Source organism: Humulus lupulus, chromosome 9 (assembly GCF_963169125.1).
Source record: "Humulus lupulus chromosome 9, drHumLupu1.1, whole genome shotgun sequence".
In the NCBI taxonomy this organism is placed as follows: Eukaryota; Viridiplantae; Streptophyta; class Magnoliopsida; order Rosales; family Cannabaceae; genus Humulus; species Humulus lupulus.
This window is the reverse complement of record NC_084801.1, coordinates 113,697,427-113,769,515: the sequence shown is the minus strand read 5'-3', so window position 1 is coordinate 113,769,515 and position 72,089 is coordinate 113,697,427. Positions and strand designations below refer to the sequence as shown.

General features: G+C 38.7%; 3 protein-coding genes, 1 long non-coding RNA gene and 2 other non-coding genes across 6 annotated transcripts; 3 read left to right on the top strand and 3 right to left on the bottom strand.

The window, feature by feature from the left end:
* Positions 1–24,755: 24,755 nt before the first annotated feature.
* Positions 24,756–24,862, bottom strand: LOC133802710 (small nucleolar RNA R71). The gene has a single exon (XR_009877455.1). It is a non-coding gene; the product is annotated as a small nucleolar RNA R71 (small nucleolar RNA).
* A 16,874-nt stretch (positions 24,863–41,736) lies between these two features.
* LOC133802771 (small nucleolar RNA R71) lies at positions 41,737–41,843 on the top strand. Its single transcript, XR_009877517.1, has one exon. It is a non-coding gene; the product is annotated as a small nucleolar RNA R71 (small nucleolar RNA).
* A 2,640-nt stretch (positions 41,844–44,483) lies between these two features.
* LOC133799951 (B3 domain-containing protein Os03g0620500-like) lies at positions 44,484–45,919 on the bottom strand. The gene is made up of 5 exons (XM_062237937.1): positions 45,773–45,919; positions 45,347–45,626; positions 45,113–45,265; positions 44,983–45,027; positions 44,484–44,716 (listed from the first exon to the last, which is right to left on the bottom strand). Exons 1-5 carry the CDS (start codon positions 45,917–45,919, stop codon positions 44,484–44,486), a joined length of 858 nt encoding a protein of 285 aa, XP_062093921.1.
* Positions 45,920–46,188: 269 nt separating this feature from the next.
* On the top strand, positions 46,189–47,911 carry LOC133799950 (homogentisate phytyltransferase 1, chloroplastic-like). Its single transcript, XM_062237936.1, has 5 exons — positions 46,189–46,275; positions 47,046–47,183; positions 47,266–47,400; positions 47,484–47,558; positions 47,780–47,911. Exons 1-5 carry the CDS (start codon positions 46,189–46,191, stop codon positions 47,909–47,911), a joined length of 567 nt encoding a protein of 188 aa, XP_062093920.1.
* A 45-nt stretch (positions 47,912–47,956) lies between these two features.
* LOC133800783 (uncharacterized) lies at positions 47,957–48,837 on the top strand. The gene is made up of 3 exons (XR_009876607.1): positions 47,957–48,061; positions 48,220–48,321; positions 48,739–48,837. It is a non-coding gene; the product is annotated as an uncharacterized LOC133800783 (long non-coding RNA).
* Positions 48,838–50,264: 1,427 nt separating this feature from the next.
* Positions 50,265–61,739, bottom strand: LOC133799949 (uncharacterized). The gene is made up of 7 exons (XM_062237935.1): positions 61,523–61,739; positions 61,189–61,369; positions 60,772–61,013; positions 60,319–60,625; positions 60,002–60,178; positions 58,081–59,838; positions 50,265–50,346 (listed from the first exon to the last, which is right to left on the bottom strand). Exons 1-7 carry the CDS (start codon positions 61,737–61,739, stop codon positions 50,265–50,267), a joined length of 2,964 nt encoding a protein of 987 aa, XP_062093919.1.
* Positions 61,740–72,089: the final 10,350 nt, after the last annotated feature.

Here is a 72,089-nt window from a genome sequence, read left to right as displayed (position 1 = left end):
ACAAAACAAGACGATTCCTCTAGTCAAAGTATTGTGGAGGAATAATAGGGTCAAGGAAGCGACCTAGGAGCTTGAGTCATCGATGCGGGATCAGTATCCTGAGTTATTTAGGTAAAATTTCGAGAATGAAATTCTCAGTAGGTGGGGTTAGTTGTAACGACCCAAAATTGATAATAGGGATTAGGGCCTTGATTAGTGAGCTGGGATGGCATACTTGGTTTATATGTATGTTTAATTGGTTAAATGCATGATTGTGTGGCATGCATAATTAATATGATTATATTAGTATGTTATAAGCATGTTTATGAGTACTAAATATGCATGTGGGCTCTTTATAGATTATAAGGGCATATTTATAATTTTGGCCAGTTGAGGGCATAAATGTGATTATATGTGATAAATTGTTGAGACCACATTATTATGTGGATATATTTGCAGTATATGCCTCGAGACGGTCCTAGTGAGCGAATTAGTGAAATAGTCACAACAGGGTTTAATACCCGGCTCAGGGGAGCCTGCGGTATTTTTGGGAATTTCCAAAATATTTTTGGATATATTAAGTAATGATTAAGTATTTCGTAATTATTTGTGCAAGCGGGATTAATTGGTAAATGCTAGGAACACTTGAGGAATTAGCAGGAATCAGAAAGAATGACCTTTTTACCCTTAGGAACCATTAGAAGATTGAATAGTTTAAGGGGGAAAAGGGTCCTTTTGGGATAAGGATGCATTTAGACTAGACTTGGGGATATAAAAGAATAAACTAGATGTCCCAAAATTCTAAAAAAACGTTCTCTTCATCCCTCTAGAACTGAGAAGGAAAGCTGAAGGAGAATTCAAGTATTAAGTTGGATTTGGGCTGGTTCAAGCTGAGGAAAAGCTAAGTTAAAGACAATCAAAGGTTTCTGAGGAGTTTAGATCATCAATTTAGGTAACATTCAAACCTTAATTTACTGAATTGAGTTGAGTTATTGTGGAGCTTAGAACTTGTGTAAAATTATGGGTTTTGATTGAATTTGGGTGTGTAATAGGAGTAAGGATTGATTATGGGCTAGATATGATAATTAGACCAAAAGGATGGGGATTCAAGGCTTGAATCTAGGAATGGTTGTTGAATCGGGGTGAGAATTTGGGGTTGGACTCGTGGGAAAATGCTGAGCAAACCCAGAAAATTTGGGTTTGTAGGGGCGCATCGCGACACACCTCTAGGGCACCGTGGCCCTCATGCCTAGATGGCCCTGGGTGGCTCTCTGACTTGAAGGCGCGCCACGACCCTAAGGGGGAAGTCGTGGCCCGCCTCCCCCTGAAGCTTGAGGATTGAGCCTCTGACTTGGGGATGCGCCGCAACCCTTAGGGTCAGGTCGTGGCCCGCCTAGGGGTTTTTTCCTTAGGTTGAATTCTAGAATTGGTAAGGCTCGGAGGTTCGAACCTAGGTGCTCAGGACAATTTCTACTACCTGGTTTAGTAGAAATAAAGGTCCAAAAGGCTAGTTGTTGTCTCCTAAGTATTGATTTAGATTAGAAGTTGATGATTACCCATTGGCCACTGTGACTAGGTTTATTGCCAAGGCTCAGGACTGAGGATCATGCTCAGGACCGTTCTGTATCTACTGCTCAGAATTCACGGTAAGAAAGCTGCACCCTTGTGGGGCTGTTTTGGGACTAAGATTCCTTGTATTTGAGTATATGTGTTGTATAATTGTGATATTGTTATGCGAAACATGAAATGATCGGCCTAAGAGAGCCAAGGCTGATACATGCGCATAGGATGCGACTCGTCCACTGTGAGCCAGGGTTAGCTAGATAAACACTAGACTCGGCCTAAGCGAGCCGAAGTCAATTGAGTAAACAGAGGGCTCGGCCTAAGGGCACCGACCCTGAGCATTTTTATATTGATTGAGATCTATTGCTGAACATACATGTTTACCATTAATAATTTGATGCTTATGACTTGTTGTATTTCTGGATAACTGTCTTTTGATTGATTGGTTGCAATGTATTTGTTGTTATGGTTTTCTTGCTGGGCCTTGGCTCATGGATGCTACGTGGTGCAGGTAAAGGCAAGGGTAAGCTGGATTAACCATGATTTGGAGAGCTCTGGGGGCGAGGTGTACATCGTCAGCTGCTCGTCTGCCACGGTCGAGAGAAAGTATAGGGTCAGAGCCTAAAATTTGTGTTTTTCCATTAGAGTGACTACTGGTTGTATATAACCATTATCCCAAAAATATACACAACTGACATGGCATGAAGGATGGACATGTGGCATCATAGTGTGGGAACATGTCATCATATTCTAGACATGTGGTATAGTCATCTAATAGTCCAACAAGCTGGAGAGAGCACACTTGCCAGGTGAATAACAATTACTGCTAGGTATGCTCTCCAGGATAGAGGCTGCTCGGTATGCTCTCTAGGAAACCCAGTATACATGGTCAGATAAAGTCAGTTACATCCTCCTCACGCCTAACAGTTTACCTAAAAACTCGGTCAAACTTCTGAAGAATAGGACTACATCTACCCTTCGAAAAGGAAGGGATATTTTGCAACAATTATGGTGTAGGCGCAACTGCTTGGGCGTTAGGGACAGTATAAATGCAAGTCTTCCACAACTGTGGAATGGGTTAAGATTTTGAGCCTACCGATCAGCTTGTTAGGACCACTCAGCAGCGATTTCTGTCATTCTGTATTATTTTTATACTTAGAATCGTACCTGATTTCACGGGTCATCTTTTTCAAACCTTAAAGATGAATACAAATCTAAGAGGGAGTAGTTCATTACCATTTCTTGGGGCCAAATCTCTATAATTTATGGTGTCTTTTATCATTCATTGCTCATAGTTATTAGGTTCTTGGCTTATTTATGGTTTATTAATTGTCTGAATGAAAGCTCTCGAATTAATTATTTTAACTCCATGTTAGTTGACTAAAATACGATTCAACATTTTGGCGCTCTCATTGAGAGCACAAGACAATCACATTAGATTTTTCTTATTGCAAGGATGGTGGTCTCAACCTGAAGGTCAATCCAAGAACCTCCAGAGCCCGAGACTGAAACCTCTCATCAAGTACCTTCAATGAGCAATTTGAATGGGCAACAAGGAAACTTACCGCCGAGGAACCATCTGTTGTTGGGGGACATACCACTGGGCCTGCTGCACAAGGGCACGGAGCCGCTGCTTCTACTGGAATCACCCATGCAGAAACTTCAGGCGGAGGTGGTGCAAGGGGTACTGACCAGCAAGGACCAAGGGCTAGAGGTCCCGGACGATATGGGCCCCACATAGATATTGAAGGACTCGACCCTGAGATTAATCAAACAAGAGAAGTCGTTGGGTAGATGCAGGGTCAGCTGGCCTCTATGAAGCAGGGGCAGGCCACTGCGTAGGAGGCCCTTAATGAAGCCTTCGAAATACAAAGGAAAGATTTTTAAAAGTGGATGGACCGGCATGTATGAGAGATGCAGGCCCGACAAGAGGATATGGAACGCCAGACAAGGGAGGTTGCAGAATATATTCGCAATTACATGCAACAGTAGCCAACCCAAGGTGTGGGGACTGTAGTTGAAACTACTGCCCATAACCAGGAATGTCCTCATGTCTTTGGTTTCAGTGAAGGAGTCATGCATGGGCCAGAAACTCAGCCCCAGTAAGGAAATCATGGTCCAACTAGGAGTCATCGATCTGGTCAGGGGGCCCAAGCCAACACTAATAGGCATCCTCTGCCAGTTGATGAACAGGTCCTGCCTAGGCTCTACATGGAGTTGGACCGGACAGGAAACTTTCGTCCAAGAACTCAAGGAAGTGACCGAGAAAGAAATTCGGATGCTGCAGGTCAGGGTGACCACCAGCGTGTGCCAGCACAGAATAAAAGCGGTCAACCCCAGAACTACCAGCAACTACCTGGTCGGTACAGACAACAACCAGAGTACCGACCAAGGCCCCGAAGAGATGAGCCAGAAGTTAGTAGAGCATACAGGCCCCACTATGCTGACGAATATGACCATGATGAGGAAGCAAGCCAAGTTCGCCAGCATAACAACCAAGATCAGGGGGTTAACCAGCCCAAAGGACCGTTTGTCCCACAAGGGCCAGAAATTCCTAACAACCAACCACCTCGAGGTGGAGGGTTCCAAGGAGTACCTCCAGTACCGGGGAGAGTAAACATCCAAAATGCTGGGGGCAGGTATAATGCCCTAAAATCCCTAATGAGGTTTAATGGTTGGATAAGAAGGTCGGGAGGGCCATAATTGATTTATTATGCCATTAAATGATTATATGCATGTTTATGTGAATTATATTATTATATGATGATAAATGCATGCATGTGGGTCCACATTTCATTATAAGGGCATTTTGGTAATATGGCCCATTGAGGGCATATTTGTATATTTGCATGCATGTTGGTGATTATGGATTTTTTCAAGCTATTCGGCATGAAACGATCTTTTAATGCAAGTTAGCGGTTTGGTCATAACGGGGTTAATTTCGGGGCTCGGGGTGAGTCTCGAGGTAATTTGGTGATTAGAAAATTACTGGGAATTAAAGGGTAGTGAGATATGATTTATTAGCATTTGAGAGTATTGGGAAAAACGGGAATTGGAGAGCATTAATTATGATTAACGGATAGGCGGGAAAGGACGGTTTTGCCCTTGGTGGCTGTTAAGGGTCTTACTTAAGCCTAGGGGTATTTTTGTCTTCTGACCTAAGGATTATATCAACCATAGAAAGTTGTAGAAACATGCAAAAACAGAGTACGTTTCCCTTCTTCTCTCGACAAGTTTTTCTTCTTATTGTCTCTTTGAATTAGCTCCATTTGAGGAATCAAGCTAGGGAATCAAGACTTGAGAGTCTAGGGTTGTGTTCCACCATTGAAGAGGGTTCCATATTGAGCTTGAGGTAAGATTCTAATCATACAAACTCTAGTTTTATATTCTGTTTTCACTTGGTTTTCAGCTTGAATTTTAGATTGGATATTTCAGAATTGATTGGGATCACTACAAGATTGATTGGGTTATGATGCCTAGGACTTGTATGTTTGGTTTTTGGGTTCTTTTGTGAGTAGGGATCACTACAAGAAAGAATGCTTTTAATAAGACCAAAAATGTGTTATCAAAACATACCATAACACTTTTTGACATGTTAAGACCGACTATGTTATCGTAGGTCAGGAACTTTACATAACACTTTATCATTTTTATACAGATATATTATTATACAATCAACAATAACAAACTTTTGGTGTTATTTTAATAAATAGATAAGTGTTTAATTATATTATTTATAGTCCATTATATAACACATTTCAATACTTATAAATTTGTGTTATACTACACTTTAGTATAACAAATTTTTTGTGTTATATAATGAAGTTTGCATAACAAAATTCTTTACTTATAAAAAGTGTTATTGTAATAGATATTATAACACATTTTTCGTATTATTTTACTATTTAGATAAGTTTAAATTCTCATTATATATTCATTTATATAACACTAATTTATTCTATTATATTTTTATTTTTTATTTATATAATTAAAATTAGCTTTCTAATATATACTAGCATCATCAGATGAACTTGATTTTCAAATAACAAAAAGTAAAAACATTCAACATTGTATTAACAATCCACAAATTAGTTTAAAACATTCAACACTGTCATCAACAACAAAATGTTCTTTAAGTATTCAAGTAGTCTTAAATATTCTACAGCTGCCCAACACAAAGCCTTCAAAATTAAGTATCATTTTCAATTTTTCTTGTCACATTTGCAAAATAAACAAAGAAATATTTTATTGTTATTATCTAGCATCACAAATTACTTCAAGAAAAATGCTATGGAAATTATTTCCAAGAGAGGACACCACATACAAAATAATGAATTCGCAATATTTTGATCCTAAATTATTATAAATTCACTCTTTATCAACATAACTCAAGAAAAATTAAAATTTAAGCATGTCATGCTGTTGAAAACATCTTCTCCAATATTAAATATCATCCAACAATGCCTACATGAATGCAAGCATCATCTTAAGTCCAACCATTCAGAAAGGAGAGTAGATATAGCATGGTGTTGTGTCTATCAAGAAATCAAAATGATCTATTTTTATTTCCTAAACCGATTATAGTTCAAACTGTAGCTTTTGAAGCAAAAATAAACAAGAACTCAACTTCCAATGACACGCATTATATGCAAGTACCAAAAGACTTTGGAGGAAAACAGGATATCAAACCTTATGATCTATCATTGTGGCAAATGGCATACCAGTGACGATTACAGCTCTTCCAGCTTGATAAGCAAAATCTAATCCTTCACTTACCTAGAAAATTAGTGACAATCAACCACTATGAACAAGCTTTCACTCAAGCAGGACATTCAAATTCAAAATCTAACAAAAAATGTAACGACCCAAATTCGCTAATAAGATATAGGGGCCTTGATTAGTGTGCCTGAAGGGCATAAAGGGAATTATGTGTGATTTTAATTATTAAGATGCATGATTATGGGTTAAAGCATGTTATATGATTATTTGAGTATTTGAGATGCATGACTATGTGTATTAGTATGCATGTAGGCCCTGATTAGGTTAGGAGGGCATAAACGTAATTTTGGCCATTAACGGCATAATTGCTTTGATATATGTGTTAATTGTCGAGACCACATTATTATGTGGATATATCTGTGATCTGTGACTCGAGATGATCCTAGTGAGCAAAGTAGCGGAAAAGTCATGGCGGGGATTTATACCCGGCTCGGGGTGAGCTTAAGGGTATAAATGGGAATTTAGCGAATATAATGGAGTCTATTTTGACATTGAGGAATATTATTGGTGGTTAATTAGGTATCGGGAATTAAGCGGGAAATATTAGAGACACTCGAGGAATTAGCAGGAATTGGGTCAAATGACTAAAATGCCCTTAAGTGTATTAAAGGGTTTAGATTTAATAGGGAGGGCATAATGGTCATTTGGCTTACAGGAGTTAAGTATTACAAAGGATTTATGTTAGTGGGAAGTGTAGAGAAATGTAGAAGTCTGAAAAAGAAGGAAAAGAAAGGAAGGAAAACAGAGAGAGTTCTCTAGGTCGGTTTATATTTCCTTCACCTATTTCTTGAGGATTTCTGGAGTAGAGCTCAGAGGAGAGCTGGGATAAACTAAGCATCAAGGATTCTAAGCTAAGTGTGGGGAATTGGCAGAGGTTTATCAAGGGTTCATCAACACTTGAAGTAAGACTTTAGAGTTCTTCAGTTTCTGTTTCTGGTTTTTGAGCTATGGTGCTTAAGTTGAATTGGATGGAACTTTAGGGAATTCAGGTCTAAGGCTGAGGAGGAGCAAGCCAAGGAAGTCTTGAGGAAACTTGTGGTCGAAATTCCACCAAAGGTATAAACCCTTAACTCCAACTTTGTTGTTCAGCTGGTTTTTACTGAGTTTTAGAGCTTAGGAGTGGCTATGGTAAATTTTGAGTTTGGGGATGCATGTGCTTGAGTTCTAGTTATTTGGGGTGCTTGGGATGAGTGGAGTATGGTCATAAGGTTGTTTTTGAGGTTGGGGAAGATTTGAAAGAGTATTGGTTGAGGTTGGTTCGAGGAAATCGCAAGAAGGGAAAACTGAAGCTAGTCTGTCTGTGACTAGCGCTACAGCGCTAGCCTTTGGGCGCTGTAGCGCTAGGCCATGATGCTGAGGGGATTTTGGCTTCTGTTTGTAGTGCTGTAGCGCCCTCCCATGAGTGCTGTAGCGCTACCCTGCTTTCAGAAAGGGATTTTAGGGTTGTTTGCAAGGGTTTTTGACCAAGGGTTTGGGGTTTGATTCCACCACCTTGTTTGGTGGAACTAGGACTTCCCGGGGGCTCGGGATTGGCCCCGGGGCTGGGTTTTGGACTTGATGGTTGATGATAACTTTGGCCCATGATTGTGTTTAGGTGAGCGCTAGGGCTCGAGGTGGATCGTGCTCAAGGAGTCGATGGATCAAAGCTAGTGAATTGAAAGGTAAGAAGACTGCACCCAATTATATGTTTGTGATGGGACTAAGTGCTCCCGAGAATTGTATCGTGTCAATGATGGTATTATGCCATGGGACATGTAAAGTGGCCTAAGAGTGTTGTACATAGTATTTGTGCACAGGGTACGGCTTGGCCACTGGTAGCTGAGAATATTCACTGAGCTCGGCTTAAGCGGGCCGGAGTCAGTGGGATAACGGAGGGAGCAGCCTGAGAGCGGGTGCTACGTGGTAGTTATCATTTGTGCAGTGATATGTGATATGAATTGATATGCTTAGTATGTTGAATACTTGGTCATGCTGAATGATTATATGTTTGAGAACTTGTGATAGAATGTGAGATTTGGGTTTGTCTGTTTATTTCTTATGCTCTGTTGTTGTGTTTTCTTGCTGGGCCTTGGCTCACGGGTGCTACGTGGTGCAGGTAAAGGCAAAGGCAAGCTGGACCAAGCCTGAGATGGAGAGCTCCGAGGTGGAATGTACATAGCCAGCTGTTCGATCGCCATGGTCGAGGAGTGGATCAGGATAGGGATTACGTAACTGTCTGTTTTTCCTTAGCATGTCCTAATATTGTGTATAAACCTTGTGCCTTTTGTAAACAATCTTAAAACTTGCATCTTTTTGGGATCCCGTGTAGAGGATAATGTTTCTTAGTGAAAATGTGGCTTTTGAGACCAAACCATTTTAAACCCTAGTTCCTTTATAGTTTCAGTAACACGATTTTAATTAAATGACTTGATTAGCAAGTCTGGCACCTTATAAACACACAGTGTAACGGTCTTGGCTATCCAGGCCGTTACAAAAAATATGCACGGGAAAACCTCATTTACATTAAGGTGTTTTATGCTTAAGCCAGTAAAGTAAACAATTCCAAGACTAAGATTCAGCAATTAAAATTCCATAAGAATCTTGGAATTTGAGGAAGGGCTTGTAATCAAACAACAGTATTGACAGTGCTAAACATATGAGCAAATGTAACTGCTAGATTCACAGGTGCCAGGTCGCATAAAGATACTAACAATGATAATTCCAATATTTAGTAAATCAATATGCAAATAAGTTTACTTCTTCTTTTTCAGTTCATCTCAAGCAATACAAAAAATTTCGCAATAGTTGGCTAATTCTGTAAACTAAAATCTTGTCATTTTAGAGCATATCTATAACCATCATAGAAACCATTTAAACACAATAAATAAATAAAAAAGTGCACACTTAATAGACCCTATCAGATAAACGATGCACCAGTACTAAAATAATTACCATGATTCCAAAATGCAGATAAATGTTGAGATTTAAATTACTTTGGGAAATTTAATTGACATGACCATGCATAAGCAAATTGTTTGTAAATCCATCCATCAACACATAAAGCAATGATCTGTCACTGTAAGACAATAAAGTGTTTTCACTAGCCAAGGAGATCTCTAGACATACCTTACCACGACACATATAAAAAAATATTGCATCAGAAGTTGAGAAGTCCTTCAACTTAGCCATGTAATCCTGACAAAACAGGAGTAAAGAAAAGCATCAGATAGACCATTTAAGTAGAGGAAGTGATGTCTGTGGACATATTGTAGTGCTTGGAACTAATGTAAGTAACCTCAATTGACTTAGAAAACAATGAAGATTGTCTAGGTTCTACAAAAGATTTCTTATGCCTACAGATTCTTTCCCATAATGTTGTTGAAATTGCATGACTCTGCAAAATTGGAACAATAATTGTTTAGACTAAAATAAAAAGAGTTAAACCCTTCACTAATTGATTTATATTTCTTACCGTTTTCTTCCAACACCCAATGCATTGGTCCAAAAGGTAGTAAGATGGAAAGAATACAAGCAGCCCATCAACAACAATTCGAGCAAAAATTCAAACACAAAAAATCTGGATCATCATAACATAATTGAATGAATCTCAATGGTCTTAAGAGCAGTGGAATCAAAACAAAAATTCATAGCTTTGCAAAATTTAAATTTAAAATAACCATGTAAATTTTGTTGCAAGAAGATAGCTTCAGAAGAGCTAGTGTGTCCTATTTAGCTAAATCATTTATTATAAAAACTCACAAAAGTTATGCTATTTACCTATATCATTACCAAGCTCTTGCTTGTATTCAAGAGTATCACGAAATGGAATTAGAAAATGAATAAGATACATATAAATGGTAGATGCATGGTAAATTGATGAAAATTATATGAGACAATTAATTAAGGAAATGAAATTAGCAATAATTAATGAGAAGCTGATTATGGCATGATACAACATACCAAGGTCGACAGAAATTGCTGATATGAGAGGACCATAAACTACTCTTAGAGGAATAGCAACAGTTCCTTTCCCAACCCAATAAATTCGAATTTCAAGGATGTTACTACTAACAGTGGCAGTAAAGATTTTTATAATTTCTTTACCAACTCCACCAGCCTCATTGTCAATATTGAAATCCTTCAACACTAGATTTTCTGTTTAGAATTAATAAACAGAAAAAGTAATATGTGTAAATGTAAGCAATTATTAACTAAAATTGATTATAAATTAAAAATCAAGCCAGACCCTCAAATCTTGATCAAGCTTTCCAACAAGCGCCAGCAACAAGGTTGTTTTCCCTGCTGCTGGAGGGCCTAGAAGTAGAGTCATCCTAGAAGATTACAAAAATCAAATTAATAGAAGGTAACATTGTTATCAGACAACTTTGCAAAGTAATTGAAAATGGTACAAGTGAATTTTCTTATTTTCATTCCAAAATTTACCAATGGGGAGAATCAAACAAGCACTCGTCTTTTCACATCGAATTTCTTTTCTTTTTCTTTTTATATGATAAAAAATTTCATCTTCACCATCACCATACCTACTTTTGCATAAGACTAAGGAAACAAAACAAAAAAAATAGAGACAGGGAGAAAAGGAATATAAACACATTTTCTTTGTTTTTCCAGTACTTTTCAGTTCTCATAACACATCTATAATCTTTTCCTAGCTTCCTTCGACGAGGCAGCAACACCTACTACTAAAATCGAGAGATCCAAAATTGTGACAAAGGTCAAAAACATAAGCACAGAAGAAAGACTCCACACTAAGATAGTGTACTTCCCAACTTCTAAGCTTTCCACAACTCAATGCAGCCACAAGAATAATTCAATAATAAACCAAGTATATGTACACTCTTCTACTAATAGTGTTGAATAACGTTTTCCAATTGGACTAGCCTATGTACGTATATGTGTATGTACATTCTTTTGATAACATATCTAAGTGTGTATACCTCTTGTATGTCACATGGTAGGGTATGTAGTAGATTTTGGACCAAGGAGTTTTATTTATTTATTTATTAAATGTTTGAAAAGAGCATTCAACTACAGTTTTTCAAAACTGATGTGCTTAATGGTTGCTGCATGGAACTAATTATGAACTAATATATCTATATATGCTTCTATCTGAAAAAAGGTTATAGGTGGCCATGCATATAAATATAACTTTAAATTTTTAGACATAATTAATCATCATGCAAATTGTTTCTTTTTAATACAATTTATTACAATATATGTATCAGATTATTTTATTAAATTTAATTTATTACTCTTACCAACACAATACCTCAGAGGCGATATACTAGTTGTGATAGATTTTCTTGAGAAAGTTGTGAAATTTAAGGATGCAACAACACTTATTCTTGCTTATGTTATTTCCAACTCACTTTGGTCATCTGGTAAAATAAGCAGCAAAACATAAAAATAGGCACAAAACAGGACACAAAATACAATAAACTCTTCATATGAGGCAATTACACATAATTAGCAATAAATATTTTGAATACTTTTTATCTTCATCATATTTAGAATGCATGGATTATATAATACTAGTAGAAAGAATTTGCAGTTTATCAGCATACAAGCAAGGCTGTCTATATGTGAATAAAGAAAATATATCATCACACAAAATCCTAAATCTAATGTCAATATTAGAAATATATACAACAAACATGCCATAGATAAGCAAATAGAACATGCTTTGGAAAAACAGGGGACAAAATCAGGCATATGCTGAAATTTGATGAACCAAGATATTCAACGAAATCATTAGATAATAATTATAAATATATAAAAGTGCACTTATGTCATCATAGATTTCTAGAGTCCACAAGGAAATAAAAGCCCAACCTTTCGATCTTTATCAATTAAAAGACCATCAAGAGCAAGGTGATTCAAAAACTGTACAGAAGAAGAAGAAGAAGAAGAAAATTCATTATTTTTAAACAATTCATTAACCAAAAAATAGAAGGCCATAATCTCTTTACAGAAGTTAAAAGGAAAGGAAAACACAGATCGGCATGTTTACACTCAAATTGTACATCCACCAAGCAAGCCCCCTAACTAAAATAAGGATGGAGAAAGCATAAAGATTACGAAAACATTAAGTGACAACACAAAATCAACATTAAATATTCCAAATATGTAATTTGAATGCATCCAACAGTACATTTTTTTTCTTTCTAATCACGGTACCTGAGGATATGCAAATGCATGCATGTATAAGCTGATTCTCTAGGAAAATGTATATAGCTTGTATGTACGTATATGTGTGAAGAAGTATCTTGTCATTTGCTTTAAAAGGAAAAATTAATGATAATAACTCATCATCAAGACAAGGAGAGAAAACTTGTGAGAAAAGAGAGACAAGAAAAATTGTCAGTTTAGTTCCACAGGCTTGGTTCAAAAGTTTCCTTACACATTATGTTTCTTGTTTTTTGTATGCATTGCGTGTGTGTTTGCTTATATGAAAAGAACAGAATTTCATTTTTCCTTTTTCCCATTTACTTCATCTTCTAGTTTGCTTTTGTTCTTTGCTGGTTTAATGGCTAGAAACTAATGCTGCTATTGAAACTTACGTGTCCCCAGTTGTCAATGCCTTTAGATACTAGTCCAATAACATGTGAATTATATTCTTATGGTCATTAAGCAAGTTGGAGAAAAAGTGAGAAACAAATAATATATAGACAAATCATGTTAAATGAATCATTCAGATTCAGGTCAGATCAATGGAGAAGATTCAATATGGCAGAATAGGCCCTCAGCTTTCAAGTTTTGACAGTAAACAAAGATTTAAAATTTGCTCATCCAAAAGTGAGGACATACCATATTTAGAGCAATTACATTCACTGTGTAAAACTAAGAATATAATAAATATCTTGAGAGCTTCTAGGGCTCCAATGTAACCAAATTTTCATAATTTACAATAGGATGAGCTAGATTATGGTGATGTTGCAGAGCCATTATAGTAAAATATACAAAGAAAAAAGATCCAGTATAAGCAATCATTGAACAATCTATATCCATATCCAATCAAGGTCTTCTAAAGGTTGACATATAACCCAAGCAATTATTATCAATAAAGATAGCCCATTTCATTAATATCAACTAAAGATAACTATAGAGAAGCAATAAAGAATCAACACAGTCATAATCAAACCCAAATATAGACCCTATTGCCCAACATAATGTGTTTAAGTTGTTCCAATTCCAATCCTCACCACGTAATTCTTTGCTTAGCTTCTTTAGCATCTGCATTATACAAGGATAAACAACATAAGATAGAATTTATAATGAAAATAACATATAACAAATCTCTTGTAAGACTAAAATTAGAGTATGGATGTTCATCTCTTGTAATTTTCGAAACTAAAAAGCATACTTTTTGTCTTAATTATAGAATGAATCTTGGACAATAATCAGCAGCTAGGCCAATCATCCTTGTAAAGTATCAGTACTATCAAACCAAACAACAAAAACAGAGCTCATAATCAATAATTAGACTATAAAATTGCTGTAAAATAAATAATGATGCAGTAAAGTTAATGAAAAATCCAAAAACTCACACAAACACAAAAATGAACACAGCCCAAATAATATGCTAAAGTTGTAGCCTATAATCAATAAGACAAAGGACAAAAACATCAAAATAAATTATTGTGAAACCCACTGATTAAAAAGAAGCAACAAAACAAAAACTTGGAACGAATATGAAAATATAAGAACACCAGATTTGCAAATAAAATAAAAACTATGGTAAAACTTCCAACTTTCTCTAAATCCAGAACATGAAATCACAAATATACATAGCTATTCGAAAATTATGTTATAAAGAAGGAAAAGGAATATGGGAAAGAGACTAAAATAGAGAGAATGAGAGTGAAATGCAAAAACAAAATAGAGATAGAAAAAGAGACTTCCAATATCGAAATAGAAGGCAGGGTAATTTAAATAGCTGATAAGAACAGCCACATGAAATGGTAGCATGAAAATTTGTTCGAGATGAAACTACCTAAGAGGTCAAGAATATTTAAGACCTTTACCCCATAAAATAAAGTATAAAGCCATTATGCCACCATTTATTATAGACAGTACTACTTGGAAAATAGTAAATATACTAAGATATATGTACAACAACAATCATATAAGCTGATATTCTTTCATGCATATTCTAATAAAGGTAACAAATTCAAATAACCTGTGTATTTGAGAGTGGTTTACCCTTCCAAGGTTTTTGGAAAACAAGAAATAGGATGGATGATGGGACCAGACAAGTGAAGAGAAAAAAGAACAACAGAAGCGCCTGTGTGAGACAATTATCGGTACAGAGAATAAATTGACCATATTCTCATGAAATTGCAAATAATATGAACAATTTGCATGGGGGTGTGCCTACAATAATATGAGTTCCACCATTAAAAGCCTCTCAGATCTCCACATGACTCTTCCTAATCTCATTTCTTCAATTGAGAATCGTATATGAAATTAAATTGAAACAAATCAGTTTCCCTTACCTTCAAATCATTACCAGCACAAAACACCTTCGGAACCAAACTATGAATCAAAACCACATTAGCAGAGGAATCCTTACTGACAGCTTCAAGAGACTCTATAAACCCTCTCAGAAAATCCCTCCCAATGGCATTTCTCCTCTCAAGTCTGTTCAAAGTCAGCTCAACGATTCCTACCATCCAAACACATTTGGGGTTTTCCCCCAAACCCATAAATAAATAAAATCAACCAAACACATCAAAACTCAGTTATATTATATGTCTATATATATAATACCTAAATCATAATCGAAAAGCCTGTTAAGCTGGATGAGTTGAGACGGTGAGCGGTCCAAGATGAGAGTCCAATGAGTTTGGTAACGGCATGCTTAGGGATCAGATTGAGAAGTGGAGATCAAGCGGGTGACTAAAAATGGCTCAAACAGCCGCTGCTTCTTGAAGCTGTTATGGGCGAGCGACCTTCTCAAGATCTTAGAGAGATGAAGGGGAGAGAACCTTCACAGGCGGGGTGAGCATCCAGCGGCGTGCATGAGGCAGCAGAGTAATTTGGGGGAAAATGAGTTTTAGGGATTTGGGGAAATGAGAGAAATGAGGATTTGGGAAACCCAAATGCACCTCTGCTGAGAAATGGGGATTTCGGTTTCGGGGTATTGAGAAGGGAAATGAGAAAAGAAAATTGGGGCTCATTTTTTTTGGTGAGAGAAGAGGCGGGAGACATTGTAAGGTTCGCGCCTTTACCGCTTAAGCTAACAAAATATAATACTTTTTAAATAGTATTATATTCATGTGTTGTGGAAAGTGATTTTTGGTGTAGTGGATGAAGTTTGGAATAAAGTTTTGAAGGTTGGAAAGTGGAAAAATTGAAGGAGGAAAAATCAGGGCTAATCAGCCTAGTCCTAGCGCTACAGTGCCTAAGGGAGGGTGCTACAGTGCTATCCAGGGCCATTCATCAGCTTGTAGTGCCTAGGCGCTAGGGGGCAGCGCTACAGTGCTACCCTATTTTTCCAGGGTCCTATTTTGGGCACTTTTGAGGGGTTTTGGCTTGGGGTTTCAATTCTTAAGGCTCGGGATCGAATCTACTAACCGTTTGGGTACGATTCAAGGTCACGGGGTGAGGTTTAGACCAAGAACCTTTTATTGTTGATTTTCATTAATGGAAGTTATATTATGTTATGACTAGGTGATCGCTAAAGAATCAAAGGATCAATCGTTCTCAAGGTTCGTTCTTTTATTATTTCACACTTGAACCAGAGGTAAGAAAACTGCACCCAGTATGTGACATGCATGGTTATTAATGAGGCATGTTGAGTGTTATATATGTGTACATGATTGCATATTAAATGCTTAGCAATCTTGCTTATCTATGAACGGCACTCACCTATGAGTCAGGAATCAGCAATGATGTCAGCATTGACTGTGAATTTGTGACTTATTAGTCAGGTTTGGTAGTAGTACTGAGCACTGGTCGTATGGTATTGGCTTATGAGTCAAGAACGGTATTAGCGTGTTTAACGCAAGCTAAAAATATTAGATCTAATCAACATAAGCATTATCATCATAAGCATGAAATGATTGACCGACCTTAAGTTCGATAAAAAAACAAAAGCGCTTGTCTAGTCTAACGACTAGTTACTTAGAACTAGGGCTAGAAGGCCCAAGTGACTGCATTGTCACACGGCTGTGGGTGCTGAGCCCGAGTTCATGACTCACACATGACTCACTTATCTGATTCAAGTTTGTGAAGCCATAGTCACTCAACTAGTTTAAGTTCGTGACTTACTCATCAGTCCCCATCTGATTTGGGCTACACGCCCCAACATGATTATTAGAATCTCGATACCATCTAATTAGGGCTACACGCCCCAGCATGATTATTAGAATCTCGATATTATCTTATCAGGGCTACAAGCCCTAGCATGGTTACTAGAATCTTGATGTGATATTCACTTATCTGTTTAGGGCTACAAGCCAAGTATGATTATCATAATCATCAATTGATATTGTATACATGAAGTAATGAGTTTTCTTGCTGAGCCTTGGCTCACGGGTGCTATGTGGTGCAGGTAAGTGGAGAGCTTAGGTGGCGATATGTACATATGCGGCCACTTGACCACCGTGGCCAAGGTGTTTCTCAGAGGAACTAGGGGTTAACCCTATATTTTGCCACTTAGGTCGACGAGTTGTAATTTTACATTGTAATGACCATTTTGGATTGTAAATAACTTGTAAACGCTTTTATGGGCCCATGACCAGTTTTATGTTTTTAAATAAAATATATCATTTCCTTTTGAATCGAGATTTTTCTCCCTCGCCTATTAATAACACCTAGATGCACGTTTATAACCTAATGACTCGTTTAGCAAGTTAAGCACAGTTTAAAGTTCACAATAACAGTCTTGGAGTAACCAGGGCATTACAGCAGGCCTCGACCAAACTCTGTTTTCAATCGGATGGGTCCCATCGGAGGAGAAGACCTTCGAGACGCTCTTAATCGTAGCAGGGAAAATCGAGACTTAGACAATGTTGCTCCGCCTGAGCCTGTTCGGGGCCCGAGAATGGATGAGGTCCGTAATGCAGCACAATCCCAGGTAGCTGCAGACCCTAACATCCAAGCCCAACTAGATCTGTTAACCCGACTGGTAAGGGACTTGACAGCCCCCAAGTTAACAGATATTGAAATTGAAAGACAGAGAGGTTCCCAATTTTCAGACCGTATAAATCAGCTGCCCATACCTGTCAGATTCAAAATGCCAACACGGAAAATGTATACTGGGCTGGAGGACCCAGTATCCCATGTTCATCACTTTGAACTACAAACTGACCTCCAGGGAGTTTGGGATGATGCTAGGTGCAAGATCTTCCCGGCCACCCTGTCAGAAACTGCCCAGCATTGGTTTTTCAAGCTATTGCCAGGATCAATCATGTCATGGGGTGGTTTCGTCCGCATATTCTATTCTTAGTTCTCCTCAGCAATGCCCCTTCCAGCCGAGCCAAACGATTTGCAAGACATCAAACAAAGGGACAACGAGCCTTTAAAAGATTACATTCATCATTTCATGCAAGAGGCCTGCAAGGTAAAGTCCCTCAATGATGATGCTAAGCTGATAGCCATCAATTCAAGAGTCAAAGTAAAAAGTTTGTTCTGGAGTAGCTTGAAAAGGAAGTCAGCATGCACCACTCAAGAATTCCTTGATAGGGCAAAAGAATTTATCAAGTTAGAGGAAGCTGAACGGAAGGTGGATAATCCTACCCAGACAATTGCCGAGCAAGAGAAAACAAGTGCTGGGAACACCACCAACCCTCCAGAAGGAAGTAAAAATGGGGGCAAGAACGGCAAACACAGTAATGGTGCTGGAAGCAGTGGTAACTAGAATGACAGCAAGAAGCCTAGGACCATCGAGCAGCCAAAACTGCGAGAATACGTGCCCAAGTTTACTACTTACACCATCCTGTTGGAGTCCCAAGTAGATGTTTTTAATGCTACACAGGCCATCATACCGTACAGAAGACTTCCACCAATAAAGAAGGATGTTAATAGGTGGGATATGACAAAGTTCTATCAGTTTCACAATGATTATGGTCATGAAACCAATGAATGTAACCACTTGAAGGAGGAAATGGAGTTCCTCATTAGACAAAACAATGCTCATCTGAAGAGGTATGTACGACCGGCCAAACCACCCACAGCTTCAACAACCTCCTCAGCAACACCTCCCCAATAGTATCAAAGCAGTCAACCACTCCTACCACCACCAGTTGCTGGCTAGCTAGATATGATCTGTGGAGGGCAGCATTTGGCCGGTAACAGTAGCAAGGCCCGAGAGAGGTATGCTCGTTCCCTTAGGAATGAGCAGGAGGAAGATGTACTGGTTGTCCAGGAGCGTACTCCCAAACAACCTTGCTATGAGTATGAGCCTATCACGTTCAGCGAGGAAGACAGAAGTCATGTACATCATCCGCACAATGATCCTTTGGTGGTAGAAGTACAAATAACTAACATGATCGTAGCCTGAATGATGATTGATCATGGCTCATCTGCCAACATTCTATTCAAGAATACCCTAGAGAGGATGAATTTAAGCATTAGAGACTTAGAACCATGTGAGCAGCTGCTGTATGGATTTATTGTGAATGGTATGGCCCCCGCAGGAAGCATAAGGTTGTCCTTAACAGTGGGGATGGCACCTAAGAGCAACATGATAATGGATTTGTTTGTGGTAATTGGAATTCCCTCTCCATACAATGCCATGATAGGCCAACCGACCCTGTATGACCTTCGGGCAATTACCTCAGTTTTCCACTTATTACTCAAATTCCCAACCCAAGTAGGTGTAGGATGTCTTAAGGGGAACCAACTGGTGGCCAGAAAATGTTGTAATTCATCAGTTAAAAAGGTAGGCAGGGTAGTCTGTATCGCCCATCCTGCAGGGCCCAGTCATCAAAAATAGGATGCAGGCCAAAATGGGGGAGATGACATGGACCCTCGTTTTGGGGATATTGACATAGGTGTGGGGCCAGTTAAAGAATTAGAAGTGGTCCCACTTGACCCGAACAACCCGACCAGGGTTGTCAAGGTAGGGAAAAGGCTATCCGAGAACATAAGATCTACTTTGATCCAGTTCCTATGGGACAACCAAGACGTATTCGCTTGGTCACATGATGATATGGTGGGGATCTGCCCAACCATTATAAGCCATGCCCTCAACATTGACACAAAACACTTCAAGCTCGTGCAACAAAAAAGGAGGTTACTAGATCAGATGAGAGCAAAGGCATTGAAGGAGGAAGTGGAGAAGCTCCAAAATAAAAACTTTATCAGGGAAGCTTTCTACCCAGTATGGGTGTCTAATCCCGTATTAGTACCGAAGCCTAATAACACGTGGAGGGTGAGCATAAATTTCATAGATTTGAATAAAGCATGCCCCAAGGACTGTTTCCCAGTTCCAAGAATCGACCGACTGGTGGACGCTACAACCAGCCACGAAATTTTAATATTCATGGATGCCTACTCGGGGTACAACCAAATAAGCATGCATCCACCCGACCAAGAGCATACAAGTTTCTACACAGATGTAGGGTTGTACTGCTATAGAGTAATGACGTGCAGGCTAAAAAAAGCTTGAGCAACATATCAGCGGCTGGTAAACCGTATGTTCAAGGACCAAATAGGGATAAACATGGAAGTTTATGTTGACGATATGTTGGTAAAATCCCAACAAGCTGAAGGGCACATTGAGAACTTGGAGGAGTGCTTGGTATCCTAAGGCAGTATAGAATGAAATTAAATCCCCTAAAATGCTCCTTTGGTGTGGGTTCGAGAAAATTTTTGGGGTTCATAGTAAATTCCAAAGGAATAGAGGCAAACTCCAAAAAGATAAAAGCATTGTTGGACATGCCCTCACCAGCCAAGATCAAGGATGTGTAGAGCCTAACAGGATGCATAGCAGCACTCAGCAGATTTGTGTCTAAATCAACTGATAAGTGTATTCCATTTTTTAATATCCTCAGAGGCACAAAGAAATTTGAATGGACTAAAGAGTGCGAACAAGCCTTCCAAGCTTAAAAGCAACAGCAGGCACAACCCCCGATCCTTTCAAAACCTTGGAGGGCGAGGAACTATGCATATACCTAGTAGTAACTCAACACGTTGTTAGTGCAGTCCTGATCAGGGAAGAAGACAAAATACAACATCCTGTCTACTATATTAGTAAAATGCTGGTTGAAGCCGAAAGAAAATACCCTCTACTTGAAAAATTAACTTACTACTTGCTTTTGTCTTCAATAAAACTTCGCCCATATTTCCAAGCCCATCCAATCAAGGTTCTTACTGACCAACCACTACGTCAAGTCTTGCAAAAGCCAGACACCTCTAGTCGGTTGCTCAAATGTTCTATAGAGCTCGAGCAGTATGAAATTACCTACCGTCCCCGAATAGAGATTAAAGGCCAGGCTCTTGCAGAATTTGTAGCTTAGTGTACCGGACTAACAGAATCAGATGGAGTCATAGCTGAGCAGTCATCTGAGTCTGAATACCATACCGCACGAAAGTTGCACAGACTGTCGGACACCCAGAATCTAGTACAATTGATTCCATAAAAGAACAACAAACCTGGAAACTACACATAGACGGCTCGTCTACCAACCAGTTTTCTGGAGCCAGTCTCACTCTAATCACCTGCAAAGGGCAATGCATCCATTGTGCACTTCGTTTTGGATTTGAGGCATCCAATAACGAAGAAGAATACGAAGCACTAATTGTAGGCCTAAGATTAGCTAAAGAAGTGAAAGCTCAATCCTTGGAAATATATAGCGACTCGCAGCTAGTTGTCAACCACGTCCTTGGAGAATACGTTGCTCGGGGAGAGAAAATGATGGCCTATCTCAGTAAAATCAAAGATTTGATCGCTCATATTAAGAGATACACCATTCAGTAGATACCTAGAGAACAAAATGCCACGGTAGATGCACTGGCTAGGCTGGCCAGCAGTGTCGTGGTGGGCAAAGCCAATTTTGTCCCCATTGAGTATCTGGACCAACCCAGTATCAACTTGCCTGAACAAGTCCATCTAATAGAAAACACTCCATCCTGGATGACCCCAATTGCAGCTTATCTAGAGCACGGAATCTTGCCCAACAGTCATAACGAGTCTAGAAAATTGATAAGGAAAGTTGCTCTGTACCTCATCCTGGACGGGTCATGGACAGAAGACGATTTTCCATGCCATTGCTCAGGTGCATCAAACAAATAGAATCTGGACGGCTTCTTGAAGAGGTACATGAGGGTTTCTGTGGAAATCATGCTGGGGGCAGAGTCTATCTATGAAAATTCTGAGGTAAGGTTACTTCTGGCCAAATATGAATGAGGACTCAGTATCGCATGTTCCAAAGTGTGACAAGTGCTAGAGATTTGTGAAAATCCCCTGAGCAGCCCCAAATGAACTAACACAAATGAAAATTCCATGGCCCTTTGCCATTTGGGGGATCGACCTTATTGGTCGGTTGCTAAAAGGAAAAAGGGGAGTACAGTACGAGGTAGTAGCAGTGGATTACTTTACCAAATGGACGGAGGTCGAGCCGTTGGCAACAATCACTTCCAAGAAATTCTTGGACTTTATGGTAAAAAATATAATTTGTAGGTTTGGTCTACCCCACAAAATAGTGTGTGACAACGGCACACAGTTTGACAACCAGTTATTTACTGATTTCTGCACTAAACATGGCATCACAAAGAGCTTCTCAGTAGTCTCACACCCACAAGGAAATGGACAGGTAGAAGCAATTAACAAGACTCTCAAAGACACTATGAAAAAGCCTTTAGAAGAGGTTAAACGAAACTGGCCGAAGAAACTACCTAAAGTACTATGGTCCTATAGGACTACCCAGCGAACAACTACTAGAGATACCCCTTTTGCACTCACCTATGGGTATGAAGCGATGCTGCCCGTAGAAGTGACTCCACCATCTCACAGGCGCACGGCGTACGACAAGGATGGTAATCACCAGTTGGTAGTTGAATCCTTGGACCTAATTGAGAAAGACGTGAAAAGTCCAACATACCCTTGGCTGCCTGATTAGTGCTCAAAAATACCATTTTATTAGGTTTAAAGTTTAAAATTAATTAAGTTTTAATTAATATTTTCAAGGATTTATTGCCATATGTTTTATATTTGAAAATATTAATTTTGATTTAATTTGTGTTTAATTTTCAAAAATAAAATGTATTTTTGACACAAACAAAAAGAAAGAAATATAATTAAAAAGAATGATGATAAAGTAGTATTTTTGACAAAACTAGGCCCAAAATGGAGCCCAAACCCAAGCAATGGCAGCTCCCCCACGCTACCACATGGCAGCCTGCCATTCGTCCACTCCAGCCGAGCCGCGCCGAAGCCAAGCCAAAGCCGAGCCACTTGACGCATGCTGACACACCTGACGCATCTGACAGCCGCCTGACGCCGTCTGACGTGCCAGCCACCTGAGCCAACTGGATCATTCCACGTGGCCTAGATGACTTCCATGGCTCAACAACATTTTCCCCACTTCCATCAGTTTTTATGCCACTTTCCCACTATTTTGTACACGGTTTTACACGTTTTTGAGTCCTATTTACACTATAAATAGAGGACCAAATGAAAAAACAAGTATGAGATGGTGGAAGTAAGTGTGGAGAGTATAGTGAGAGAGAAAAGCATTTTTGTTCTTATTTTTCTTGCATTTCTTTTACATTACTTTGAGAGAAAACAATGCTTATTTTAGGCTAAATTCTTTTGTGGAAAGGCTAGAGTAAAGTTCATGTTTTACATTATTTTTTTAATATATTGATTCTTTATTTTGTTCTCCATTTCTATATATTTGTTGCAATTAAATTTATTTTCTTCTAATTTTGATTCTAAATTTATTAATGTCTTTTACATAAGTCTAGTCATGCTCTTCTTATGTAATTTAGGCTTCTAATTTAATTTAGGATATTTGTTATATTATATACTTTTTACTGTATTTTGCCATTGGTATTTTGTCGCTCTAAGGTATATAATATGATAGGTTTTTAAAATTAGAAGTTATGTTAATTTAATTAAAGAACATATTTTAAGGTGAGCTTTATTATATATATTTTCTAACTATAATTAATGGTGTAGAATTATAGTTGAGTATAATGAATCAATTTTATTAAAAATATATATATGTTTGCATGAATGAAACTTATGCCTTCCATATTTTCTTTCTGATTCTAATTCTTCGATTTTGTTTATTTAATGTTTATATTGTTTTTCGAAGTTACATTTTTTTAAAGTTTATTATTTCTGATTTACTAATCTTTCTTTTCACTTATATTTTACCTCTCTGTGGATACGATATAGCCCGATTACTACTGCAACCGCTTAGGAGTTTATTGGGCGATATCAATTTTTGGCGCCGTTACCGGGGAGGTAATTCTACAATTAAAGGTTTGCCTAGTAAATTAAATTTTTTTCTATATAAAAAAAAAAGTAGTATAATTTTTTTTATTTCTCTTTTATTTTATTTTTCCTTAGTAATTCTTTTATTCATTTTTTTGTTATTGTTTTATTTTATTGATTTTACTTTTAGGTTTAGAATTTATTTTCTAGATTTAGTTTTTTTTTCCGAAAAAAAAGCATAAAATTTAAAAAAAAAACAAAAAACAAAACAAAAAAAGTATTGAGAACATTTTTGTAATTGTGGAGATTAGTAAAAACCAAACTTGTTTTGTCTTTGAAAAATTGGTTCTTAAATAAGGTCTGTGTTAGCATTACCCTCCAACCTTTTCTAAGAACCTCGAGGAGTTCTAGAAAAGCTCTTGGGCCTAAAGTGGTACCTTGGCAGCCTTTCCAATTGGCCTGGGAACATTTTTGGTGTATACTTATTACATTATTACACATTTGCGCTTATTATACTTACAAAAAAATATTTATGCCACGAAACAGAGATGCACCAGGGAGATTTGTGAGACAACAAGTAGAAACTCTAGAAAACTCTCCTAGTTCGTCGTTTTCTTACATTCGTTCAAACACTCCCGATTCACCGAGACTTCCTGAACCACCCACGATGGCTCATCAAGATGAAGTCCAACCAAGAACGCTACAGGATTATTTACATCCTACGCGTACAGCCACACCTTCATGCATAATGTATTCCAACAATATGCCAAATTTCGATTTCAAACCCAACATGATTAACCTCTTACCAACCTTCCATGGGTTGGAAAATGAGAGTCCGTACGTGCATATACGGGAATTCGAAGAGGTGGTGGCTACATTCAACAACCGAGTTGATGTCACCAACATTGTGAGATTGAATTTTTTTCCTTTATCTCTCAAAGACAAAGCAAAAAGCTGGTTGTATTCCTTAAGGCCTAGATCTATCGGAACATGGGACGAAATGACAAAAACATTCTTTGCCAAATATTTCCCGCCCCATAAGACTAGCAGCCTTAAGAGGAAAATCTCTACCTTCATCCAGAAAGACCATGAAACTTTCCATCAGGTCTGGGAGAGGTTTAGAGATTTGATAAATCAATGCCCACATCATGGATACGAAAGCTGGCGCCTGATCAGCTATTTCTATGACGGTCTCACAACCGGACAAAGACAATTTGTACAAATGATGTGCAATGGCGAATTCCTTCAAAAAGATCCCGATGAAGCTTTCGAGTACCTCGACGATCTTGCTAAAAAGTCCTACACATGGAATGGACCGAGTCTTATGGACAAGCCGCGATCAACTGGAATCTACCAATTAAAGGAAGATGACAACGTCAAAATCCAAATTGAATCATTGAGACAACAATTCGAGGCTTTCAAATCTCAAGAAGGTAGAGGAATCCATATGGCTACAAAGGTAGAGACACGGGATCCATGCTTCATATGTGGAGGGACGGAACATCAACTGCAAGAGTGCCCAACTCTTGGTGAGTTAAGAGGAGGAAATGAGGAACAATGCAATGCTTTAGGGGATTACAAGAAGCCTTATAACCCTTTCTCAAATGCTTACAATCCTGGTTGGCACAACCATCCAAATTTCAGATGGAAGGATTCAAACCAAGCATCTGGGAGCCAATGGAGGTCTGAGCAGCAACAACCGCCAAAAGCATACATTGCTCCTCAAAATATCATGCAGTCAAGTAATTCTCTAGAGAATACTTTGCAGATGCTTGCGCAAACTCAAATAGCCTCAACTCAAGAGCTCAAATCTTGTTTCACACAAATGGTGGAGGAAATGAAGGACATGAAAGTCCAAATGACAAAGCTAAACACTACTTTGGCAATTCAAGAGCATGGGAGACTTCCCGCTCAACCTCTAATCCATCAAAAAGGGCAACACATGGCACAAACCTCCTCCTCTACAGATACAAATTTCAAAGAGGTTAATGCCATCTCTACTCGAAGTGGTCAAAGTACGGTTTCACCGTTAACTAAGACAACGAGTACGTCAATGCCCGCTCCAGATAATGATGTGCCAATAAGCATTCCAGTAAAGACACCATTTCCTCAAGCTTTGAAATCCACTAGAAAGGTACTAGAAAATCATGGTGAAATCCTAGACCTTTTAACACAAGTGAATATCAACTTGCCATTGTGGCATGTGATCAAACAAGTGCTGGCTTATGCCAAGGTTATCAAGGATTTGTACATCGTTAAAAAAATACACCATGTCAAGAAAACTGCATTCTTGGCGGAACAAGCTAGCGCGGTAATTGACTGCAAGACACCGCCTAAGTATAAAGATTCTGGTTGTCCCACCATCTCATGTCAAATTGGGGAGTAGGAATTTGGTCAAGCACTTCTAAACTTAAGAGCAAGTGTAAATCGCATGCCATATTCAATATACTTGCAATTAGGTCTAGGAGAACTCAAGCCCACATCTGTGGTGCTACAATTGGCCGATCGATCAGTTAAGAAACCTCGGGGAATAGTAGAAGACGTTCTGATTCAAATTGAAAAATTCTATTACCCTGTTGATTTTCTCATCTTGGACACTCAATCTGAAGTGAATATAGAGTCCAAAATTCCCATCATTCTTGGTAGACCTTTCCTCGCAACAGAAAATGCACTCATTAACTGTAGGAATGGTCTCATGAAAATCTCTTTCGGGAACATGACTCTAGAAGTAAATGTTTTCCACATTGGCAAACAACCACCTGATAACGATGAGTGTTTCCAATCCTATCTGATCGATACACTTATTTCGAAAGAGGTCAAATCAAAATACATGTCTAATCATTTTAATCACCTCTTCCAAATTTCAGAAAGTTCTGAGCCCGATGAGTCTGCAATCAACCCTGAAATCGTCAAACACTCACAGGCTAGAAGAACCATGTTTTGGAATCCAATCTTTGAGGAATCCCTCAAGATCGAGAAATACCAAAACCATCCATTGAACAAGCTCCTAAACGAAAGTTGGCACAACTTCCTGACGGTCTTAAGCATGTTTTCTTGGGAGCTGACAACACTTTTCCTGTCATAATATCCTCCAAGATCAATGCCACACAAGAACGCCAACTCATCAATGTGTTGCAAGAACAAAGAGATGCATTAGGATGGACGATAGCTGACATAAAAGGTATTAGTTCTTTAATTTGCCCCCATCACATTCAATTGGAAGAAGGGGCTATACCACGTTGTGACCCTCAAAAAAGATTGAACCCAACGATGAAGGAAGTAGTTAAGACTGAAGTCTTGAAACTTCTTGATTCTGGCATAATCTATCATGTTGCTGATAGTAAATGGGTCAGCCCAACTCAGGTTGTTCCCAAGAAATCTGGGGTAACAGTAGTACAAAATGAAAAAGGGGAACTTGTTCCTACCAAGGTCACAACTGGGTGGCGCATGTGCATTGATTATATAAAATTAAATGCAACCACCCGCAAAGACCATTTTCCACTTCCATTCATCGATCAAATATTGGAACGTGTGGCAGGTCATCCTTTCTATAGTTTTCTTGATGGTTATTCAGGGTATTAACAAATCAAGATTGCCTTAGAAGATCAGGATAAGACCACAGTCACTTGTCCTTTTGGTACTTTTGCCTTTCGGCGCATGCCATTTGGCCTGTGCAATGCTCCAGCCACATTCCAGCGATGCATGATGAGCATATTTAGTGATATGAACGAGAAATGTATGGAAGTATTCATGGATGATTTGATAGTCTTTGGAGATTCCTTCGAGTCAAGCCTTCTCAATTTAAAGGCTGTGCTTAAACGTTGCAAAGAAAAGGGCTTGGTACTCAACTAGGAAAAGTGTCATTTCATGGTGCCATCAGGCATAGTTTTGGGGCATGTCGTGTCAGAACGAGGAATTGAGGTTGATCAATCAAAGATTGAACTCATATCAAAGCTACCCACCCCCAAGACTATTAAAGACATTCGATCTTTTCTTGGGAATGCAGGATTTTATAGGAGGTTCATACAAAAGTTTTTGACAATTGCTCGCCCTTTGTCAAACCTCCTAGAAAAAGATGTTGTGTTCAGTTGGACACTTGAGTGTGAGGAATCTTTCTGAACGCTCGTTGCAAAACTCACTTCCGCCCCTATCATTCAGCCACCAGATTGGAACTTACCGTTCGAAGTCATGTGTGATGCTAGCAATTATGCTATAGGGGCCATCTTAGGTCAAAGAAGGGAAGGGAAGCCCTTCGTTGTATATTACGCAAGTAGAACTCTTAACAGTGCTCAAATGAACTATTCTACCACTGAAAAAGAGTTACTTGCTGTAGTATTCACACTTGACAAGTTTCGTTCCTACTTGATTGGTTCACCTATCATAGTCTTTGCGGACCATTCCGCCTTAAAATACCTCATTTCTAAAAAGGATGCTAAGGTGCGTTTAATTAGGTGGATCCTTCTATTAAAGGAATTTGATCTAACCATAAAAGACAAGAAAGGAGTTGAAAACGTGGTAGCGAACCACTTATCTCGTCTTGAATTTTCTGATTTCGCTGATGGCCCAGCCATTCGAGATGACTTCCTTGATGAACATCTCTTCGCAGTCACTAAGTTGCCATGGTATGCTCATATTGTTAATTACTTAGTGACTGGCGAACTTCCAACTGCATGGAGTGCACAAGATAAACGTAAATTTTTGGTCGAGGTTCGTAACTTCTATTGGGACGACCCATATCTTTTCAAGTATTACCCCGACCAAATTATGAGACGTTGCATTCCAGATGATGAAATTTTTAGTGTCCTGAACTTTTGTCATAATGAAGCTTGTGGTGGTCATTTTTCTATGAAAAAGACTGCTGTAAAAACCTTACAGTGAGGTCTTTATTGGCCCACTTTGTTCAAAGACACTAACAATTTATGTCGATCATGTGAAAGGTGTCAGAAATTAGGTGCTCTGTCCCGGCGACATATGATGCCATTAAACTTAATTCTTGTAATAGAAATATTCGATTGTTGGGGGATAGACTTTATGGGACCATTTCCACCTTCTTCTGGCTACCTTTACATTCTCCTCGCCATAGACTATGTCTCAAAATGGGTGGAAGCTGTGCCTTGTCGAAATAATGATAACACAACTGTTGTGAATTTCTTAAAGTAAAATGTGTTATCTAGGTTTGGCACACCTTGGGCTATCATAAGTGATCAAGGCACCCATTTTTGCAACTATTCTTTTGAGACCTTAATGCAAAAATATGGTGTAATTCATAAGGTTGCATTACCCTATCACCCACAGACAAATGGCCAAGTTGAGTTAGCCAACCGAGAAATTAAGCAAATCTTAGAAAAGACGGTTAATCCTAACCGCAAAGATTGGTCCTCACGACTTCTCGATGCTGTCTGGGCATACCGCAATGCTTACAAAACTCAACTTGGTATGTCTCCTTATAGGCTAGTCTATGGTAAAGCCTGCCACATTCCTGTTGAACTAGAACACAAAGCTTATTGGGCAGTTAAAAGCCTAAATTTTGATCTCAAGGCGGCAGGACTCAATCGTAAGCTTCAGTTGTCAGAAATTGAAGAATTAAGAAATGATGCTTATGACAACTCTAGGATCTACAAGGTCAAAATGAAAGTGACCCATGACAAGCAGATCCTCATAAAAGAATTTGAGCCAAACCAACGAGTGCATCTTTATGACTCTCGTCTGCATATCCACCCTAGCAAGCTGAGATCAAGGTGGACTGGCCCATATGTTGTGAAATCTGTCTTTCCCAACGGTGCTATTGAGGTCATAGACCCAACTGATAGGAGAGAATTCAAAGTAAATGGCCAACGACTGAAACACTACATAGAGAGGGTGACCCAGCTTGAAGAAGTCACCCTCGTGGAACCGATTTACCAAGTCTGAGTAGTGTTCCAAATTGTTTGTACATAGGTTTGTTTTCTGTTTATTTCCCTTTTGTCATTTTATTTTATTTATTATCATTTTGTGTTTTCAATTTTTCATGTTTTAGAGAATCAATATTCGCTCTATCACTCGACGCTCAATATCCAGGTGTTCTCTTTCCCTACTCTTTTACATTTATTATCTTTTGAGACATTGAGGACACTGTCAGATTTTGGTTAGGGGTGGTGAGCATATTCATGCACGTTCATGTTGATTTTTGTCATATTAATATTTTCATGGTCAATTTTTTTAAAAATTACTTATTTATTTTTGCAAAATGTTACTTTTGAGTCAATTTTGTTATCTATATTACTAATAGATTCTCTAGAGTTACCTAATGCACATGCCAAACATTGTGGTAAGATGGTTGTTAGCACATAATTGCTTAGAAACTTGCCATGTTTAAGTAATTCATTCTTTTATGTGGGAAGTGAGACTTGAGAAAACAACTTTTAAATTTTTATTGATTCTTAGAAATGGTTATAATTATTTGGACAAGGTATTGTGGTATGAATGGATGATGTTTTAGGAATAATATTTTCTATAGACAAATCTTATTAGAAAGCCTTTTATTATGTTGTTCATAAAAAAAATTAAAGAAAAAAAAAAGAGGAAAACAAAAATAGAAAAAAAAGGAGAAAGACACAAGAGCAATATTTCTATCATTTTCAATTATGTTGTCTCTTGTGTCCAAGAGAAAAAAATGTGTGTTTATTAATTTGAAGTTTTATTTTATGGCTCTTAGAATAAATGTAAAGATTGTCTATTTAACTTAAAATCCTGAAAAACTGGTTTTGTGGTACTCTTTATGGTGGTTGTCCAAATAGTTTATTTCCTATCTTCGTTTCAAGAATTATTTAAGAGTTTGTCCTAAATATATACCCATTTGATGAGTGCTTACTTCTTTTTCCAACTCCATGAGTGAAACCCTTGAACTATAAATATTTTCAATTACATGAGAGGTTAATGGAGTTGAGACTTTTACTTGGCATAATTTCAAAGGCTTTATGTGCTATGGTTTGCGGTAAGAAGGTTCAAGTTTGGTACACACACTCACAACTCTAGATTTATTCGAAGTAATTTTGATAACTCTTGTTGACTTGTTACTAACATTTTGTGTTAATACTTTAAGTTCTTTTATAATTTTTGACCGGAAATATATCATGTTGACATTTTTTATTTCGCTTGAATTGCTAGAGACTAGCAATAAGCTGGTTGGGGATTGCGATTAGTGCTCAAAAATATCATTTTATTAGTTTTAAAGTTTAAAATTAATTAAGTTTTAATTAATATTTTCATGGATTTATTGCCATATGTTTTATATTTGAAAATATTAATTTTGATTTAATTTGTGTTTAATTTTTAGAAAATAAAATGTATTTTTGACACAAACAAAAAGAAAGAAATATAATTGAAAAGAATGATGATAAAATAGTATTTTTTACAAAACTAGGCCCAAAATGGAGCCCAAAGCCAAGCAATGGCTGCTCCCCACGCTGCCACATGGCAGCCTGCCATTCGTCCACTCCAACCGAGCTGCGCCGAAGCCAAGCCAAAGTCGAGCCACCTGACACACGCTGACACACCTGACGCATCTGACAGCCGCCTGACGCCGTCTGACGTGCCAGCCACCCGAGCCAACCAGATCATGCCACGTGGCCCCGATGTCTCCCATGGCTCAACAACATTTTCCTCACTTCCATAAGTTTTTATGCCACTTTCCCACTATTTTGTACACGGTTTTACATGTATTTGAGTCCTATTTACACTATAAAAGAAGGACCAAATGAAAAAAAAAAGTATGAGATGGTGGAAGTAAGTGTGGAGAGTATAGTGAGAGAGAAAAGCATTTTTGTTCTTATTTTTCTTTCATTTCTTTTACATTACTTTGAGATAAAACAATGCCTATTTTAGGCTAAATTCTTTTGTGGAAAGGCTAGAGTAAAGTACATGTTTTACATTATATTTTTAATATATTGATTCTTTATTTTGTTCTTCATTTCTATATATTTGTTACAATTAAATTTATTTTCTTCTAATTTTTATTCTAAATTTATTAATGTCTTTTACAGAAGTCTAGTCATGCTCTTCTTGTGTAATTTAGGCTTTTAATTTAATTTAGGATATTTGTTATATTATATGCTTTTTATTGCATTCTGCCATTGGTATTTTGTCACTCTAAGGTATGTAATATGATAGGTTTTTAAAATTAGAAGTTATGTTAATTTAATTAAAGAACATATTTTAAGGTGAGCTTTATTATATATATTTGCCAACTATAATTAATGGTGTAGAATTATAGTTGAGTATAATGAATCAATTTTATTAAAAAAATATATATGTTTGCATGAATGAAACTTATGCCTTCCATATTTTCTTTCTGATTCTAATTCATCGATTTTGTTTATTTAATGTTTATATTCTTTTTCAAAGTTACATTATTTCAAAGTTTATTATTTTTTATTTACTAATCTTTCTTTTTACTTGTATTTTAACTCTCTATGGATACAACATAGCCCGATTACTACTGCGACCGCTTAGGTGTTTATTGGGCGATATCACTGCCCATCAGCAAAAAGTTGCCAGATACTTCAATTCTAGAGTTAAGGAACAAAAATTCAACGTAGGAGGCCTAGTCTTATGAAGAATATTCCCAAAAGCTCAAGATAATTCATCAGGAGTACTAGGCCTCAGCTGGGAATGCCCTTACCAGGTTACGGAGATCGTACCACCCAGCACATACAGGCTAGCGTGGTATAACTAGTTAGTTCCAGTCCCCCGTTACTGGAATGGGGAACACCTAAGGAAGTACTACCAATAAATATCACTTTTAAATGATTGTTTACTGGCCGGTATAGGCACGAACTGCCCATACCACCGACCAGCTCAATTTAGCTACATTAATTATGCACAGACATAATTCGCCCATTTATTGTAATAATTAATTTTTATGAATGTAAGCTACTTTGTAGCAACGCAGCTTGTATGATTAATCTTTAATCAATAAGACATGTTTTGTCCATTCTTACAAGCCTTTATTTTTACAATGATTATCTTGCTAACTAGTGAATACATCACGAATTGTTGGCAGTGTATGAAACCTTTGCAGGTTTTGGCAAACCCAAGTGGGCCCGAACAGGTTATTACGAACAACTCTAGTCAATTAGCAAGTGACCAAGAGGATAACCCAAGAGTTATAAATACCACTCGTTCACTTGGGGGGCACCATAGTCATGCATGGACAAGAAGAGAAAAAAATAAGAGCATAATTAGAAGGGATTAGAAGCGTTAATTTTTATTAATGTTAAAGTGCTTGCGCATTGCTCGATATACCAAGCAACAAAAATAGCCATAAAACAATTTCTGTAGATAGGGTTGAACAGTATTGTTTACAACTCGTTCGAAAAAATTGATTAGCTCTGATAAACAAACAGAGCCGCATAGCTCCAAACAAAAAACAACATACACCGACCAGTAATGAAAGATAAAGTACGAGCAGATGCTAACCCAAATACAAATACATGTGTCAAAGGGTGCTTGAGATTAAAAGCTGCTCAGCTCAACTAATGTTTTAACAAAAGGAAAACATGTGCACGAGAATAAAGACTGCTCGGCTCGGTCACTTTTGTTTAGGCATAAACTATAAAAAGGTAAACACGAAGAGATTTCAAGATTCAGGAATGTGGCTCGAGGTCAACAACAAGAGTTTCAGCTTGAAGAGTGTTGTATTGGTCTGCAGGAGTTGGAGCCTCAATTGAAGGACTTGGGTTGGATGGCAGGACATCTTATGCAGAAACTATGACGACTGGCTCGATGGGCGGCTCGACAGTCTCAGGCTTAGAGATTGCCAGGTGCTCAGTAGTTACGGCCAGGGCCTTGTTCCTCTCCCGCTCAGGACAGTACTGCATTAGCTCATCGTAAGCTTCTCCCAGATAACTGAAGTATATTGTTTTATTACGAACCCAAAAATTGAAGAAAGGGCTCAGGCCGAAATCCTCCAAAGCATTAGCATCAGCAACCCGATCAGATTTTTCTTGCTCAAGGGCCTTTGCCAGTTTGTCCTCCTTTTCCTGGGTGGCTTTCTCAACAGCAGTGACTTTTTCCTTTAGCTCTTCGATCCTTCTCTCCAACCGATTAACATCAAGGTCCCTCTACTCGGCCACATTTTTAAGATTCTCGTTTTCCTTAATAACCTGCTCGGAGGTCCATTGAAGATTCTAAATTTTTTCAGACAACTCGTTAATTTGGGAAGTTTTATTTTCAGAATCCTTCACCAACCCAATCACCTGCTTGCTCACACCCTTGGTACGATGATGAGCATAGCTAAGGACCAGCATACCCTGCAATAGGAAATAAAAAAACTGAAAACAGGTGATAGACAAAGAAAAATAAATCGGTTCCCAAAATGCCAAATACTTACCCTAATAACATCCTGGATGCCAGTACTGGTGATATACTCCAAATATTTGGAACTTAGATTAATCATGAAGTCAGATTGGGAAAAAGACACCCTTTTTGTGTGGCCTTGATGAAAGGCTAGAGGCTTCTTTAAAGGTCCATGAAACTCCTCGGCAGGGTCCTCAGCACCCTCTGGGACTCTGCTCGGGGGGTCAGACCTTTGTGCATGGGATGAGTGAATAACCTCTTCAATCTGAGGTCCCTTGCCTTTCGCAGATTTGCGACTTAGAGTCTGCGACTGCGGTCTTTTCCTAGAAGGAGTCTGTTCGGGGGTTCCAGCAACCTGTTCGGCAGGTTCAGCAAGAGAATCTGTCTTCTGATGTTTAGCTGAAGGCGCCTCACTGCTTGGATCGGTGGTGTTCTTTTGAACAAATTTCTTAAAGAGCACAGATGACATATCTGTAAACCAAGGTAAAAGGTTGGTACGATTCCAAGCAGCTTTGGAACAAGCAAAAAAAAAATTAATTATAAAAGTAAACAAAGAAAATTATATAAAGAGAGTGAAAGCACCCTCTTCGTCTCCCCCCACATAGCCAGCTGCTCCGGGCAGTACATCCTCATCACTATCTGAGGAGCTAGAGTTTGAGTGCTCCACTTCAATCTATTTCCCCTTTCCAACCTGGGGGCGGTGGCAGCTTTTGGAGCGCTATGCTTCGCGTGCTATCGGATGACAAGCCCTATCGAGCTTCTTGTTCGGAGGGCAATGCAAGGTCTGGACGAAGGTACAAATGGCCTGGTTTGATTTTTAGATAACTGAGACTTGGGCGACTTAGTACTGGGTGGGTGCTTCCTAGGCAATTGTCTAGTAGGGGTAGCACTCTTGACTTGCACCTCTGGATTGGGGTAAAGCTCAGTGTGGTTTAACTTCCTTGCGGTGGTTAGGGCCACCATATCTTTAAGGTCGGGGACCATTGCAGCCAGCCTACGAGCTCGTTCAGCCATCTCCCGGGTAGGATCCGAACAGCTAAAAGGACCATTGCGTTGAAAGGATAGGTGATTGGAAGCAATATTTTCAGTTAGAATGTAGTGGCTGGCATACTCCCCAACTTTAGAGATGTTGTCAGTATTGGCCAGGTAAATATTAGAATCCCTATGGCTAAAATAGAAATACCCCAAGCAGCCATGCCGGGGACTAGATTTGAGGTCAAAAAGGTAATTAATTTCATTGGCAGAGGGTACTGGCCAATTTAAAGATTTGTACAAGACATAAAGGGCAAAGAGTAATCTTATGCCTTTGGGATTGATTTGGGTTGGGAAAATCCCAAAATAATCAGCCACACTTCGAAAGTATGGCTAGAGAGGGAGAGTGGCACCAGCGGCCATATGTAATCGGCTCCAGGCACAGAATTGGGCCCTGGGGTAATTGGCAGTCTGATAGTCAGTAGGCTTAAAAATGGATACATCCTACAGCTTAAAATGCTCCATCACATTCTGTATTTGTCTAAGGGAAATAGTACTAGCAGGAGCCACATAGAGAGGACCCTCCTCCTTCTCAGCCAACGGGTTTAAGACTTCCTCGGCGTAAATCTCCGTGGCATATTCGGTCTCAGAATCTTCTTCCTACCGCAAGCCACTAGGCTCTTCCTCAGGGGATGGTGCCTCTCTAAGATCCCCACAAGTAGCGTGTTGTGCCACATGAGGATCTTCTTCATTTGAGCATCGAGTTGTGTTTTTCGTACGACCCATTGTAATGGAAGATACAATGATGAAGTTCGGTGATCAACTCCCCCGAGCAGTCTGCGAATACAAGAAAATGGGAAAGTGAGGTGAGAGCACCGAACAAGACTGATCGGTATAATATTCGTGGTATACAGACTAGCTCAGGAGTAGCACAGCACAATATACCGCGCCGAAGGAATACAAAATCAAAAGCAAAGAAGATCGAGAAATTGGAGGGTATTCTGAGAGACTTATCAGAGAGATGTTCTTGGTGTTTTCCAAGAACACCAGACATAAATCTACCAAAATGGGCCATGAAAAAGTAGTTTTTTGTAAAATCAAAACATAAAACAGATTACCCGTTACAAGAGCTACTCAAAATAGTTTTTTATTTACTTATTTAAACAACATTCATGCAGGAAATCCAAGGGTTTGGCGAAAACAAAACCCACGACCACATAGAAAAAAAGAAGTATTCTCGCATAAATCATGGAATGTATCAAAGAGGAACTTACTGGTGGTAGGTCTGCGAGACTAGCACAAGTCAAAAAGCTTCAGTGATCTCGAACTGGGCACTAGTCGATGAAAGAACTCGAAGTTCACAAGGAGGGTAGCTCTGACGTTTGGGAAGTTTAATGGAGAAGGGACTATAAAAAATGAAGTCAGAAGAAAGGGAAGCTCTTTATAGTCCAGATACAGCGCTCTACCTCCTCCTGTCACTACAATAATTTTTAGTATATATTACATTAAAATATAACATATATTTAAAAGTGCTATTGATAGATGATTAAAAAAAAACACGGAACAAATATTTTGGCGCCATATGAAATATACCCAGGCGCCAAATGAAAAAATTGGGTCTAATTTCTCTCAGCCATAATTTAATCCCTAAACCTAAGATACCCAAACAATTTCTCTCAGCCTCCATTGCCGCCTCTCTGCCTCTCTTTCTTGCACTCTATATTCTTCTCCATTCACACTCTCTCACACACTTATCCTCTCTCACTCTCATCTTGTCTCATCTATCTCTACCTCACGATGTTGGTACGAGCTTCCTGAGCACACAACGACTGTATCGCAGGCTGTACATCACGCCGACTATCTGAAGTTCTTCAACTTACCATGACTCGTATTCTCCTCTGCTTACGTCTTTTTAAGGTACGATACCATTACTTTCTTTTTCATCATATTTTACTGTATTTTAGTAATGTATTATTAATACAGCAGCTGATATTGATTGCTCTCCGGGCAAGAGAACAACTGAGAAAGTTCCTGTTTGCAACTTCCATGAGGTACTTTCATTTGATTTGCTGGGTTTTCATTTCTTATGGATTTGGCTCTGTTGTATTGCTAAAAATGAAAGCTTTGGGACTTTATTTATATTTGGGGGGGATTGAAAATTTGAAACTGTTTGCTCGGATAGTTATTTGAGAGTGTTTACTGTTGCGATTTTTTTGCTATGCAAGTGCACACAGTCGCAAACTCGTAATAAAATGGTAAAACCAAGTATCGTCCTCAAGGACTGATTTATCAATTACCAGTCAATTAATTTCTTGTTCTATTTGATGAATTGAAATTCTTTATTTTTGTAAATACAGCAAAAGAAACTATAAATTGCAGAAAAAATAATTGAAAATTGAATGGAATAACAACTAATGGAAAACTTTTAATTTAATCACTAAGAAACAATTAGGATATTCAATCTCATCAACTATCCTCCCTATTATTCCCTAATGCAAAGTGTGAATTCTTCTTCTTTTTACCTAATTCAATTAACAAGTTGATACAACAGCCTATAATCATACTATGAATTATAAACTCAACCTAGGTGACAATTTCCTATATTTCTATGGTAAATTGAACCACACAGGTAGCATTAATCTCAACAACTTAATAACAGTTACACAATTAATTCAGATACTTTCGTTCTAAATTAGAATTATGTCCAATATAACCACAGCAGAATTAAATCTCACTTCTCATATTTTGACTTAAAAACATATGTAAATGACTAAAGATGGCCAATCAATAATCAATCTATAAGAACAGGTTATATGGAATTGAAGAAGATTGAAGAAGAAGAATATAAAAATTGCATTAGTTCATCACAGGGATTCAAGTGATTCAACTAAACATCCTAAATAGAAAATTAGTTCATAGCCATAGTGCTAATCACAACAAAAATTAAAGATAACATCAGGAAAAGAAGAAAAACATGTAAAAATACTCTAAGCTTGAGCCTTCAAAACCAGCACTTCTCTCCCTCGTCCGTACGTCCCCCTTTTCTTCTCTTTTTTCGCCATATTAAAAACCTGGGACTTCAAATTTTAAAGAGGCGGGCCGCGGCTCTACATACACTATGCCACGGCCCGTGTCCAATTTCCTGGGCAAAAGGCCCTCTCCATGCCGCGGCCTGTGGATTTCCTTGAAAACATTGGTTCTGTTTCCCACCTAGCCGTGGCTCCAATTTGCTCATGCCGTGGCTCTTAGGGGATTTCTCAATTCTTCAAGTTTTCATCCCAAAATTTCACCAACACTTCTAAATTATGTTGAGAACCATTCTTTATCAAAATATGATGAAAAACTTGGTTATTTCTTCCCTTTCTTTGGCATTTTCTTCCACGTGCTCAATTCTTCCTGATATTCACAAAGACAGACAAACAAAGCATAAACCCGCACTAAATGAAAGAAAAATGAAATAAAAGACTACTAAAAACATCACCAAAACATGATAAAATCTAGACTCAACAAACTCCCCCAAACTTAACCTTTACTCGCCCTCGAGTAAAGACCAAGTTAAACTAACAAAAAGAAACAAACACAAAACGAACAAGCTAAACCATCATTACCATCTACACTGCTTTGCCAAAACTCATGAAATCTCAATTGCAATATTTATAACCAGAATTTCAGCTCAATTGCCTTAAAGTCCAATTTGTAAAGCTCAATTAGGGAAATCAATAATATATTACGAAAATGACTACAACACTTGGACTCTATCAAATGTGCTCAACTCATTCCAGACAATTCCACAAACCAACTCTTCAATATGCTTGCATTACTTGACCTTCTCCACTAATGTCAACAACACGTGTTTTGAAATCAAAAGGACTTTCACAGGTTATAGCGTTAGGCTTAGGCAAGGGTAGATAAAATTGTCATTTAGGCTCAATCGTTACCAAAAGCATAAAACCTTAAAACCAGCCAAATTTCTCTTCACCACACCAACAATCACCCTATTATACAATTAGAGAGAGAGAGATTACAACACTTTCATCATTTTCTTCTTTTCTTTTTGTATCATTTTTTTTTTTCAAATCACACTCCCCCAAACTTAATATTTTCTATATAAATACAATCAAGGAGTGTGACAAATTGAATTTTTTTTTTATAATCTAAAGACTTCTCTCTCTCTTCTTTTTGTACAATCATAATACATTCAAATCATACCAATACCTCACTATTTTTCGTTCTTCCTTCCCACAAATTATATGCTTATGATAACAAAGGAAAAGGGAAAAAAAAAATGAAGTTAGGAAATTTAGGCTCAAATAGTATAATCAAGAACAAAAACAAAGTTTAAGGCTCAAAAAGGGTAACTAAGGATAATTAAATCAAGGTTGGCTTGAAAGGCACAATCGATCCAATAAAATTGCCTAAATCACTTTTCTAAACACATGTCATCAAGGATTTCGCCTCCAAGGCCAAATAATGCAACTTCTATCAAATTCAACTTGTCATTCCACCAACCCTAGTCACACACATATAATAAAATCCAAAATGTTGCATTTTCAAGACATATTAAAAATTCCCCACAAAACTTTTAAATTAAACTCCAAAACAATTGAACCAAGCACACAGTTGAATTCAATTTCCTTTTCACGAGCAAAGACAAAGAACCAACAGACACGAATGATGGTTTAACAATTACACTCAACAACACAGAAAATAACACAACAGACTAAAAACTAAACTAAGCAACGCACAAAACAAAAAATAAAATAAATTAAGCTCCCCCCCAAAACTTAAGATGCACATTGTCCCCAATGTGATAAAGAAAAGAACAGAGGAAGAGAACTTACCTGACACCACATCAGTATGGCGGATGTGGAGGGGGCTTGAGTTCGAGGTGGCGGAGGTGGTGGCCACCCCTTGCATCCTTAAGAGCCATCGTGTCATACGAAGAGAATTCCCTTCCACTGTTGAGAATATTGAAATTATCCCCAATGTCGTCGAAACCTTCAAACTTGCCACACAATAATCTTTTCATACGACATCGAACTGTTCGAAATCGTTCTTTGGCCTTCTTCTTCTTCTTACCAATTGAATCTTGACCATCATTCACCACATCAACTCTACAACAGGTAGGAATTGCAGTTGCTGTAAAAACATTAAAACTTATTTCCTCATTCTGGACTCGCAACCGTAACTCCCCCTTTTGTACGTCGATTAAAGCTCGTCCTGTGGCTAAGAATGGTCTCCCAAGAATGATTGGGACGTTAGCATCCTCCTCCATATCAAGTACAATAAAGTCTGCTGGGAAGATGAACTTGTCCACTTTTACCAGAACATCTTCAATAATACCTCGAGGATGTGCTATTGATCTGTCTGCCAACGGAACAATCACTGTTGTAGGTCTTGCTTCCCCAAGCTTCAATCTTCTGAAAATAGAAAGCGGCATTAGATTAATGCTCGCCCCCAAATCACATAGAGCATTCATGCTCTCAAAATTCCCAATTGTGCAGGGTATTGTGAAACTCCCAGGATCTCTTAGTTTCTGAGGAAGCTTCCTTTGCAGAATGGCGCTGCACTCTTTAGTGAGTGCCACCGTCTCATAATCCTCCATCTTCCTCTTCTTGGACAATATTTCCTTCATAAACTTCACATAACTTGGCATTTGTTCAAGTGCCTCGGCAAAAGGTATGTTAATGTGAAGTTTTCGAAAAATATCTAGAAACTTCAAAAATTGTTTGTCAAGTGTCTTCTTTTGAAGTCGCTAAGGATATGGAATCTTGATGTGGTGCTCATAACTCACTGGTGACTGATTCTTCTCAAGGTCTTCAATAACCTCTTCTTCTACCTTACCCTCATTCTCAACTTTAATTTTTGGTGCAGGTATAGACTTCTTGACTGGCTCTTCCAACTTCTTCCCACTCCTCAAAGAGATTGCATTGCACTGCTCTTTAGGATTCACCTCTGTATTACTTGGAAAATTTCCTTGAGGCCTACTTTGTAACATACTTGCCAATTGACCAACTTACATCTCAAGATTCCTGATGGATGAGCGAGTTTCTGTCATAAACTGTGTTTGAGTGTTGGTGAGGGTCAATAATGCAGCTTGCAATTCATTAGGCCTTTCAGGTGGAGCTTGATTCATTGATTGTTGAGGCCTAGGTTGCTGTGATGATGAAGCTTGATACATGGGTGGTTGAGGCATGTTATTTTGAAATTGGCCCTGAAACTGAGGTTGTTGGCCTTGATTATTCTTCCAAGAGAAATTGGGATGATTTCGCCACCCAGGATTGTAAGTATTGGCAAATGGATTATTTGCTGGCCTCTGAAAGTTTCCCACCGCTTGAACCTGAGCCTGATCCATCGGAATGTTATTATTAATATTGGTAGGACACTGATCAAAAAAATGAGGACCACCACAGATTTCACATCTAGTTGCCATCTGAACCGCATTAGCAGATACACTGCTCTGTTGTAACTGCTTTGTCAGAGAGGCTACTTGTGCTGTTAGAGCAGTGATTGCATCCAGCTCATGCACCCCAGCTACCTTTCTGACTCCTGATGATCTTTCCTCAGACCACTGATGATTGTTTGTGGCCATGTCCTCTAGCAGCTCATAAGCACCAGTTGCACTCTTGCTCATAAAAGTTCCACCTGCTGCAGCATCAATAATGGTCCTGGTTGTAGGACATAAACCATTGTAGAAATTCTGTACTAGCATCCACTGTTCAATGCCATGATGAGGACATCTTCTCAGGAGTTCCTTAAACCGTTCCCAAGCTTCATACAGTGACTCTCCATCATTCTGGCAAAAGTTATTGATCTCTCCCCTCAATTTAGCAGCTTTGGACGGAGGGAAGAATTTAGACAAAAATTTCTGAGCTAGATCTTGCCAGGTGACAATAGAATTTGGCTGCAGCGAATTCAGCCAGCTTTTAGCTCTGTCCCTCAGAGAGAATGGGAAAATCCTAAGCTTGATAGCGTCATCACTCACCCCATTATATCTGAAGGTTCCACACAACTCCAGAAAATTGGACAAATGGGTGTGAGGATCTTCAGAAGGCAACCCATTGAATTGCATAAAGGACTGCACCATTTGTAGAATAGCAGGCTTGATTTCGAAGTTGTTGGCCTCTACAGCTGGTGGGCGTATACTATTTTGTACCCCCATCAGAGTGGGCAGTACATAATCTCTCAGGCTCCTCTCAGCATTGTTCTGAGCCTGACCCCCTTGTACAACTCCAGGAATTAGAACATTCCTGCCATCCCCTTCATTCTGTGGAATCTTCACAGATTTCTGGGCCTCCCTCTTGTTCTTTCTGAGTTGCTTGCAAGACTTTTCAATCTCAGGATTCAGAGGAACAAGTGTGTCTTTTCCTTTTCTGCCACGCATATACCAAAAGTCACCTGAGATAGACAAATTAAGCAACTAACAGATTAGAAACAAGAGAAATTAAAATCAAATTAGAATAAAAATTAATTAGACTGATATTGTTAATTATTTTCAGTCCCCGGCAACGGCGCCAAAAACTTGTTGCGATATTTTTGCTATGCAAGTGCACACAGTCGCAAACTCGTAATAAAATGGTAAAACCAAGTATCGTCCTCAAGGACTGATTTATCAATTACCAGTCAATTAATTTCTTGTTCTATTTGATGAATTGAAATTCTTGATTTTTGTAAATACATCAAAAGAAACTATAAATTGCAGAAACAATAATTGAAAATTGAATGGAATAACAACTAATGGAAAACTTTTAATTTAATCACTGAGAAACAATTAGGATATTCAATCTCATCAACTATCCTCCCTGTTATTCCCTAATGCAAAGTGTGAATTCTTCTTCTTTTTACCTAATTCAATTAACAAGTTGATACAGCAGCCTATAATCATACTATGAAATATAAACTCAACCTAGGTGACAATTTCCTATATTTCTATGGTAAATTGAACCACACAGGTAGCATTAATCTCAACAACTTAATAACAGTTACACAATTAATTCAGATACTTTCGTTCTAAATTAGAATTATGTCCAATATAACCACAGCAGAATTAAATCTCACTTCTCATATTTTGACTTAAAAACATATGTAAATGACTAAAGATGGCCAATCAATAATCAATCTATAAGAACAGGTTATATGGAATTGAAGAAGATTGAAGAAGAAGAATATAAAAATTGCATTAGTTCATCACAGGGATTCAAGTGATTCAACTAAACATCCTAAATAGAAAATTAGTTCATAGCCATAGTGCTAATCACAACAAAAATTAAAGATAACATCAGGAAAAGAAGAAAAACATGTAAAAATACTCTAAGCTTGAGCCTTCAAAACCAGCACTTATCTCCCTCGTCCGTACGTCCCCCTTTTCTTCTCTTTTTTCTCCATATTAAAAACCTAGGACTTCAAATTTTAAAAAGGCGGGTCGCGGCTCTACATACACTATGCCGTGGCCCGTGTCCAATTTCCTGGGCAAAAGGCCCTCTCCATGACGCGGCATCAGTCAGCCATGCCGCGGCCCGTGTCGACGAGTTCTGGGAAAAATGCCCATCTATGCCGCGGCTCTCTCTATCCATGCTGTGGCCCATGGATTTCCTTGAAAACATTGGTTCTGTTTCCCACCTAGCCGCGGCTCCACTTTGCTCATGCCGTGGCTCTTAGGGGATTTCTCAATTCTTCAAGTTTTCATCCCAAAATTTCACCAACACTTCTAAATTATGTTGAGAACCATTCTTTATCAAAATATGATGAAAAACTTGGTTATTTCTTCCCTTTGTTTGGCATTTTTCTTCCACGTGCTCAATTCTTCCTGATATTCACAAAGACAGACAAACAAAGCATAAACCCGCACTAAATGAAAGAAAAACGAAATAAAAGACTACTAAAAACATCACAAAAACATGATAAATACTAGACTCAACATTTACTACATAATTTGATGTTGGGTATTGAGTTGTTAGGATTGGTAACTCTGCTTCTTTCATTGTTAGTTTGGTTGTGATTTAGTTGAGAAGATTATATTTCAAACAATTTGGTCCCGAGTTCTGATGGTGGGAGTATTGTCTTTTCTTGACTGAATTTTCTTCAGGCATATCTGATATTACTATAGCCATATCTGTTTCAAGCATTCCTTTTCAAGGTTCTGTTAGGTCTCTCTCTCAGTCCCTTTTCAACGGTATTTCTTTTAGGAGAATAAAAGATTGATTGAATTTCTTAACTTGAAATTGCTTTTGGTAGAATGTCATTATCTTCCTTGTGGCTGCTGTATTTGATAATACAGATTGTTGGCTGATGTGAATTTTACTGTATTTAGTAATGTATTTGAGCTTGTTATGGGAAAAGGAAAGACAAGCAAATAAATGATAGTTCGAATCAAAAAGCAGTAAAAATTAATAAGGATCATATTTGAGAAACAGGGGAAGGCATAAAATTGAAACTACTCATTCATAGATTTGCATAATTACAACAGTTACTACTCTTGAGCCAAACCACTTTGTCTAAATATATAAACTTTCATCTCAGATTGATTTCTCTTAATCAGCTCAAAGATGCAAACATCTCTTGGCTGAAGAGAGTTCCCTTTTGCAAATGCAGCCCACCCAGCAGAAAATTTATAATCTGATTTATAAGCCAATAACTTCACATACCAATATTTCTCACCAACCCAAAGCATCACAGTTTGTGTCTTTTCCTCAAAATAATGCACTTCAAAAGTACATGGAATATGTTGCACAAAAAAGCATTGATATTTATCTTTCATTTCAAGTACTCAAAAAAAAATTTGATACAAATTAGTATGCATTTATCAATGAAATATATAACAGTAGAAGCAACGTTTGGACAAACCAATACACATCCAAGCACGTGATTTGATCGCTAAATCACTTGGAAGTAAGGATTTTTCGAGAAGAATTGGCTGGCTGCTTCAGAAGCTTTGCTAAGTCCAGAAGATGAAGGCCTCTTACAAGTACCTTGATTACCAATATTTGCTTCAGATATCAGCTTCATAAAGCTGTCTGCATTTAATTTATAAACAAAATGTAAGCTGACTTTGCTTAAGAATGTTGAACATTATTCTTGAATCATAGTCTCATAGCATACCTGAAGGTTCAACTTTAATTTTCTCTTGTTCTATCTTTGCAATCAGGTTCTGTGGAATCATGTTGGCTTTATCATAATTAAAAGAAGATTCAACTTTCACACAAGGATTTCTCTTTCGCTTGGATGGTGTAGTTGTTCTTCTCTTATTTGCAACTGAAAACAACACTTGTAAGTAAGTCAATACTATAACCATAACTATTGCATTCAATTATATTAGTTAAGAGCATTTCTCACCTTGCTTGTTACATGCATCATCAACTATCTTAACAATGGAAACTTTAAATGAAATTTCATTGCCATTGTTAGTAAGTTCAAATGTGCAAATACCACCCGCTCGCAAACTATTGTCCAGTGCGAATGCTTTCCAGCCATGGCTTAACAATTCAGCTCTGGGTAACACATTTCTTTGCCTCACCCTTAATTGGACAAACCAAGATCTACCATCCGAAACCCAAAGCCTTACCTCACATTCTTTCTTACTAATGTACTTCTCCACAAACTTGTATGGCAAGCACTGACCAAATGAAAAACAAGAACACAGAAAATATTAAACAAATCTGATCATCAAGGAAGACAGAAAATATATGCTATGGAAATAGATGCCAAGTTTATGAGTAAAAAGAAACTGATAATTTAACATGTATAAACTGGAAAGCTTACAAAATTACAACGGCCAGTTGTATACACTTCACGCATAGTGACTGTGAAGGATGGCCTTTTAGTTTGAGAACAACTTGCTCTTTCAAGAGCTTGCTCCTTCATGGTGCTACAAGATTCTACTTTACTTGATCGGATTTCTTTTGTCATGACATTAAGTTCTACAGCCTCATAAAGAAAAGTTATTTAGGGAATGATATCAGGACAACAATAATATTATTAAAGAATAAGTAGAGCTCATGTTTACCTGGTAACATAGGGGAATTTGTTACTCCATTTTCACAAAAAATAACGACTTCAAACAACATTATCCCCGTACTCTTTCTCAAAACAAAGGCACAAACAACACCTAATTTCAAATTATTGTCTTCAGCAAATGCCTTCCAACCACCCTCAAATCTGGTTTTTGGAGACCTGCCATGCGATCTGAAATAGTATTTCATAGACCAGGTCCTTCCATCCTGAACCTTAAGGATCACATCTTGATGCTTACTAGTACTGAGGAGGTAATGTTTTGCAAAGATAGATGGTATAATCTTGGCAAAAGATTAAAAAGAATAAAGTCAATATGAAAAACATTTTTTATGTGAGTATATTTCAATTGAACTTGTATGAAGCATATAATTAATTACCATATTAAGCTTAGTTCCAACAAACGATGGTCACATGCAAATCATGAAAAAGGGATCTTTAGATTTAAAACCTTTAGCTCTCTTAAGGGCTTTAGCCATTTCTTTTGTATTTCCTTAAAAAATATTCAGGTTCCATCCACCTTGGTAGGGGAGAATCTCCACATACTTTATTAGAAAAATCCCACCTCATGACTGAAAACACATTCAACAGATTTCACAAATCATACAAAATATGTTAATAATTACCATGGAAAATTTATTTGTCATGCATTATTTGGTTCCTGACTTGGAACAACCAAAACTATATTCTTCATAAAAAGGTCAAGACTTTTAGATTGATTGTTGTTTGTTGAACAGTATTTTCTTGTTATTGATTTTTGTTTGAAATATAAGTATAGGAAAGTAGTTAATTTGTTAGTTTCCCCTTATTTCCATATCTGATTGATTGTTAGTTTGTTGACTTTTTTTTTTTTGAAGTAATATAAAAACTTGCTGATTTCAACTCTAAAAAAAAATCTAAATTAATTTTATTTCCATTTTTATGCTCTTTTTTTTTTTGCGGAAATGTGAGAGAAAATCATTGCTGTGCTGGGTTACAACCTAGTTCATTGAAGCATTGCATTGAAACATCTATATCCTACCAGAGACCAAATAAAAGATTCCTTGTTAATGCTGCTGATGGACAACCTCTTGAATCGGAGCCAAAAAATGTTTTGAACTCCGTTAAAGATTCCTTGGATGCTTTCTATAGGTTTTCTCGGCCACATGCAGTCATAGGCACGGTAGGTTATTTAAATTTAGCGTGGCAGTCCCAGAATAGTCATTATATTAATCTCATTCATTTAAACTTCAATTTATTGATAATATTGTTTCCTATCAATTTTTGGAGACTCATCCTATTTTTTCTGGAAGCAGGCATTGAGCATAGTCTCAGTTTCCCTACTTGCAGTCGAGAAGCTTACAGACTTTTCACCATTATTTTTTGCTGGGATGTTGGAGGTGAAGCTTAAAATACTTTGAACTGCTTTTTTTTAATTCACACCATGAATTTCGTTCTTATGAATTTGATCTTTTCAATTCAGGCTGTTGCAGCTGCCCTCTTAATGAACATTTACATTGTTGATTTGAATCAGTTGTATGATATTGATATAGACAAGGTAGCTCTTAGCTCTTACTGTCTTACATTCTCTTAATTTTGAATGAAGAAAATGCATATATTTTATTCTTACATTTGAGCATAAGGTCACTACACCAGTTCCTAGTTCTTTGCCTTAATATTTTTTTTTCTTCTAGAGAGACTATCTACAATTCTACATGGTTACATGGGATACATCAAGGATTGTCTAACTCTAGATATCTATGGCGTATTTCATCACAGGTTAACAAGCCATATCTTCCGTTGGCGTCAGGGGAATATTCAATTCAAACTGGTGTCATGATTGTCGCATCCTTTTCTGTTCTGCTATGGGAATTAGCTTTCTGTATTAATGTATTGTGCAAAATATTGTAAACTTATTATTGTGTATTTGCAGCCTATAATATTCTGACTACCTATCACTTTATTTTTTAGAGTTTTGGCCTTGGATGGATTGTTGGGTTATGGCCATTATTTTGGGCCCTATTCATCAGTTTTGCATTGGGAACTGCTTATTCAATCAATGTGAGTTTGTCTAATCTCAGAATTTTTCATACACAATGCCTTAACAGTAGATATTTTGAAATATATACTTAGTTTTATGTCACCTAATGACAAAAGGTTAAGGTGGAAACTTTATAGAACCTGTTTCTCACTTGGTAGCTTAACACCTTTCATGTCAGGTGCCCCTTTTGAGATGGAAGAGATTTGCTTTAGTTGCAGCAATGTGCATTCTCGCAGTTCGATCAGTGATTGTTCAACTAGCTTTTTTTCTTCACATGCAGGTTATGTTATATCTATTCCTCTTGTTGCAAGCCAAGTTGAACTTTGGATGTCTCTTTCTACTCATACTATGCATGATCCAAACATTCTTATTTCTTGTGCCCAAAGATGATTTTCTTTTAATAAAAATAAGTTTTCATTATGCCATTTATTGTATGGATATAAACTAAAAATAACTAAATCATGCATGACATAGATATTAAGAATGTAAATGAAAAGGAACATGTATCATATAAATAGAAGGGGAAGGAATAATGTTTATTTGGGTATCTGTTTTACCAAATAGTTGCATATTTTAGCCATTTGTTACTATGATCATGTAAATTATAATAGTAATGCGTTTCAGATTTCAATAATTTCTTTTTTAAATTGAAAAGATTTCAATGATTCCAAGTACTGAAATATGCATTGATTTTCAGACCCATGTCTTTAAAAGGCCAGCTGCCTTCTCAAGGCCTCTCATCTTTGCAACTGCATTTATGAGCTTCTTCTCAGTTGTTATAGCATTATTTAAGGTATCAACTTTTTTTTTTTTTCCTTGGAACTATGTTGTGTGCTTTCCCTTTCTACTTGGTTGGGCACACCAAACTCAGACATAGTTGAAATAATTTTTTTTTTCTGTTGTTGAATAATGTGTAGGATATATCTGATATTGATGGAGACAGGATTTATGGCATCCGATCTTTTACAGTGCGCTTGGGTCAAAAGCGGGTTAGTATTAAATGTTTAGCCTTTTTTGTTACCACTTTTTGAACACCTTATTTTGTTCCCATACTAAATCACATTGTGCATGTGTTTTGGATATGCATTTCACTACCTGAAATTGCTTATACAGTTGAGGAACATAGTTTATGTATATTGGTTTTGTGTGAATGTGACTATTCTCGATAGTTTAAATAGATCTTTTTATGAGGGAATATATTGTTTCCAGTTTTAATTCTCTCTGCCAATCGAAGTCTTTCAGAGGGATTTAGTCTTAGTGTTTGCATACCTATGATGTTTATTCTAGCAAAAAAGGGAAATCTACCACTGTTTTGTAATGTTAACTTTTGATATAGGTTATTTGATTAATCTTTTATTTTGTTGCTTCAGTTCAGTCGAGGTTGAGCAGTTTATACTTGATCACAGTAGATTTTGTAACAAGAAAACAGGTTGATAATATTTAACTTTCATCATCAAGTTCTGAGGTTTGTGTTTTTCTCCAATTAATTATTCTTTTAGATTGAACATGTCTATACTCGTCACATGCTCAGAGACATATCTTGCCATGAATAGAATCTAGACTTGAGGCTGGATCTGTGCACCAAAAGAACTGTAACTATTTTTACTGTAAGTTTTCTTTGTTTAATTACAGATGCACCTATATCTATAGAATTTATAACATTTAAATTCTTTTCTTTCTTTGTTTAAGATATATTTACTGTTAAATCTTATTTGTGTATATCCTAAAACTAAAAAGTCAACAAAGGAACAAAATAGATCTAAACTTGTCTAGAAATATCTGGTTTATCACTTCATAATGATGCTAACTTCGGCTAAATTCTTCATGCTATTACAGGATGATGACTTGGAAAGCCTCAAATTTTTGATAGATTCTGCTAGATGTTAGGCACCCAATAAAAGGCAAAAAGAAATGAATAAATGATGTTGTGGGTAGTGTAAAAGATTTTCTTGAAGGTGAGTTATATTTTGTGGTTAAAGAGTGTCAGTGGTCTCTTGAATACACCATTAATCTGTTCGTGGGTCTTTGTATTGCTGATGCACACTAGTATGTTGAATAACTTATTGATACCAAAACCAGATTACAAGGGGTTCCAAGACTTATTGACCTTGGATTATATTTCTTATTAGAATAGTTTCATTCTTGTTAGCATGCAGTTTTATATTTGTTGCTTATCTTTCTCTGTTTATTTTTCAGAGAGTTTGAACAAGTTCCCTCGAAGGACTAGTACACCATCTGGGGTTCACAGTCAAGCACAATAAGCTGAAGAACAGCTACAACATCAACAACAATAGCATCATCCAAACTATAGTTTGAAGTAAAAAATGTTCAAGATTATAAAACTTTATTATGTTAAGCTTTCAAATTTAAGTTAGAACTAAGATCTCATGAAGTAGACACATTCATGGTTTGAATTAGTTATTGTTTAATGTAATACTTATGGTTTATCAATCTTTTGAGAATTACATTTTATGATTAATTTTGATTTTGTTTATCAAAATACAATAATGAAAATCTTTTAATTAAAAAAAACTATATAAGTATACTTATCAAAAAATAATTTAAAATATATTATCCACACTAAAGTAACAATTTTATTACTATATGTTATGATTCAAAAACATATTATAAGCGTAAAAAATCGTTATGGTTTATATAATATAACAAACTAAAAATGTTATCAAAATAATCAAATGTAACAGTTGAAAAGTGTCATGAAAAAAGTATAAGATTAAACTTCAAATTTATAACCAAAAACTCTATTTAAATGTTATTATTTGAATATTATAGCAACTAAAAATGTGTTATTGAATAGTTTAAGATAACACCGAACATAACATTCAAATAATGTTATAGAAAAGACTGGACTTTTAATAACAGGGGCTATGTTAGCATTTTCAGAAGTGTTATCAATAGTCCCGGTTAGCAGTTTTTAAGTGTTATGAATACTGTTTTTTCTTGTAGTGTGTGAGCATTGATGAGACATCCCTTCAACTGCTGCAAGCCCATCTCTTCAAACACGTCAGCACACCACCCAGCACGTCCTTCCAATCACTTCGCCTCAACCGCCCAACATATCAGCCACTCTTCGGTAACTGGACAAATTGATGGTCCAGTTATTAAGAGAAGCCATTATGACACTTTATGGTATCAATAAGAGGCAGGAAAAGGTGAAAAGTCTTTTCTTGAAAACCTGGAGAAGTGCAAAGGTCTTCATTTTTATTAATATAAAGTTGTCACGTAGCAAAGAGAACATACCCCCGACCAAGCTGGACAGGGTGGTATCCAGAAGGAAAGTTTACATACTACTCAACACCATTGCAAACTTGGGGGGCAAATGTTATCCCAAAAATATACACAGCTGACATGACATGAAGGATGGACATGTGGCATCATAGTGTGGGAACATGTCATCATATTCTTGACACGTGGTATAGGCATCTAATTGTAACGCCCTGGTTACCCCAGAACAGTTACGGTGAACGGTGAACCGGAAATTTGACCCGCTACCCGAGTCCTTTGGTTAAAACGTGATCTAAGTGTCATTAACAGGTTAAGGTATAAAACCAGTAAAAAGGAAAGGGCACTTTTCATTAAGTAAATACACTGCTCATGAGCCTTTTTAAAATGTTTACAAGTAGTTCATGTTACAAAAGAGTTTCTACAGTTCATATATACAATCCCCGCCGGCCTAAGCGGCAAAAATAGGGTAAACCCCTAGTCCCTCTGAGAACTCCTTGACCGTGGCGGTCAAGCGGCCCTGTATGTACATCACATCGCCCAAGCTCTCCACTCAAGGCTGGCCAAGTTTTTCCTTCCCTTTACCTGCACCACATAGCACCCATGAGCCGAGGCCCAGCAAGAAAACATAACAAAACATGATATAATATCATCAACGATCATGATAACCAATTAGGTCTATCAGTCCAACAAATAGGTGACAATAGCTGAAAGTCACAGTGATGAGCATCGCTCCCTCTAGCCATGTGACGATAGGGTCACCAGGGCTTAATCGATAAGTGTTTCATTTATAAGTTTGTTTAGGACAGGTGCAAGGTGATTAGTCCCCAACATAACCTTCCTCACGACTCTAGAGTCGAAACTATGGACAACGTCCCTTAGCCTTGTGACAAACGGTCACCGGGGTCATATACCTTGGCTATAATCATCTGGTCGTAGACCAGGCAAGCGCTTGTAAGTTTCTCGACCCTAGGGTCGGTCAGGCATTAATGCTATAGAGCCATTCAATGCATGATTCTCGACTTTAGAGTCGGTCCCTGACTAGTCAGTGTCTCAAGCAGGTAATCAGCGTTCACTAGCACTTGATATGCAATCCATGTCCACATATATCAACCAGCATGCCTCAAATATCAAATCATACATGCTATATACTTGTACAGGGTGCAACTATATTCATACACTGTTTTCTTACCTCTGGTTCGAGTGAGTGTTATAATATGAACGACCCCTGAGAGCGATCAACCTTTAAATTCCTCGACGGTCACCTGGTCATAACCAAAATATAGGATTCATCAATAAAAATGATAACCAAGGGTTCCCAAACTAAATCCCAGCCCCCGAGACATCAAATACTACCCAACCGGGTACTAGGTCCAACCCCGAGGCCTATGGTTTGAATCCCCAAGCTAATAACCTTATTTTAGCAAAATGGGCTCTAAGGGCCGCGGCCCCCTCTGCTGGGCCGCGCCGCGCCCCCCTGACAGAGAAGCTCCCCATCTGCCAGGCGCCAAGGGCCGCGGCGCTCCCCTGCTGCGCCGCAGCGCTCAGCCCAGAATGGCTAAGTCGGCCACACGAACCAGCTTTTCTCCCTGAGCTCTTTCCTCTCAAACCAGACCTTCAAACCCTCTCTAAACCTCTTCCAAACACATAATTGAATCCCCCAAACAATACCCTTATCTCACCCTCATCAAACCCCAATCAAAACAACATAAAAACTCCCTTTAATTCATACTTTCCACATCAAAACTCATGATCTAAAAGCTAAAACGAAAACAGAGCATAGCTTGAGTTCAATGATCAAAGCTTACCTTAAAACCTGTTTTGAACCTCCCACACAAGCAGAACTTAGTCTACTAACTCAGTCTTGAAGTTCCTCTTGGTTGAATCCACAACTAGAGCTCAAAACACCAAGGAAGACAATGAAAGAGGTTGTACGGGAAGGGAGTAGATAATGCCTCTGTTTTTGCCCTGCTTACTCTACAGCCTTCTAAGCCACTTAACATTATATATATCCTTCCAAAAAGACCAAAATGCCCTTATACCATTTCAAACCTCTTAAACCAACCCAAGGGCAAAATTGGTACATCTAGCTTAACCCGTTAATCATAATTAACGCTTCCCAATTCCCGCTAACCTCAAAATCCTCAAACACCAATATTTCATAACCCGTTACCCTAAAATCCCCGGTAACGCTATAACCTTTAACATCACCCCGAGACTCACCTCGAGCCCCGAGCTCAAACCTGTTATGACCAAACCGATAATCACATTTAATGATCGTCTCATGTCGGAATACTCGAACCAATCCACATTATAATGTGGTCTCACAATATATCATTATCACACATACAAATATACAATTATACCCTCAACGGGCCAAATTACCATAATACCCCTGTAAACAAATGTGGACTCACAAGCATGCATTTAACATCATATAATAATATAATTCTCATAAACATGCATAACACATTTAATGGCATAATTAAACAGTTATGGCCCTCCCGGCCTACTAATCCAGCCATTAACCATAATAGGGAATCCGGGGCATTACACTAATAGTCCAACAAGCTAGAGAGAGCACACTTGCCAGGTGAAAAACAATTACTGCTCGGTATGCTCGACAGGAAAGAGGCTGCTCGGTATGCTCGACAGGAAACCCGGTATACCTGGTCAAATGAAGTCAGTTACATCATCCACACGCCTAACAGTTTACCTGAAATCTCGGTCAAACTCCTGAAGAATAGGACTACAGCTACCCCAAAAAGGAAGGGATATTTTGCAGCAGTTGTGGTGTAGACGCAGCTGTCTGGCATTAGGGACAGTAAAAATGCAAGTCTTCCACCACTGTGGAAGGGGTTCAGATTTTTAGCTTGCCGACCAGCACCAGAAATGTACTGACCAGCCTGTTAGGACCACTCAATAGCGATTTCTGCCATTCTGTTTGTTTTATACTTAGAATCGTACCTGTTTTCACATGTCATCTTGTTTAAACGTTAAAGATCAATACAAATCTAAGAGGAATAAGGTCATTACCGTTTCTTGGTGCCGAACCTCTATAGTTTCTGGTGTCTTTTATCATTCATTGCTCATAGTTATTAAGTTCTTGGCTTATTTATGGTTTATTGATTGTCTAAATGAAAGCTCTCCAATTAATTATTTTAACTCCGCGTTAGTTGACCTAAAAACTAGTCAACAATAACTTTTGAGAATTGTAAATTTGTCTCTTAAACCCTGTTTTTGGGATCCCATGTACGAAACGTCTATTTTAATGAAAATTAACCGTTTATGTTCAAAATCTTTTAAACATAACCTAGTAATTGACCTTAGGATCACATTACTGTTCAAACGATTTGATTAGCAAGTCTTGCACTATTTCAAAACACACAGTGTAATGGTCTTTGTTATCCAGGGTGTTACATATTTCATATAAATCTTCAATCAAGAGAAAACAATAGAAGATATTTATTTGAATTGATTGGAGAAGATAAAAGAGAAATCAAACTTAAATTGTTGGAAAAAATTAAGATATTTTGAATCTGAGATAGTTTCGGTATTTTGACCATATCTTCTGACTTACTTATCTAATTTATGTGTTCTTGATGGCGTTGTAAAGCTTATTCAAAGACCTATAAAAGCTTATTTCAAGAGAAAAATCAAATTCGGATGTTTACTTGGTGATATTTGAGCTACAAGATTACACAAGCTAGAGTTACGGAATTTGAAATTCAAATAAAGATATTTTGGAGCATTATGAAGTAAAAAGGGAAAAATCTAGAATTATTTTGACAACCTTATCACTATAAAAATAATGCTTTAGACTATTTTAGCTCTCTCTCTCTTCTCACTTACTCTTCTCTCTTTCTTCTCTTTCTATTTTTTTTCATGAACTAATTTCTTATTTAGAGTGTCAATGGATTCTTCTAGAAACCTTATGATTATCTAATGTAGTTTTTATGAATTTCCTATCAATATTGTGAATTGTTTGACTTGTGTTTAATGTTTGTGAGTAATTGGCCAATAATTGCATGGTTTATATGATTTTAACTTGAGATATAAGAAGTGAAGGATAAATATGCTATAGTCAAATAATCATAAATTTATATTGAACGAGAGTACCCGTATGATTTGTGTAGCTTAGGGATTACGTGTTTAATTCCTGTGATTTGCTAATTTACCATAGAGATGTAGGAAATTTGCATGTTGTAGAGACTTATAATTCCTAGTAAGAATATAATTTACAGTTGTAATCTACTATCATGATAGAGATAGGAATTCTTAAATTCATATTAGAGAGGAATAGGTGGATAGTTGATGAAGTTAATAGCTCTATATCTTTATCCATTGAATTAATATATTTGTTATTGAGTTCTCTATTGTTTTGATTAATTGTTTGTTTATTTTAGGTTAGTAAATTCTCTATTCATTATTCGTCAAATCAATTAGAAATAAATATTGATTCTTGGTAATTAGTAACAGTCCTCGTAGGAACGATACTCTATTTACTATTTTATTACTTGTTATGATTGCATATTCTTGCATACATAATTTCCACAACATGTATAAGCCTTGGAATTTTTGTTTTGCTTTTGTTCTAAGGATTTGCTCAAAGTGGTGGTTCTACAAGGGGTTTTTGAAGGTTCATCAAAGTTGAAGAAGATCATTCACCAACTTGGGTTTGCATAATCTTTCTCAATCTGTATTTAGCCTATGTCAATCCATTTTTGTGTAGATTCTAAATTTTGAGGTGGTGTTATCTCACTCTCCCCCAACACTATTATCACATTGATTGTTCGTTCATGAATTGGTGGCCTTGGAGGGGTCACTTCTCTTTGACTATCTGGTATGTCTCCTCTTTCTTGGAAGGTTCGCTTGCCTTTGTCTATAAAGAGGTCAGATAGGTGGTCGTGTTTCAAAAAGTTCTTCGAGCTTTAGGGCGATGCATTCATCTGTTTGGTGACCATGGTCACCATGGAATCCCTTTAGTCAGTTGATGTTCTCATCTTTTTCGGGCCACTTCACTCTTTCTCCAAGCCCTTTTAATGTTTCTACAGCTTCAGCATGTAATATTGAGAGGTTGTACTCTGGTATTTTTGGTCCATCTCGGGGGCGTTTCTCGGATGACCGGTTGTACTCCCTCCTTTTCTTGGGCAAGCTAGGAGATGGGTATGGCTCGGATCGTCCGTCATATTGTCGTTTGGCCACCCTTGAGTCTCTTCGAGTTTCCTTTCATGGGGAGGAACTGTTGTGTTTGGTTAAATATATGGTGAAAGTATTTAGGCACGATGAGGTGCAAAAAAATAACGATTTCACAAAAGTCAACATGTGAAAGTTGGCTTTCGGTATAGGCATTTATAAATCATCTATTTGGATCCAAAATGTTTATTTTAAGTATATAAGAGTACCTTTGGGATGTTTTGAGACAAATTTTGGAGTGCAAAGTCAGAGGCATCGGCGACGCGTCACCCCTGGGAGGTGACACATTGCCTGGCCCGTGAAAATAGCTACAACGAACCAGGCAATTCATCCCCTGGTGTTAGGCGATGCATTGCCTGGGATATATGTGCATGTTCATACAGTTACGTGTTTTAACTCCAAAACTTAAATTTAAATGCTTTAATCTCATTAGTTGAGTCTGATGATGATCCTATACTATTTAAAGGGTTGATATGGGCTAATTGGTGAATTGATCACTCTCCTCTCTCTCTCTCTCTCTCTTTAAAAGAAGAACTCTCTCTTTCTAGCATTCAAGATTACTAGATACAAGCAACGTGCAATGCACGTTTGCTTAAGTTTAGTTATAAAATCTATTATTTATTTTATTGAATTTGTTGTCATATAAATTTCAAATAAATAAACAATATTATATATAAAAGAATGACATAAACATATTAAATGATAAATTAAACCAAAACATTGTTTATGATTTTTTTTAAATATATATATATAATATGATAACCTTTTAAACATAAATGATAATTATTTTGATAAAAATTAAGATTATGTATTATAATGATATGTTATAATATTTAAATTTATATTAATATAAGTACTAAATATTTATTCTTATAAAATATTATTATAATAATAATATTTTATAACATTTAAAATTATAATAATATAATTATTAAATATATAATTTTGTATTATATATTATTACAATAATGATATTTTATAACATTTGAATTTATATTAATATAATTATTATATATAGTAGTCTTATATTAAATATTATTATAATAATGATATTTTTTTTATCAAGAAGAAAGTTACTTCAAAAATCAACCAGCAAGCCAAACAATGAACAGTACAATCAATTCTTACAAACCAAAACCACAAGGGAAAACCCTCCAACCCATGCTAAATACAAGCAGCCAAAAGACCCCAAACCAGATTACATGATTAATCTATCTATAAACCTCTGCTCTTGTACTGAAATTTTCCTTTTTTTTTTTTTACATTGAAAATTCTGTACTTAATCCTATACTTTATCTCAGTAGAAATGCTATTGGCTGACCAAGAACAACTATCAAACACACATCTATTTCGGTTCCTCCAAATTCCATACACTACAGCTGCTAGAATCGAATTAATGATGTCAAACATTATTCCAGGCCTCCTACTGGAGAGCCAAACCAGTCAGCTAGAAAAATCAGCAGGCCAAGCTTGAAAACCCAACCAGCCAAATATGATTAGGAGAATCTGCCTAGATAGAAAACAATCAAAAAATAGATGGCCATGAGTCTCAATAGATACTCCACAGACAGGACAAAGCAGGGATTCAAGCACCACATTTAACCTGAGCAGATTATCACAGGTTAGGAGCTGAGTGTTAACTGTTTGCCAAAGAAGAAATATGTGTTTAGGTATGGAAAGTCGGCACCAAACAGCTCTGTGATAGTCTATTTGTTGTTGACATAGAGAGCTGTTATACAGCTTAGAAGGGTGAAATTTTCCAGCACTACCAGCAGCTTTTAGCTCTGCATAGCTGTAGATATCCCTGAGATTACACAGTTTTTTCCAATACCAGCTGATGTCAGGGGGAAGCCTATAAGACAAGAACTCATACCCTTTTAAGTACACAAAATTTATCCACTTAACCCACAGCAGGTCATGCTTCTCAGTTATAGCCCATATGTACTTAGCTAGAATTGCTTTGTTCCAAGCTGAGCCATTCTTGAATCCAAGTCCACCATAAACTTTCAGGAGACAGACCTTAGTCCATGATTCCAAATGAATTTTACTCTGGTTACCATTAACTCCCCAAAGAAAGCCTCGACATAATTTCTCAATCTCCTTAATAATACTTTGAGGAAGTATAAAGATACCCATCCAGTAGTTTCTTAAACCAAATAGGACAAAATGAATGAGCTGGATTCTACCAGCAAATGAAAGGTGCCTACTAGCCCAGTTATTAATTCTCATTCTAAATTTTTGAATAATGATGTCACAATCTTCATGCTTCCATTTAGTTGGCCTCATACGGACACCAAGATATTTAAGGGGAAATCTACCTTCAGACAGCTGTAACTCAGTAGCTAACTTCTTCCTGTCATTAGTTGAAACTCCTCCAAAATACACATGAGATTTGCTAGTATTTATTTCCAGCCCAGTAACAGCACTAAACTCCTCAAGGGCACTCTTTAGCACTCCAACTGCAGCCATAGATCCTTTACAAAATAAGAGTAAATCATCTACAAAACAAAGGCTCAACAAATTCAGGCTTTTACACATCGGATGGTATCTGAAAGATGAGTCAAGAGCAGCCAATTGAAGCCTCTGAGTGAGATATTCCATGATTAGGACAAATAAAAAAGGCGACAAAGGATCCCCTTGCCTAAGCCCCTTTTCACCCTTAAATATTCCTTGAACTCTGCCATTCATGAGTAGTAAGTAAGATGTGTTTTTCAAGCATGTCATTAACCATTTGATAAATCTCTCAAGGAAACACAACGCTGTTAAAAGATCTTCAATGAACCACCAATCAACTGTGTCATAAGCTTTACTAATATCAATTTTAATTGCACACCTTGGAGAAGTGGTTGATCTCCCATAATTCTCAATAAGGTCTTGAAAAATCATTATGTTGTGAGCTATTGATTTGCCTTTAACAAACGCTCCCTGATTAGATTGAACCAAGATAGGAAGGACCTTAGCTAAGCGAGAATAGAGCAGCTTAGAGATACATTTGTATAGGGTAGAACAACATGCTATAGGCCTATAGTCCACAGCCCTAGAAGGGTTCTCACATTTGGGAACCAGTGATAATGTGGTATCAAGAAGCTCCTCAGGGATTCTGCCTAATTCAAAAAACTGACTTATAGCTCTACATATTTCATCTCCAATATCCTGCCACATGACTTTGAAAAAACCCGAGCCAAATCCATCGGGACCCGGGGATTTTATAATAGGAATACTGAATAAAGCTGCTCTGATTTCCTTGTGAGAAAATGGCTTCAATAAGGATAGATGCTGGTCTACATTGAGTTTGGGACCCAACTCAACACAGTGGACATTTATCTTCTTATTGTCTGAAATAGGCCTACCCATAATACTCCTGAAGTGGTTCAAAAAATGAGCAACCACTTCAGAGAAATTATCCACCAAACTACCTTGCTCAGTAACAAATGAAGCTATCCTAATCTCTTCTTTTCATTTCTTCAAGCATGCATGGAAATAGGCTGTATTCGAGTCTCCCTTCCTTAACCAATCTATCTTACTTCTTTGAGTCAAAAAGTTGTAATACAATCTGTTCCTGGCTAATATAAGTTTCAGCAGCAGTCTTGACATTATCTTGGAGAGTTAAATCTCTTGGGTTTTTCTTAGCAAGGAGACGGGCATCCTGAAACACAACTTTTGTCCTCTGAAATTGAATTTCTATATCTCCTATATGATCCCTATTAAACTTTTTCAACTGGTGTTTTAACCGCAAAGTCTTAAGGTAAATGGCCTGTAATCCAATCCCCTGGAAGGCTTACTCCAGCTATCAAGAACCAATTCTTTAAAATCTTTATGGTGTGCCCAGAAATTATAATACCTAAACAATTTGACTCCCAAGAGCTCCATGGTCTGAATAGAGAGAGTACAAGAGCAGTGCTCCGAAATTGTTTCCCATTTGAAAACTGTTGTTGTATTGGGAAATATATCCAGCCATTTCTCATTAGTAAACACATGATCAATCTTAGAATAAATTCGAGCATGGCCATCTTGATTATTCGTCCATGTAAAAAAAGAACCTTTTTGTTTAAGCACATCAAGATGGGAACTAGCTAACCATTGAGAAGAATCGAATAACTCAGCTTTAGATACAGGCTTTCCTCCATCCCTATCTTTGGCTTTAAAAACTGCATTAAAATCTCCCAACATTACCCAAGCATCAGCTGAACTCTTAGGTAAATTTTTCCATAAGATCTTCCTTTCCTCTAGAGTGTTACGCCCATAAACAAAAGTAACACTAAAAGGAAAATTTAGACCAGCCATTCTAACTTACAGTGAACAAACTGACTTGTCTCTTCAACCACAGTAACCTTGACATAGACCCTCCTCCATATTATTAAAATTCTTCCCTCAATAATCGAACTGGAGTAATAATCCCAGTTCAAAAACTTATTAGCCATCATCTCAGTAACTTTTGACCCCCTCATTTTCGTTTCCAAAAGAGCACCAACTCCAACTTTATCCTTACTACAAAGATTCAAAACTTCAACTTGCTTCTTCGGACCATTCAAACCCCTTAAGTTCCAGCTCAAAATGTTACAGTTATCCATGAGATGAGCTAGCTTCACCTAATCCTCCTTTCTCTCTCTCTATCTGTTCTTGGAGAACCACAAAATAATTGGACTGAGTCTGACCTGGCTCAACTAAACCTTTGTTAGCCCTCTGCTTTCTACTCTCTGCTATCCCCTACCTATAAAACACTTTCTTAGGAGATTGCCAATCTTTTTCACACACAATCTGGCCATTATCAGCTGGCGGATCCTCAGTAACAAGCTTAGGCATACCAACAACTACTTTCTCATTTATACTTCTCTTTTTTAAATAGGGATTTCTAGAGGAAAGAATAGCATCTTCCTCACTCTTGTCTCTCCCTGTCATAGGGGAATTCTTTGAAGAAGTGTCCTTCTTAATCCCCTGATCTTTCTGCTACTTGCGGCAGTCAGCCATAGAGTGGCCGAAACCCGCACAAGTTTTGCACTTCACTGGTAACCATTCATATTCTACCCCTTGTTCTATTAACTGACCATGCTCATTCAAATATTGTATTGTCCTAGGAGGATTATCAGTGATTTCCATCTCCACCACGATCCTTGCAAACTGAACTCTAGAACATTCACGAGTAAACTTGTCCACCATGATCGGCTTGCCTATTGTACTAACAAGAGCACTGAGGCATTTGCTTCTCGAATATTGAAGACTAAGATCTTGTAACCGGATCCAAAAAGGCACTGAACGAATCATTCGAATAGCACTCTAATCTGAAGACCATGGCCGAATTATCACTGGTTTCCTATCAAAGTGAAGGATGCCAGTTTCCAACACATGATCTCTTGTAGCATCATCATTAAACTTGACCATAGTCAATCCCATTGTCATCCTGGCTATTTGCGCAATCCCTAAATGACCCCAAACCCTTTTGATAAACCCTTCAAACACAGCCATTGGCTGGTTAGCTCCAAGAACCATGCATATGACAGCAGAACACCAATTGGCCGACTGGCACTGGACTTCCTCAATATCAACTTGAGCAATTTTCTTACCATCTATAAACAAAGGCTCAGTATATTCAAGATTCTGGTCAGAAAAGGAGAGATTACCCAAATTGAAATGCTGCCAATGGTTTTGGGTTGAAGCTTGAAAATCTCCGGCCGCCATTGAGTCCGCCCAGCTTGAAGAAGCAGCCTTTCTAGCAGTCGAAAGCTCAACTTTCTTGTTTATTTCATCTTCTGTCAAACCCATCTCTTCAGTAGATTGAGGCAAATCAGACTTCTGTTCGTGACCATCCACTTGTATTTTCTCATCAACAGATCTTTCCAGTGTAGACTCTTCTTGGATTGAAGGCAAGCTCTACGAAACCGAGCAAGTAACAGGCTTTCATGCCTATTTCTTCCTCTTCGCCATGGAAGAGAGGGAAATGAGCCTTTCGAACCTCTTTTTTTATAATAATGATATTTTATTATATTTAAATTTATATTAATATAATTAATAAATATATTTTTAATTAGTGTTATCCAAAAAACAGGCACGGGTGACGTGGCATACGTTTTTAAACACGTGGCTGACACTTGGCAGAGGTTTTGTTCGACCATCAACCAGTGAGATTCCCCTGGCGTAACATTTGAAGTTTCTATACGACCAACATGGTCGTATACTCAGCGTATTTCAAGATGATCTTGGGTAAATCATAATCAATTCTGAGATTATCTCCTATGATTCCTGATTATCCTATTAATTAGGAACGAATATCTGTAACAAATTCATGTAATCCTCCTTGAGCCTATAAATAGAGAAAGATAGCTCAAGGAAGGGACTTTTGGCTGATTTAAGTTTTACACTTACAAGAGAATTAGAGCTATTATATTACGATTGTATTGTTCATCTCTCTTAGGCCTGTGAAACTCAGAGAACCATAGTTCTTTGATCACTCCTTTGAGAACTAATATCAATAATAGCTTAAGTGGACGTAGGTCATTACCATTTCTTGGGGCCGAACCACTATAACTTTGTGTGTCCTTTACTATTTTTGCTATTAAATCTATTTCAACACATATATCCACATCAAGCATTTGACTCTGTGTCATTTGACCAAAATAAGGGTCAACATTCTGGTGCTTTCATTGAGAGCTTGAGACAAAATTGTTGAAGCATTAATGGCGAAAACAACAAAGAAGACTGGGCAGGCGGCTGGCGCTGTACCATCTCAACCTCCTCCTCCCTCAAACATGGATGAAAATGAGCCACACTTGGAATTTGATGGGGAGGAACAGGATTCCTAGACGCTGAGAAATACCCTGGGGGTATTGCAAGATGAATTGGCCAATCTGAGGGCCAGTTAGGAAAGTGCTGCGGAGATTATGGCGCGACAGCAACAAGAGATTGAACGTCAGCGCCAAGAGCTAAGTGAAAGGCAGGCGGAGATGGACCACCGACAGAGGGAGGCCATGGAAGCCTCGAAGTATCCCTGCAGTTGGCTAGGAATCAGGCTGCACCTTCCTCACAGCCTGATCAACTTTCGAATGGGCCACCCCAAAGGGGTTCCAATTCTAGCCCTCCGATCCAGCCAACGAGCCCCCAAAGGCCCGAGCAGCCACCGATGCCTCAGGATGATGTCCCACCATGGGATCCTGAGATGCAACCTCCATCCCAGGCTGGTCGTGGCAATCCCCCATAGCCAAGGCAGAATAGGGCCGGGCAGCACCCTCGTAGTCCTAGATGCCATAGGGGTGAAGAGCCAAACCCACCGAGCAGAGGGTAGCGTGCTTCTGGCAACAGAAGGAACTCAGAGATAAGCTCTGCAGTCTGGGGCCCCCCATGGCATGATAATGCACAGGGACCTACCGACCAACGTAGGCCACCCTCTAATGCTCGGGAAGTTCCAGCCCGATGAGGCAACCGAGGGGACAGTCGGTCCCACCATAGCCAATCGAGGTTTAGAGATGTCCATGGTTACAATGAAGCCGACTCAGGCAGAGGGAATGCTAGTCAGAGAAATGAAGAGAGAGATGGGGGCAGAAGCCCACCACCTAGATAAGACCAACAAGATAGACGTAACGCTGGGGGGCAGCCCAGACAAAACAACGTCTTTAACCGGCTCGGAGCAAGCGAGCAACGGAGAAGAGACAAAGACTTAAGGGATGTACTCAACGACCACCAGGAACCACACGAAGAGTACATTCCCCCAGTAGCAGAGGCCCCGGCGATTCCTGACTCCGGGCAAGCCCAAATAGATGCCCTGAACCAAGCAGTACAACAGCTGGTCGGGGGAAGAATGTCTCATATCTAGTACGACATGAGAAGAGGCACTCCTTTCGTTCAGAGGATAGCTATGGCAGAGACTCCCAGAAAGTTTAAAATGCCAACACTTCCAAACTTTGACGGGTATGGTCACCCGGTATCTCATGTCAACAAATTTGAGATACAGATGGACATTCAGAAAGTATCTGAAGACGCTCGGTGCAGGATCTTTCCTGCAACACTTTCTAATGCTGCACAGGAGTAGTTTTTCAAATTCCCTCCTGCAAGTATTGTTTATTGGGAGATGTTCGTAAAGGAATTTTACGGACAATTAAATGCGGGTCGTGTGCACCCAACTGAGGCAAACCAGCTGGTTGAAATACGCCAGCAAGAAGGAGAACCACTAAAAGATTACGTCCAGCGTTTTATGCGAGCAGCTGCTAGAGCTAAAACAGTGGGAGATGAGGGCAAGTTGATGGCCCTAACTGCAGGAGTTAGGCATTGTACGCCTTTGTGGAGTAGCCTCAGAAAGCATGGGGTTAAGACTACCCAAGAATTCTTGGATCGAGCTGATCGGTACATCAAGCTTGAAGATGCCATTTCCAGCGAGAGAAAGCCCCCAGGCAAAGAGAAGGGGACTGAAGAGCTCGTCAAAGCCGCCAATGGGTCAAAACCCAACGGCAACGATAAAGGCAACAGGAACGGCAATGGAAACAGCAAGAATGGGGAGAAAAGGTCCCATAATGAACCTTCCACGTCCGAGAATAAGCGCGCTAAGGGCAACCGTTATGAACCGCGGTTCACTAACTACACTGCCATTATCGAGTCTCGAGGAGAGGTGTATGAGGCCACAAATTCCTGTGTGCCTTACAACAGACCCGCTCCCATTCGAAAGGATATTTAGAAAAGAAATACTACCAAGTTCTGTCGTTATCATAACAACTACGGACACGATACGAACGAGTGCAACCAGCTGAAAGACGAAATCGAGTTCCTTATCAGACAAGGACACTTGAGGAGATACGTACGGGCCTCGGGAACATCCCAACGAGAGGCTCCAGGTGGCAACGAGTAGGCGCCTGCACGCCAATGCTCGGAACCTTTGCAGCCTGATCCTGTAGCTGGCACTTTACTCACCATCTGTGGAGGCCCGCACCTCGCGGGAAACAGCGGAAAGGCAAGGGAATGATATGCTCAGACCCTACGCCATGACCAAGACATCAAGATGATGACTGTGGAGGATCGGGTATCAAAGAAGGCTCGATCAGAGGAAGGTGAAATAACCTTCTCTGATAGCGACGCCCAGCATGTATGATTCCCGCATTCTGATCCGCTGTTCGTGGATGTTCAAATTGCGAACATGATGGTAAAGAGAGTGCTGGTCGATACAGGAAGTTCAGTTAACATCCTGTATAAATCTTCGCTGGAACGCATGAAGTTGTCCGTCAAGGACTTGGAGCCCTGCAACCAAACAATTTACGGCTTCTCTGGTGAGGGACTCGCCCCAACATGGTCAATCAGACTTCTGGTAACAGCAGGTACAACGCCTGCTACCAGGACATTACTCGCTACTTTCATAGTAGTCGATTGTCCTTCAGCGTACAATGCTATAATCGGAAGGCCCATACAGGTTGACCTTCGGGCCGTCACTTCAATATGGCATCTAGCCATGAAATTCCCAATAGACGCAGGGGTAGGACGCGTGTTTTGAAACCAGAGGGAAGCAAGGGAGTGCTATAATGCCTCAGTTACTAAGGCCAAGAAGGGAACACTGAGGAGCACTCCCCCAGAAAGGTTGCAGATGGCCATTGATACACAAGCCCAATCAGGTGATGAAGTCACCAAATAGGGTGTTGCCCAAAGTGAGGATAGAGACTTAGATCCTCGCTTTGGGAATTTTGAGGAAGATGTTGGACTTGTTGAGGACCTTGAGGAGGTCTAGCTTGATGAAGAATTTCCGACCAGAGTAGTGAAGGTCGGTAAAAATTATGAAGCAACAACAAAGCACGCACTGGTGGAATTTTTGAGAAAGAACCAAGAAGTTTTTGCATGGTCACATAAAGACATGGCTCGGATAGATCCTGCAGTCATCAGCCATGTCCTAAACATCGACAAAAGCTTTCTACCCGTGCAACAGAAAAGAAGGCTGCTCGATAAAGATAGATCGAAAGCCTTAAAAGAAGGAGCTGAAAAACTAAAGGAGAATGGGTTCATCAGGGTGGTGTTTTATCCATCGTGGGTCTCTAATCCAGTACTGGTTCCCAAGCCTAACGGCAAATGGCAAACCTGTGTGGATTTCACAGACCTTAATAAAGCCTCCCCAAAATATTGCTTCCCACTCCCAAGGATCGACCAGCTGGTCAATGCAATTGCAGGACATGAGATCCTCTCTTTCATGGATGCATACTCAGGATACAATCAGATCAGTATGCAACCCCCTGACAAGGATCACACTAGCTTTCGGACCGATACAGGGCTATACTGTTATAAAGCAATGCCCTTCGGACTAAAAAATGCTGGTGCGACTTACCAGCGATTAGTTAACCACATGTTTAAGGAGTTGATCGGAGTAAACATGGAGGTATACGTGGACGATATGCTGGTAAAGTCGAAAAAGGCAGAAGGAAATATGAAGGATTTGCAGGAGTGTTTCAATGTTTTGAATAAATATCAAATGAAGCTAAATCCTCTCAAGTGTTCCTTCGGAGTAGGATCAGGGAAATTTTTGGGATTCATTGTCAATTCAAGAGGAATCGAAGCAAACCCCGAAAAGATCAAAGCCCTGATCGATATGAAATCGCCGATAAGAATCAAAGATGTGCAAAGTTTGATTGGAAGGATTGCCGCACTCAGTAGATTCATTTCAATATCGACGGATAAATGCGTCCCATTCTTTAATCTACTTAGAGGCAACAAGAAGTTCGAATGGACTGGAGACTGCGAACAGGCTTTCCAAGCCTTAAAAGCCCACATGGCACAACCTCCTATCTTATCAAAACCTATAGAAGGAGAAACTTTGTTCATTTACCTTGCGATCACCGAATATGCTGCTAGTGCGGTGCTAGTAAGAGAAGAAGAAGGCGTGCAAAAGGCGGTGTATTATGTGAGCAAAAGGTTAATTGGGGCCGAATTGAGATATCCTCCCATCGAAAGATTAGCCTATTGCTTAATTTTGGCCTCAAGGAAATTACGTCCTTTCTTCCAAGTCCATCCCATCATAGTCTTAACTGATCAGCCCCTTCGGCAAGTTCTACAAAAATCGGAGGCAGCTGGACGTTTGTTGAAATGGGCAGTCAAACTCGGGCAGTTCGATATAACGTATTCACCGCGAGCAGCAGTAAAAGGACAAGTCTTGGCTGATCTCATCGCCGAATTTACTGAACTCCCAGACAACGAGCAGTTCGAAAAACCTAGTGCGCCTGAGTCCCAAGTTGAAGCTCCTTCGTGGAAGTTATTCACGGATGGATCGTCCAACGAATCTCACGCAAGAGCAGGAGTGATATTGATAACTCCAGAAGGGCATCGATTTCACTGCGCGATTAGGTTTGATTTCACCGGTTCAAACAATGAAGTCGAGTATGAAGCCCTACTCGCTAGGTTAAGGTTGGCCAAAGACATGAGCATAAAAGTGCTGGATATTTACAGTGATTCACAATTGGTAGTGAATCAGGTCTTAGGGGAGTATCAAGCACGGGGTCTGAAAATGGTGGCCTATCTGAACAAAACCAAGGATCTGTTGGCACAATTTGAGAAGTATACCCTCCAGCAAATACCTCGAGATCAGAATTCAAACGCAGATGCCTTAGCCAAACTCGTGAGTGCGAAGGATGCTGACACTTTAAATATAGTGCCAGTGGAGCGGCTACGCGAACCGAGCATACGAGCAGATGAAACCAATATGGAGATCAGGTTAGAAGATACATGGATGGCACCGTACTTAGAGTATCTCACTAGTGGTGTACAACCATCAGATAGAAACAAAGCCAGGACTCTTCAGAGATAGGCTGCTAGGTACATACTGGTTGACGGTGTTCTATACCGAAGAGGATACTCCATGCCACTGCTCAGATGCATTACACTAGAAAAGGCTAAAGAGCTGATGAAGGAGGTACATGAAGGCTTCTGTGGAGATCACACTGGGGGGCAGAGCTTATCAAAGAAGATTCTAAGGCAGGGTTATTTCTGGCCGACTATGAACGAAGACTTAATGAAGTTTGTGCGAAAGTGTGATAAGTGTCAAAGGTTTTCCAAGATCCCACCTGCAGCTCCTAATGAGTTAAAGCAGATGCAAAGTCCGTGGCCCTTCGCAGTATGGGGTATCGATTTAATTGGGTCCTTGCCAACAGGAAAAGGTGGAGTAAAATACGCAGTTGTAGCAGTCGACTATTTCACCAAATGGGCCGAAGCTGAGCCACTCGCCACCATAACGACAAATAAAGTGCTTAACTTTGTCATCAAGAACATTGTTTGCCGATATGGATTGCCTCGAAAGATTTCCTCAGACAACGGAACCCAGTTCGATAGCGACATATTCACAGACTTCTGCGAGAGGCATGGAATCATCAAGAGCTTTTCTTTAGTTGCGCATCCACAAGAAAATGGCCAAGTCGAAGCAGTAAATAAAACACTAAAGGATACCCTGAAGAAAAGACTCGAAGAAGCTAAAGGAGCATGGCCAGAACAGCTGCCTGAAGTACTCTGGTCGTATAGAACTTCTCATCGAACAGCGACAGGCCATACCCCGTTTTCCTTAGCATACGGGTATGAAGCTATGTTTCCAGTCGAGCTAGATCTGCCCTCACATCGAAGAATCACATACGACCAAGACCAAAATAGCCAACTGTTGATGGATTCCCTAGACTCGGTTGAGGAGAAACGAGAAAAAGCCCAACTCTGAGTAGCTGCGTACCAGCAAAAAGTCGCCCGGTATTTTAACTCAAAAGTAAAAGAAAGAAAGTTCAACGTCAGAGACTTAGTACTTCGACGAGTTTTCTTAAACACCCGTGACCCGGTTGCTGGAGTAGTTGAACCAAACTGGGAAGGACCTTACCAGATTGAAGAATTCCTTCATCCAGGCACATACAAACTTGCACGCTTAAATGGAGATCTCGTTCCACGCTATTGGAACGGAGAACACCTGCGTAAATATTATCAATAAACAGTCCTTCTTAAAGGACTGACTTGTATTAATTTTTACTTTTTACAAGTTTTGAAAAAGGGTTAGTCATGTTATATGGCTAATCGCTTATAAGTGTAAGATCTTTTAAGATCACTCGTAAAGACATGTTTAGTCCATTTAATATGAGAATTATAAGGGACTGTGTGCAGCCAGTCATTCTTGCCAAATTTTGTAATTTTTTACAAGTATTTTTTCATTACGTGTGTTGTTTTGCTGTATTACAAGTTTTGCATTTTATACTGAGCAGTAATGTCCGCATAGATCGTGGTCAAGGTAAGTGCCAAGGACCTAAAGCTCCTCAGTCACTTGGGGGTCATATAAGGTACATCAATAGCAAAGCATACCAAAAGGTATGTAAACACATGGACAAAATAAGTGAAAGCATGCTACGGTACTTAGAGTATTTTTCAAAATTTATATTTTGTTAAATCAAGCCAAAGTACTATACTAAGTTCGGTCAGGCGAACAGATGTTATAATAAGAAGAAATATTATAATATCAAAGGGAATTCTTTTACACCACAAGCAGTACTGCTTGGATGTAATTGTTCAAAAGCAAAAGTAAAATAAGCTGCCCATGCAGCAAAATTAAAGAAAAATTTTATGGAGCTTGAGGAGCAGGAGGATCCTGTGGAGCATTCTGGTTGACCATGCCTCCTGCAGCTTCTCCTCCCTCTACTCCGGCGGCCAGCGGAATATCTGGGGAAGCAGGGACCCTGGCTCTCTCTTCGGCAGCCAACCGGGCAGTGCAGCGAGCTAGCTCTGCCTTCCTGGCATCCTCTGGAAGGTAGTTGAAATTGGCACTTGGGTTGTGTTTCCAAAATTCATAGAAACATCAAAGTGTCTCATTCTTATACCTCTCTAGGTCCTTGGCATTAGTAAGCTTAAGCTGCTCCACCTGGCTCTTAAGGATAGAAATGGTCGTGTCCTTAGCAAGATGCTCCTCCTTAAGTTTTTTGACTTCGCGCCAAGAGGTCCGGCTAGCATCTTGATAGCCATCCCTCTGCTTTCTGGTAGTTTCCAGAGAAGCTTGCTTTTCTGCCAGCTCCGCAACCAAGGCATCCTTCTGCTGGGTGACTACCTCCAGCTCCCCAGCGTGCCTAGCCTCCGCGGCTTGAAGCTCCTCAATAACCTTCGCTCGAGACTGCTCGATGCTGGCACCAGCGCAGGCACGAGTAGCAGTCTTGGTCAGCATGGTCTGCAATCAAATAATAAGAGTTAGGCCATCTGAAAAGAAGGAAAAATAAAGACTATAATCACAAAAGAGGGAAAGGAGTTCTTACACTGGCCACTTCATTAAGGGCCCTGTTGAGGATCTGGTCGACCCCCATGTTTTTAGCCTCAACCATTGCCTCCCTGCAACGTTCATGCTTAAGGATATGGGTGAGGCGATCCTTAGCTAATCGCAGTGAACGGCTCGAGAGTTTGGCCCCAGGAAGTTTGGCTTGCTGGGCCTGTTCGTTTGGAGCCACGGGCGAAGGATTTGTGGCGGCAGGAGGGATCTCCTTCTCAGCAGGAGCGGAAGGTTGGCCAGACGGTTGGCCAGAGGGCCCACCCTTTGGAGGATCAACTGCTTGACTCTTCTTGGCCGAGGGTGCTTGGCTGGACTCACCATCGTGTTTCCTGGCCGATTTCCTCCTTCGGACCAGAGGAACCTCTTCCTCCTCCTGAGTATTATACAAGTCAAAAATGTTGGCGGAGGCCATGTCTACAGAAAGAAATAAACATGCAGATAGTAAGCCAAAAATAGATGACAAGTTATGACACATCAGAAAAGAGGTAAAGAAAATTACAAAGTCCAATACCCGAGCTATTACTACTTGTCGCTACACTACTGACTCTACTAGTCATACACTCACTCTCTGGCACGAAGAAGTCTGGCCCTAGATTTGGAGTATATGTAAAAATGCCGTCCCCGTCAATTAAGTGACAGGTAATTGGCAAGCTATCTAAAAGCGAAATAACAGTACCTTTTTCGTCTGAAGACTCATCCAAGTCTACGACAGTCTCTGCTGCCTTTTGTTTCCCCTTCCCTTGGGGGGCAGAAGGCGTTTCTGCTGAGGGGGTGCCAGTAGGTTCCCTGATCGTAACCCCAGTCGGTCTCCTTCGAGGAGGAGACGCTGGGGGTTGCTGCTCGGGATGCCCCTCGGCAGTGGCGTCAACTGCCGCATGTTCCCTCATTTCCTGATGAGGGGTCAAGAGGCCAGACAGCCTCAAGTTCTCATCAGTGACCAGAGACTTAATGCTCTTTTCAACATCAGTCATCCTGGCCAGTGTGTTGGACCTCAACACCATGTCTAGTGTTGGGTTTAGGTGTAACCATGGTCCTGAAAAGCACAAGATACTTTAGCGAAGTACAAGGAAAATTGCTGAGTAAAAATAGCGACCAGCGGAAAAGGACATTTACCTCCTAGAGCGAAGGACAGGTTGTTTGCAGTCATGTCGGGCATGAGGAAATACTCCTGACTGTATTTCCCCACGTTTAAGATATGGGTGGTGTCACTCAGGAATGTTCGGGTTGTTTCCTGGTGACAAAAATGAAAAAAGCCCATCCCGGACTGTTGGGGGTTGGACTTAAGGTCAAAAAGGAAGTTGACCTCGTGAGGAGTAGGCTCTGGCCATTTTTTAAGTTTGTAAAGGATATAGAGTGCAGCGAGCATTCTATATCCGTTGGGAGTA

Bases quoted from the DNA above. Each gene is read 5' to 3' on its own strand.
- LOC133799951 (XM_062237937.1), bottom strand. From the start codon at position 45,919: ATGACAAAAGAAATCCGATCAAGTAAAGTAGAATCTTGTAGCACCATG. The intron at 45,266-45,346 runs GTGAGAAATGCT...TGTTGTTTTCAG, and splicing joins TGATGCATGTAACAAGCAAG to TTGCAAATAAGAGAAGAACA. The intron at 44,717-44,982 runs GTACTTGTAAGA...GTACTTTTGAAG, and splicing joins AGCAAATATTGGTAATCAAG to TGCATTATTTTGAGGAAAAG.
- LOC133799950 (XM_062237936.1), top strand. From the start codon at position 46,189: ATGCGATCTGAAATAGTATTTCATAGACCAGGTCCTTCCATCCTGAAC. The intron at 46,276-47,045 runs GTAATGTTTTGC...ATATCCTACCAG, and splicing joins TGCTTACTAGTACTGAGGAG to AGACCAAATAAAAGATTCCT. The intron at 47,401-47,483 runs GTGAAGCTTAAA...TTTTCAATTCAG, and splicing joins TTTTTGCTGGGATGTTGGAG to GCTGTTGCAGCTGCCCTCTT.
- LOC133799949 (XM_062237935.1), bottom strand. From the start codon at position 61,739: ATGATTCGTTCAGTGCCTTTTTGGATCCGGTTACAAGATCTTAGTCTT. The intron at 61,014-61,188 runs GTAGGGGATAGC...CTGGAACTTAAG, and splicing joins CCTAAGAAAGTGTTTTATAG to GGGTTTGAATGGTCCGAAGA. The intron at 60,179-60,318 runs GTATTATAATTT...AAAGTTTAATAG, and splicing joins TTGGGAGTCAAATTGTTTAG to GGATCATATAGGAGATATAG.